We start from the raw sequence: 72,089 nt of genomic DNA, 5'->3' as shown, positions 1-72,089 counted from the left end.
GTTCACAGTTCTGTTTTGACGTGTATTCAGATGCTGTAAATACGTAGACCAAAAAATGAGCTTAGCGCTCTCTGTATTTAACATACATACATGACTTACACTCAGTGATCATGGCAGCTGGTTGAATTTTCAGTTTTCTAGTATAGGTTGGATATTGACTGGGAGGAGAATAAGAATGCTTAATTACTCTCTCTCTTTTTTTTTTTTTTTTTTTTTGGGGGGGGGACAAACAATGGAACATTCCTTTGATCATCACGTGTCTACTCTAAAGTTTCTACTGAGAGATCTTCATTGGTGGAAAAGCAATTTATGGGATCCAAAAAGGTCTGTTCTTCCCAGATCATTCTCATTTGTGATAATCTCCAGGTAAGTATTTATAACTGGCATATGGGGTGTCTGTTTTTGTACCAAATTGAACAAAGAGTGCTCAGCGTAATTATGAATTTCTGTTATGAACAGTATAATTATGTTATAAGTAGCCATGAATCTACGTGGACATGATCCTGACTGGGTTTAAATACAGTTACTATATGCTGTGAAACTATGACAGTAAAGAAAAAGGTGAGAAAAATAAGAGGATGTTAGAAGTTTGCAGCAGTTTCAGGCTGCCAATTTTGTGATTTGGCAGCAAATCATTTTAATCATAACTGCTTGCTTAAAAGTAAGAATGTAATTTCCTTTAAAATGTAGGGGAGGATGAAGGTGACTACAAATATTTCCTCACAACTGTGTGAGATTAAAAAAAATCCTATTTGTGAATTTTGGTACTCAAGTATTTTAAAATTTGCTGTGAAGCTAATACTTTGGTATTTAAAGATAACAGTGAACATTGCTGTCGTTACAGTCTTAAAAAAGGAGGTTTAGAAATGTATTGAGTTATTTCTTGCAAACTGGTTCTAGACTGTATCAGCACAGTTACCATTTTTACTTAAGCAGTTTCAAAGTAAAAACTACCATTGCAATGGCTGCAGAAATATGTGTTCACAAATACATTAATCCAGCATAGCTATGTGCACCACAGTGAGCAAAGATTCCTTGTTGTCTTGAAAATCAGTAGGCCTAGATAGCTCTTTTGGAAGAAACTAGGAATATGAGTGCTAAAGAGCTGAAAAACACACACAGTTAATTGATACCCCTTCACAGATTTTTGCAAAGACTTCAGGTACTCCTCCACCCTCCCCACCTCCCACTCCTCAAAAATAAAGCTTTTGTCCTCATGAAAATTTTCCTGTGAATTAAATGTGGTATTCTACACAGCTGAAACAATGAATTTGGGTAAGCACCAAATTCCACAATCAAATTGTATCACAAACATATTCTCATATAGGAGAAATGGGCATATTTATATCTGCTTAATTCCTGTATGTGCACGTTTGTGTAGTAGGGAAGGAGTAAGAAGATTTCCCAATCATATTAAATATTCGACTGTCTACTTAGAAATATTTGTTTTTGTTGCCTGTTAAATTCTTCTTCCTTGATGTAACGTATCAGTATTGACACCCAGTGGCTAGAGACTTACCTCATGTTAATTCACTAATATGGATTCAACTCACTTTCTGCATCTTAACATATTAAGACTCTGAATTTAAGTTAGTATCTGTATATTCATGCTCACACACATACAGGCATGCAGATCTAGGCAGAGAGAAGGAGATTATCCACTTCAGATAAGAGTATTAATGATTGGAGATATTTTCAGTAACACAAAATGGCATTTGGATGTCCATCTTCTTTTAACATTCAATAGGAATTAGCCCTTGGGCTGACATTAATGCTAGTCAAAATCTCTTATATACTGTCCTTGTCTGGTTGCAATAAGTAAAGAAACATTGTTCCTGCCAGTCAAACAAGACTATTTCTTCCTAGAACTAAAAACTCCATAAGAACTACAAGTTTCATGTTAAAAGAAAAAAAAAAAACACAAACAAACAAACAAACAAAAACCAACTACACACAAATGCACCAAAAAAAAAGAAAAAAAAGAAAAAAAAGTATATTTATCCCGTTATTTTACACAATTCTCAAGTTAGCATATATAGGGTTGGTGTTTAATATGATCAATGATCTCCTAATATTTTTATTCTCTAAACCAATATTATTGAATAAAAACTGTAGATAAATATGTTTGTAAGAACTGGGGCAATGCTTTAGAATACAGGAAGAATTTAAAGACCAAGGGCACATAAATAATAGCACTTTGCATAGATGTGATACAAGTCATCAGGTGGTGGAAGAGAAGAAGGTCTCATCTTCCTTTTGTGAGAACACTGGAACATGATAAAGAGTTGTGACCACTGCAATGGCAAGAAGAGAGGTTCTGGCCATTTTTGGGAAAAAACATTTTTTTTGTTACCCTAAGTTTTGAGCAGTATTGTATAGTTTTCTTGTTCTACTTCAAGGGCATAATATATACCTAGAAGATGACTAGTGTATACTATAGACAATATGCATAGACTATTGCATAGCAAGCCTCTAAGAACAATATTTGGTTCACAAAAGCCTGAAGCATGACTTTAAACACTTGACAGATTTTGCTTACGTTTGCGTTTAATGTGTTTGTTCAATACATGAATCCCACCTAAGAACAGTATGGTGTCTTACAAAGAGAATGTGCCATTAATCACTGTACTTTAAGCTGCATGAATTTTGGAAAACAGGAAACGTATTCTGAATATTTTTTCCTGCTATGCAATATGTTGTACATATGTATGATATGCTGAACAATCATTCCAATTAATTCTTCAGTCACTATTTTGGATTCTTCTCTAAACGAAGCTATTTTAGAATAGACCAATAATAAATCTTTTAGTCTTGCTGATAGCTTTGCTATGAACAGGCTAGGCATTGGCAAGAAAATGCATGTAATTAAAATAGTAACTGATGTGGATACCTCAGGTGACATATTCATGTCACCTGCTTAACATGAATACATTAACCCATGAATTTTTCAGTGTTGTAGAGGAAACATTACACTCAACAATTAATCATTTGTCTTGAAAATCTGATAAACCCTTAGGAAGAAGACATTGCAGTAAGCAGAATAATCTGCATAAATAAAATCCTTAGAGTGAGCATTGGTTATTACCTTTTAAGCCAAATGAAGTAAAACTACTCACTAACATGTTCCTGCAGTAAGAGAGAAATGAGCTTGCCTGTATCAAGAACCTACCGTTATAAAAAAGTTAAATAAAAAAATGAACATATGTTAGGGAAATATGAATGAATGTATAGAGACACAGTGGTTTCAAGACCTGGTTCCATATTCCAAGATCACAATATTGTTTTTTTTTTGTTGTTTTTTTTTTTTTTTTTTTTTTTTTTTTTAAAAAAAATATATATATATATATACATATATATATATATTATTTTTTTTCAGTATTAATCAGTAGAGAAATAAAAGTAAACATTCAAACACAAATAAAATCTCGTGACCAAAACAGGAAGTGAAAATGCACATGACAAACAAAGAATAAGGTTGTTTGTGTCCTTCCCATTCACTGGTTGAACTATATGAAATGGTAATGGTCAACTAATACCCATGCACTGCTTATGTTTTTTAATTCTTACGTGATCATAAGTTATTATATATTACTGACATTAAAAATATATTACAAAGGTGTCTTAATTGTGTTTTGTTGTTTTTTTCTTTTTTAAATACTCTTGAGAACTATGACTCAATATCAGCTGGACAGAAGGACAGAGTTTAATTTCATTTATTTTCCCTAATTGTAAAATTAAGCATTACTTTTAAATGGTTTGACTTTGAAGATGGCCCCTGAATTTCAGCCTGCCTGCTCTCTGAGTTAAAATAACTGGATTTCAGCCAAATGAAACCAGGCAATTTTCCAGAGTTTCCTATGTCTCTAGAGTTTTATAGTGGTTGAATTTTGCTCTTGGAGGGAAATGCAGACAGATTTGAGTGAAGTGTAGTGAAATTTGTGAGGATATTCCTATATCTGTCTTTTAATGTCAGCTTCAATGTCTTTATTTTAGCCTTTACACAGAACTTTAGTTTTGCCCTTGAGCCATCATGGACAGGGAACCAAGAAGTCATCTTTCATTATTTTTCTCCAGTGCTTCAAAACCAGTGTGTTCGAAATATACAGAAATATTCACCAATAGTCTTTCTTTTTTTTTTTTCCTCCTCCATGTAATAGGTGAGTGAGAAGAACTAGTAGAGATCAACAGTTTTATCACTTTCATCACTTGTGTTCAGAACTTTCCCTGTGTCTTTTCCTCTTTTTATTTTTATTTATTTATTTATTAATGTCTCTGAAGACATTACAATGACTATGTTTTGTGTGTGGTACCCCTCACCCCCACACACTGTTCTAAAAGTATGATGCAAAATTCTTAGATCAAAAATGCATTTTTTCCAACGATACAAATGCAACAGTCACCATTTTTAAGGTAATACCAGGCCGGAAATAAGAGCAAATACATTAAAACAGAGCCAAATATTTCACAACATGCCATTGCTGGTCCCTCTCGTGAAAGTCAGAGATTTAAATCTCCTGTTTCAAGGCAAAAATGCACACAACTGTTTTTTCAATATGAAGCCTATTTTCAAGTGTGACCATGCTACCATTCCTTGGAATTAGAAGGTAGTGTTATTTTCATGATTATTATATTTTTTTGGCTTTTCATTCTATCTGCTCCATAATATAATTAGGACCATATCTAATAGCAGCAAGATGAGTCTGCAAACCCTGTTGTGCCAAATATGCAGAACTGAGCACTGCGTGGGATATGTAATTGCTGAGCACTCTAAAGAGCATTCACTGCTTGACTCCAAACTGGGAGGGGCTGCAAGCAAATTGGAAGACTAGAGTTGAATTCATAATGATCTGGACAAGTAGGAAAACAAATCTGAAAAATACTGAAGGTAATTCAATGAAAACAAGCGCAAAACATCATGCTTTTTAAGATTGGAATAATTGACTGCACAAGTAGAAGATGGGGCATACCTGGCTTGGCAATAGTTTTGTAGAATCATAGAATGGCTTGGGTTGGCAGGGACCTTAAAGACCACCTGGTTCCAACCCCCCTGCCATGGGCAAGGATGCCACCCACTAGACCCGGTTGCCCAAAGCCCCATCCAGTCTGACCTCAAACACTTCCAGGGATGGGGCATCCACAGCTTCTCAGGGCAACTTGTTCCAGTGCTTCCCTCTGTGTGAAGAATTTCCTCCTAGTGTCTAATCTAAATATCCCCTCTTTTAGTTTAAAACTGTTTCCCCTTGTGCTATCATAATCTGCCCATGTAAAAAGTCACTCTCCATCTTTTTCATAAGCTCCCCTTAAGTACTGAAAGGCCATAAAAGTGGCCACAGAAGTATTGAAACTCCCTGGAGCTTTCTCTTCTCCAGGCTGAACAACCCTGTCAATCCATAGGAGAGGTGCTCCAGACCTTTGATCATCTGTCATTCTGTTGTAAAAAGGAAGAAAAAAGCAAACTATAATGGGTATCGTCTAGTAGTTAATATAGTTATATACTCTTTCGTACAATCTTTACAGAAGTTTCAGTGTTATCTTCAGGTGTGGGTACTAGACTGCGATAAAGAAAATAAATTTTTAAAGTTGGAGCAAGGAAAGAAGAAATTAGAGGAAAAGGGTAGATTAAAAAACAAGATCTTGGAGAAAAGATTAAAAACCCTAGGTTGTTTTGTTAAAAAAAAAATACAGCTGCTGTACTGCAGCCAATAGAACTATTTCCTGTCAGCTGCCTCTTGAAAATCATGAGATTGCACTTACACCTGCCCAGCTTGTAATACAAAATATCTATCTGAAGTCTTCTTTGTGGGGACCCAATGTATGTGGCTTAAAATGGCTTCATGTACTTTCCTTCACATCTACAGAGGGCAAAGAACAGGGGAGTTATACCAGGTGAGCAGATGGGTGGGATAAACACATTACCTGAGATAAATTTAGTATTTTTTTTGTTCAGTGGATGCACCTTGTGAAGAGACAGTAAGTTTTCAGACAAAGGTTTCTGCAGAGAATATGTTAATCTCCATATTCATTGTTATGTGTGGGAAAACAGGAAAGGGCTTCAACTACAGCATGAAAAAATGGTTAGACATTCTGAAAAGAATCTCCGTTCCAACCATAAGGATTGTTAAGTATTGAAGCAGATGTTTCTGGGAAGGCTGTATCATCTCCATCATATACATAGGATACTTAAGAGTACACTAGGGAAGAAGGGAATCTGTAAGGAATTGTTTAGGTGTAGCTGGTACATGAGTTTCTTTTTCTTATTTTTTCTTTTTCTTTTTCTTTTTCTTTTTCTTTTTCTTTTTCTTTTTCTTTTTCTTTTTCTTTTTCTTTTTCTTTTTCTTTTTCTTTTTCTTTTTCTTTTTCTTCTTCTCTTTTTCTTTCTCTTTCTCTCTCTCTCTCTCTTTCTCTCTCTCTCTCTCTCTCTTTCTCTCTCTTCTTTTTTTTTTTTTTTTTTTCTGAGCCATCTCTGTTACTAGGATTTCATTTAAAAGGAGCTATAGGATTGGATCCGCCAAAGGAAGTCTGCACTTGGAAAGAGCAACATGTTTCTTGTCTGCATATTCTCATGCACACATTAATTGTTTTAGATCAGTGAAAATGAAAAATGACACAGTAACATTTCTAAAACTTCATGGATATGTTCCAAGCCAGAAAATGGCTATGGGTGTCTGATCGCATGTGAATTCTTTTAAATTAAATGTACTCACAATAAAGCAGGACAGTTGCATACATTGTGATGCAAGCGGTCCCTATTTGTATAGCTCAAAGGTGGCTTTATTAAAAGCCTATAGGACTTTCTGAATTAACAATTTTATTCCTTTTTGCTTTTAAAAGCAACTTTACTCTTAATTACATGTAGAGTAATGCAAAACAAATGCCATAAAAAATTAGCCATTGATTACTATTTTCATATTGATATACTTTTCTACTATACCCTCAAAGGAAAAAAAAAATCATGTTTAGTTTCTTATGTATTTTACCAGACTAACTTTAAAAAAGACATTTAGTCAATCAATCACTGGAGTATTCTGGCACACAGACATCTAAGTAACATAATATCAGATAATAAGAAACTGACATTTATCATACTGACTGATTTTTCGAAACATTCAACTATGCCAAAACTAAGTACTATCAATCTTTACCTGATATATAGATCTTCCTGGGAACATATCCTAACACAGTAATTTCAGATGGAATCTACTACTTTCTTTTTCCTACCACTCAAGTGCTTTTATTGCCATGACTACCAACAATTTCTAACTTCCTTCAGGGTTGAATGGGAAAAGACAATATTTTGAAACTGGGCAATGTACTTCCAAACAAACACGAAGGGGAGATTTTTCCATCTTTTTAACAGTGTATACATTCAGTACATAACTTTTAGAAATACTAGTTAATAAAAGAATGACTATCCACTGATTAAAGATATATGAGAATGAGTAATTATTAATGTAAATCTGTAGGTTTATTATGAGAGAGATTTACTCTACCACTGAAACATCTGTGTAGGGAGACTGAAGTAGAAATTAATGGCTCAGTCCTGCTTAAGCTGCTGGTACATGCAACTCAAAAAAGTGGAACATTTGGGCTGGTCTTAAGTCAAGTTGGGCTATAGGCAACTGATTTAGTTCATCAAAACTGTTAGCCCAGTAGCCATTAAGATCTTACAGTTACTCAAGTTCCTATACATGCATCTCTGGGCACGCAGTGAAAGTGGTACTTTGCTGCAACTGGGTGAAAAAAGCACCACTTACCTGTTTCTAAACCCAGGTATGTCTAGGTTTCCTTTTCTTGGGGTTAGCAGGGCTTGCAGGGTCCACAGGAGAAATGCAGAGAGCTTTCGCCTGCAAAAGGCTTGTATATGCCAGACCACCTACAGCAACTTTCCACTGAGTTCCCTCTACAGCTTCACTACAACCTTTACTGGGAGCTGGGGTAAGGAAGGTCTCTGGAAACAAACACAATGTCCAAGACAATGGACAAACGGGGATATCTACTATGTTGGAAATATACTTAATTCAATTACCTACTTGAGTCTCAGCGGATATAAGAAAGAATTAGACTGTTCAATCTGTGTCAGGAAAAGTGGAAAGAAGCTGAAAAGGAAAAGAAAAAAGAGAAGAGTGGAATAAGAATGTTTAAGGATTTTTTTTGTTTGTTTTTGAGAAGATTCAAGTTTATTGTCTCCTGGACAAGTATATTAAATCCCTTGATGTTAACTCGAGTGGCTTGTGAAGGGTCAAAATGTGATTTAGAGGTGAACTTTTCCCTTTATTCAGGGTAAAGGGTGAAATTTCTGTGAGCTTGGTTTGATCAAGTCACAGATTAATATTATCAAAGATGTATCTCTGCTTCCTCTGCTTTAATTAAACTTTTGCCTTTCATGTTACAGGTGTATCAACTGTCATTAGAAGGTCATGGAAGAAGTTGGTGACAAGAAGCAATACCTACAGTTATCTGCTCTTGGGACAGAGATTTTCAGGCTAACAGGGAGTCAGCTGTGGACAAATGATTTCTCCAGAGAAATTACAGTGAGGTGATAGATATTTTTTGATTGGTTTTGTAGAGCAGGGTTTTGTAGAAGTGGGATAGAGTAATTCTCACTGTTTGATTAGGTTCACCTCTTTGTATTTGAAAATATTGCCTTCTGCCTGAGCATCATCCCATTCTGCTAGCAACTTATGTAGACTAAGTAAGAAGAATAGGGTTTCTGATGCCTTTTCTTTTATTGTGAAAGAATCCTGTTTATGTAGGTTTGGATCTTGTTTTGCAGTCAGCATGCTATAGGGCATACTGAGATTTAACTGCACCCCATAAATAGGACAATAAAATGCATACAAACTAGACAATTTAGGGAAAGATATAGCAAACTTATTTATGCATCCTGGCACGTCATTTCATGTGCTTCATCTCTTTGGAGCCTTCCTAGATTTACTTTTCTTTTAATGTATTACTCATTCTGGAAGTGCTATTTTTTGTGCCTTGCTTGCAGTTAATTTTAAAGGCCTATTTTTAACTTGTATGGATTGGAAAGAGAAACGAATGGGGGAACAAGGATATAAGCTCCTTTTACTCCAAGGTGAGATCTTTGAAATCCCACTAGCCATTTCTAATAAACAGCAAAAAGAAGTAATGGCAGATTTTGTCAGGATCAGCATGCAAAACACTCTTATATTTGCTTGCTGCAGATAAAAAACAGGCTAGTGAATTCAAACCAATGAAGTAATGGAAGGACAGTTGCTAAATGAAGAAATACATGAGAAGTATAACAGACTGCCAAAATGAAGATAAATGTATTTGAAGGCTGAAAGAATAGAGACTAATTTCTAATTTTAAATTAGAAATGCAAATATTCATTTATGTCTAAACTATAGATTACCATTTCCAGTTACTTAGATAAATAACACAATTCATACAGCTATTTAACAGCATCCTAGGGTGAATTGGTGATGAGTGAAGAGTGAGAGGTTCAGCTCAGCTTGCCTACCGTTTTAGAGTTTCTTCAATAAGCTTTACACAACCAGTCTGAAACTGAGAATCAGACTCTTACAGGAAAATGAAGACATCAAAAATCATTAGGCTCAACATGTAGTCTACCAGTCACTAATTGTCAGAAAAGATAGCTCTATATTCATAATGACATTAATTATTCTATAACATGAACAGAAATCTTATTCAAATGAAGATGTAGAAAAATACATTCTATGGCAAGAGATGGATTGAGTAGGAAGCCACAGCCCTGGAAGTGGAGGAATACAGTACTTGAATTGAAAGAGCAATGGCTTGAAAGAAATGTTGAGGGCTGATTCAGAGGCGTATTTTTGCCAAATAAGATAATTTCCAATCCTGTACTTTGGATATTGTCAACTCTATTATTGATTTGTAAGGAAAGAAGATAAAACTGAATAAAAAGTTTTGTTTGATAAAATCTCTCTGAGGAGTATTAAAGTACAATCAAAGTGGTTTTGCTCTAGACCTACCTCTGATTTTAGTTGTTATATACAGCAAATAGACAGAAGGAATAAAACAGCAGTTTTTCAGGAGAAATGTCTGTTTTAATAGACTTTGTATACTTAGCTGTATTTTTACTGTTTTGAACTTAGAAAGGACAGACTTTTGAGGATATTTCTAAAGTTTTAATTTCAATGAATTATTATTATTTTGATGATTTTTTTTTTTTTTTTTTTTTTTTTGGTAAGAACCAGTTACATTAACTGGATCATAAACTCATTTCTTGGAAGGGGTGATTTTTCAGACTATGCTTTTGGTAGCAAAAAATTGAGCAGTTAAAAACATCCACAGTAACCAGGTAATATATAATACTAAACCAAATGAACAAAATCTAAAAGCTGGTTTATACACTGAAATAATTAGAATAGTTCAGTAAGAGGTAAAGCAGAATAAAATTCCTAACAGTAGCAGTAGTTGCAAATTGCCTATCTAAACTTTAATAGAATAAATCATGGTAACTGAATATTTTCTCAATTAACTTTACCCCCTTTTCCCAAATTGTAAGAGAAGGGGGAAAATGCTTACTGAAAGCCTAGCAAAGTACCATGTGAAATTAAGCAAAAGGTGAGAAAAGAAACTGAGAAATAGTGAATCTGTCTTATAATATGTTCCACAAACCATGATCCTGGGACAGTAAGAGTCTGGGTTTCAGGCCTAATTTTCAGTTTCTGTGGAGGACATGAGAACTCAACATATGGCTTTTCTTTCTCAAAGCCCCATGAAACTTTTAAAATTAGAAGGGAAAATTAGTCATTTTGAAGGACAACGATAAATTAGAGACTGTTCGTCTTTTTTCTAGCTGTAGCTGACAAGCAGTGGTGAGAGTTACAAAAGATCTCTTTGTACAGTCAGTCTTGCTTCCTGGATGCACAAATTCTTTAGACTCCTTAACACTAGGAATACAAGTATGGACTTTTTTGTAGGAACTGGTAGATACAAGTAGATATAAAGGGCAGGGGGATGGTAGATACAGACCAAAATTTTTTAGGGAATTGGAGTCAGCTACACAAAGTTAAAATTCTGCAAAATGTTGGCGATATTTTGGTGAATTTTGGTTACTGTTGTCCAAAATGCCTTTCAGTCTCTCTCTTCTGTCCTTTGACTATTGTACTTGTATTAAACTGTAATATCTCCATCCTTAATAAAAGGTTATTTGTAGAAGTAATATGTGGTTGAATTTTTTTAATGACTTGGGTGCCACCTGGATTAATTACAACATGAAGGAATATTCTGGATCAGAAGGTCTTATACAGAAATCAGAAATCTAATCTGATAGTAACTTGTTTGTTCCTTGGGTTCATAATTTTATGTTTTCTGATTTTAATAGTAACATGCACTAGTACTAGAAATCACTATCACTTATCCCAATGGCAATGGATCGATGGAAAATGTGACCACAATATCATTCAGTATGAAAGCCAAACTGTGAGTATTCGATTGTTATGCAAGAAAAGAGAAGAAATGAAATGAGGGAGTAAAAAACTAAAACTTGAAAAGGGAAGAAATGAAATGCTAAAACTTGCAGAAGGAGGCTGGTGTAACGTGTCAGGGAAAGAAGATGCCTTTCTCATCTTTTTTTTAGCCTGCTGAGGCTTGTTCATGATCTGGCCTACTAGAATTGAGTGTTATTTGTGCAAGCTAAGTAATAAATCTGTCAGTAGAATTTTTCTTTAATAAAGGTAATTTACCATGTGTTTGAAACATAAACACAGAAGAAAGTATAAGACATAAAAGGATAGAAATCTGAATTAGAGCTTGATCTGAAGTGTATTAGATATACCTGCTGAATTCAGAAAATTAGGGACTAGACCCATATGCTAACCTGAATAGACTCTGAATTCACTTGAACAGAGTTCTGTTGTGAAAGAAGTGACCCCATCAACATGATACATGTATATGCCAGGCTGCAGAGCTTATACATTAGGATGAAATTCAGTGATGTTTTTTCAGAGATGCAGCTCATTACTCACACCCATGGAGTGGCCCTTGGGATAGTTCTGAACACCCCTAGGAGCTTTATAAATTAGTGCACTCTGTCTCTGCCTACAGGCCAGCACCACTGCCCAGATCTCTGTAGAGCTACCTGCTACGGTCTTGTTTTTGAAAAACTGTCCCATTCTGTCTCATCTCAGGCATATTCCTTTACACAGGGCTTGTGAGGGAGTTCTTAGAGAACCACTATCATCTGTCTATCTCATCAGTACTTTATGCCAAACCAATAATTTTAGTTAGTTGAAAATTATGAACAAAAGCCTCATCCCAGGAGAACAGTTTTGATGCCTTCACATATAAGGAGAAAAACTGAATGATACTGGTGTATTCGTACAGCAAAGAATAATTGTTTCTGAATAACTTATCAAATAAGATATAAATACTTAAAATACAGTTGTGTAGCAGATAGTAGAATGGTTCATGTTGCAAGACTAGAAACCTTGACACTTCGAGTTTAAGCTCTTGAAGAACTTGTATGTGAATGATCTGGTGAGATCATACAAACTGCAAACAGATCTAGGTCTCATATAGCCACAGTTGAATAGTAACATTAACACTGCTGTGGAGTGCTGGTCTCAAAATTCTCTGCACCTCTTGGAAGAGAAAGCAATCATTGTAAGAGACTTTGAGCTGTAGACTCGACTGGGGTCTTGTTAAATATTTATTTCCCAGGCTATCATGATAGATACTATCAACACCTTTTGGAAAGATTTTCTGTTTATTGTGTGATATGAACATCATGGACTTGTCAAATCAGGCTGCAAATAACATGATGGTAACAAATATCCAGTGCCTCCACAACAGATTTCATTTCCCCATTTCCTTTCTATTTACTTTTGAGAAAAAATAATAACAATATATATATATATATATATATTATATATATATATATATATATATATTATATATATATATATATATAATATATATATATAATAACAATATATATATACAGAGAGGGAGAGAGAGAGAGAGAGAGAACAGGCAAGTTATTCCTTCACAGGAATTTCAGTTCACAAATTCTGTAATTCCTGCTAACGGCTGTGAGATAGTAGGAGAGAAGAATCAATATTTAAAAGAATATATCATTCAGAACTGCTAAATACTTCCTGTCTGTATATTTTTCCTACCTGACAAAAATTTGCTTTCTACAGTTTAAAAACATTGTTCTGAAATTTTCTTAGAAAACCTATGGACTCTAGGAGATTGAGAAATGTATGGGAAAAGCAACTATTACAGGCTTCTCTTTGGGGCTCAGACATTCAAATTGATCTTATCAGCAACTATGAAATACTACTTGAGAGTATCTTGAGGTAGCATAGTATTGTGTCTTCATAGTGTTGGAAGAAAATACCCAGATCACAGATTATCTCAATTAGTCCTGAGACATAAACGCTAAGTATGATCATTGAGAGAGAAGTACTGAACATCTGGTATCTTGTCATAATGGTATCATTAGCTATGAAAATTACATGAGGATATTATGAAGTATATAGCACCAAAAATATTGAATGTTTAAAAGACAAACTTTGAAGGAATGGATGGAAGAGACTGATTAGAACAACCTGCTGTTTATTGTGGAATGTTAGAGATGCTTATGAAATAGGGAGAAAAGAAATCACATTTATTTCAATAAAAATAAGGATAAAAATTTTATCTGATGTGGCTAGAAAGAAATATAGGAATAGTTAAAAATGATAAAATTAAGTATGTAAAAGGTGCAGAGTATCTCGTACATAGCAAGGTAGGACAGAACATTAAAAAACTGCAAAGATGGAAAAATAGTAATGTATTACTACTCTATTTTATCATCACAAAGTAGCTTTATCATAAATGTTTTTCTCCTAAAAATAATCTAGCAAGATAATAAAAATATTATAATACTTTTTTGTTTTTTCAAAGAGTGAAGAAACAAGAGAAAAAACAATAAAGATTAGTTCACACTCAATGAACAGATAGTTGTCAAAAATAACTTCCAAATTGGCATGAACATCTATTTATCTCTTTATATCTAGAGTGAAATATTTGGAAATGGTAATACAGAAATTATGGAGGTCCTGCAGTGCTATTGCTGGTAATTGAAATCTGGTAATTTTTATAACCCAACCCTAAGAAATTGCAAAATGTTATATGTAAGGGCACCCTTTGTAATATTCTTTGAGGGGACTTGAAACAAAAATGAGAAATCCATTAGTTTCAATGCAGCTGTGGGTTTTGTTAACTGATCTGGAGGTCATGGGATAAATAAAATGTTACATGTGAAGACAGAGAATTCTTTGGAGCTGAGCTGTAGATAGGAGAACTCAGGTTACATTTTAAAACCTATGTAAATCACTTAAAGACATTGGCACCAAAACAACACAATAATTAAGCAGCAGCCAATGGGAAAACATGAGACAACAATGTTGATTCTCAGTCCCAGAAGTGATTTGGGCCCTTTGGACTGTATTTTCCATAAAACAGGTGAAGTAAATTTTTTTTTTTTTTTTTGAAGAGTCTACTGACTTTCAGCAGAAGTTAGACACTTGAAATACATTTCAATACCATAGGTGAACCATTTAGAAGCAAAAATGGAATTTTAGCAATGTTTTCTTTACGAAGATGGCACTTAATTGCTTCTTTTTCCTTGGAAAGATATCATTCTCTTTGTGAAAGAAACTTATGCTTAAGGATGCTTCAGTGTATGTTTCCTTATAATCAATATATATATTCAGTATATATTTCCTGATAATCTGTATCTCAAAGGCAGATAGGGTATCAGAAAAGTTGTTTCATGGGAAAAATAATGCATAAAATGAGGGAAGGTGCAACATCATAATGAAGCAATTATTTTGTAAATACAATGTGTGTAAATGGGGAAAAGTGATATTGCAATGGTGGAGATGCTGAGCTCATTTTATCTATTTACTGGAAAGAACAAAATAAAAGTACAGTGAGCAAAATATTCATGTTTTCAAACTGGGTAACAGAACAAATAATGAGAAAAATCCTATCATATCTAGAGGGATTAAGATAATTTATCTTCTCTCTTTCCTTTATGCCAATAAATTATTCTGCTGTGTGTCCCGAGTACTAAAGGTGAAGTTTGGCGAGATTTCAAAAATTGATTTCTCTGTACTTCATCATGCTTTCAGATCTCTTTAATGACAACTTCTTAGATCAAAGTCAATTGGACTCTTCTGACTGTCTAAAATAAGATGGTAGCTGAAGTGTTTTACAGAGACATAACCAATGCTTTCAGTGAGTATGTCACTAGTTTGTCCTACTTTTTTACAAATTAAGATTTCTGATTAAAAGAATGACCACATTATTATCATTTCTGAAGTATGTTCTATATATACAAGAAATCAGCCAGTGTATGAAAACCTGTTATCATCAGAAAAAAATAAAATCATTTTTGCTAATTTCCTTTTTTAACACTAGGTACCTACCCTATGTATCAGTATAATTTTCTGATTTTTCAAGAAAGAGGATGAAATTTTTTTAATCTCTGAAGGTGGTGAAGGTGGTATTACATTACAAGGTTGGAAAAAAAAAAAAAAAGTCCTTCAAAAATTGCCCTCTGAAAAACAGCTGCATCACAACTAAAAAACTAAAAAAAAAAAAATAATCTTCCGTAAGGATGCTCACACTCTCAAATATTATTTCACATTACATTGGCTGTGCTAGAAACCTTTTCTTTACCAAAGGCATTTCCATGTTTTCGCTTTCTCATACATATCAGATAAAGATTTAATTACATTGTGATTTATGCTTTTTAGGAGAGTCTTGATTTAGAGGGGAAAAATAAAACCTCAGGCTATCATCGTTGCCAAAACCAGCGACAGTTCATATTCAGAGAAGTGCTGTCATCTGTACAGTCACTGAGTGCTTCTAGTCAGACTTATTTGCCAAAATGTACCTAACTGGCCTGAGATGTTGGGATCCAGGAATCTATTTCAACATTTGCAAACCTATTCAAAATTCTGACTGATTGGTTACAAGTAGGTGAAATTCTGTGTTTCACACCTGCATGTTATTAGAGCTTTCTCCACTGACACAGCAAGGGAAGTTAGGCAGGCTCATAGGCTAACATACTTCAAATGCAATGCAGTTCAAAACAGATCTGTGTGAGATGTAGGAGTTTTAAAGTATCGTTGGCAGTCTGGGCTTCGAATCCTTATTATTTGGCAATTTCTGTTCTATTATGTCGCTAGAGCCAGCCATGTCTGGCTTATTACATGAAAGCTGGCAGCTTTTAATGAGCGCTCCAATCAGAATGGCAGCTGCTACTCAGCAGTTGGGGCTCCAGTATTGTCCAGCTGGGTATATTACACATTTTTACGCTTTTCTATGTAGCATGTTTGCTGGAATGAATTTCCCTTGCTGCATTGCCCTGCCAGAACCCATTCTTATGACAAAATTTCTAGTACCTGGCATTACAGTTTCTCAGGAAATGTAAGCCTTAAAGCAAAATCTGAATATTTGATCATGGGAATACAAGACAGATAACCTACATAAGAGGGAATAAAGTGGTTGAAAGGAAAGGCTAATTCCATTCATGTGTGATCTTTATATAACTTCCCAAAACCAGCAACATGGTGAGAAGAAAATTGCTGAGTTGCTTGCTGAGAGGTAATTGCAATTCTAGATTTTTCATCACTTTTGGAAAAAGCCAAAATTATTTGCTAATAACTAGTACAGAAATAGTGTCTGAAAGGCATCAACATCAACAGATAATGCTGTCTCTTCTGGTACATAGTGAAAGTAAGATGTGGCATTCCAGGTACCTGTGCATTCTAGGGTTCACAGTCAAACTTCAGTTATTTAATTATCTTAAAACTATGAAATCTTCAGCTGGGTTCCCTTCTTTTTATACTACATTTCTTGTAGGTATACTGGAGATCATATGAACTGAGTTACAAAAAAACTGATTTTTTTGTAACTCAGGTGTACATGTGGGTTTTACCTGTCTTCTAGTGTAAGACTGAAAGCATGTTCCTAGGAAATGTTGAGATAATAACTCATCATGTTGTACTAGTGCGCTACTAAACAGCTGATATGTTTCTAAACAGAGGTGGCTACAGTGGTGAGGTAAAATCCATTGCTTTGGTGAAATGATCCCCAAAGTTTGATAATGTTATTGTAGCTTTGCATGATCTTTTGCTTTTCTTTGGGACAAAATGCTATACAGAGTTAAAAGGTTAGTACTATCTATTAACAAGGCACTTGTTTTTTAGCACTGAAATTGTCCCAAAGCAAAGCAGAAGTTAAGAGAGACAGTGAGATGCAGATGAATGAAGACTCTTTCCCCCGTCTCTCTTGTCATGGCTTCCTTTTCTGTTTCTCCTTTTCCTTTGGCGATAACACTTTATTTTCTTGGTCTGGGAATTTGTAAAGGAAAAGGGGAAACACAATGCAGGCTGGAAAAGTAATTAACTACATAAAAATGAACCAAACCCATCATCTCTATCATTGCTTCCGTTTTAGACAGTATTTATTTTAGGTAGAGACAGCATGATATGGAGAAAAAAAGAGCAAATATTAGCATAGTAAAATCAGTTCTAGGGGAAGATTAATAAAATCTCTGTATCTATCTCCAGACCTCACCTCTGTGACAGGATTAATTTAAACATTACAGCTTAGCAGTGCTATTTGCTTGATGACAACAATCACAGATGTCTCCAGGGCTAAATATAGTAGTAGAACTAGTTATTTTCATTTATTTACTGAAATCATAATAAAACTATGTTTTTATTAACTTTTTATTTATTTATTTATTTATTTTTCCTACAGGGAAGCTCACATAAGTTTCTCTAACCAGTTCTTGTATACAGGTGCTTTGGAATTCTTTGAAGGAACTTAACATAACAAAGCATATCTACTGTTGACATTGTTTCGTTTGGTTTGCTTACAGACATGAGACAGATAGCAGCATAAAAGCTAGCACATCTTTAATAATTAACTTGACTGCCCAATTAGGAAATCTCTTTCACAAGACTGCTACTAATACTTTGTATTGTACTATTTTAGAGACTAGAAATCACCCATTAGATTATATAGTTATACAAATTCTGTAATCTACCCAAAGTGCAGCTGGGTACCAGAGCCATAATGCATAGCTGCACACACAAAAGCCTTGAATTAATTCAATGTGTAGCATTTCAGCTCAATATATCCTAATGCAGATTTGAATTTTCAGGGAAATAAAACTTGATTTTCAAAGTAATGCCTGGCTGCTTGACATGTCGATACATTTTTTTTAAAAGTATTCATATTTAGAGTTTAGAGTGTATTTTAATTAACATTGCATCTGTATTCACTGCAGCTTTATTTTTCTCCAGGGTTTGCAATTGTTATTAAAAACAGCAACCACAACAACAAAAACACAAAAACGACAAGGTATTCTGACAAACCCATCTGCAAGAAGTCCTAAGGTGCAGGAGAAAGAACAGTTAGAAAAGCTCAGGTGCACAGTCTGCATTGTTTCTTGGCTTAGATGCATGAAGGACTTTACACATTTATGTAAAAAACACAGCATCATTATTGAACAGCTGTGAGACTATCACTAGAGACACAAATTTCAGCAAGGAATATCCTCCAAGATTACAAACATCCTTAGATTTTGTTCTTAGAAGAGAACAGTCATTCTGGGCACTTTTCTAACTGTGCATCTGAAATAAGGAGCCTAGTATTCCAAATAAAGAGTAGAAATGTACCTTTCCTCCTCTTTTTGAAAACAAAAACAAAAACAGAAACATAATTATTTTGTTTATGAATAATAAAGAAAAAAAATGTTTTTGAATATAAGAGAAATTTCCAAATCATATGGCAAATTCAAGGTTAGAATGGGATGATTAGAATGATGATGCCAGACAGATCATTGAGCTTTACTTTAAATTTTGAAAATATAATCTACTACACAGTAAATAAATTTAAGACCAAATGTACTAAGTAGATCTGGATAATTCATTGTTGAGAATATTCTGAGGTGGTGATATTTTGTAATTGCTTCTAAGGCATGTAATTAACTGTGCCAGTTACAAAATGGTACATTAATCAGTCCCCAGATACGAGGTCTGTGCCACCAGCCAGCAGAGCTACCATATGTTGATGAGATGGGCAGCCAAGCAGTAACTGGAAGACATAAATTAAAAATATGTGGATAAGGAGGAGATATGTGTATAAGGAGAAAGGATTTAAAGGCAACATGGAAGAAATAGGCACAGAAATAACATGAGATAATAGTATTGCTTATGGACACGTTTGTGCACATAGGGAATGGATATGGTCATTGAATTCTGAGTCTGGTTAATACAGATCCTGTTTTCTTGTTTTATAGTGAAATTGCCACAATTCAAGTATTCTTTCTGAGATTCCAGTCAACAAACATGGGAAAATCCCAATGCAAGGAAAGGATTATTGCTACATATGTGGTGCCTTTGATATTAACCAGTTAGACAAGCGGAACCATAAATCTCCAGATTTTAGAAATATGAACCATTACAGCCTGAGCCAATTCTTCTCACACCAAAAATGAGTCTTTTGCTGTAGTTGAAACTGCAGTGGACTCATGATTTATTTATTCATTAAAGAGGTAGAGCATTCTTCTAAGCTGGTTGCACATGTGCCTATGAGGGAAGAAAGCTGAATTTCATGCAAGGGTTCTCTCTACCAAGTCTGCATTAAGGTGTGCTCTCAGGTAGACAGAATTAAGTATCAGTTTCTTGGCCGCTGGCAGTACAACATTGACACAACTATTAGAGAAGAATTTAATAACTATTATAATTTTACTTGCAGAACAGACGGGCTGTCCAACCAGTTACAAACCCTGTCAGCTTAAAAATTTTAATACAATGTCTTAATATAAAGGGTGCTGTAATGAGAGAAGTAAAAGAAATGTTCTTGTTATAATTTAAAGGATTGAAGTTGAAATTCTAGGGAGGAAAATCCCCAAAGGATAATATCTTTAAAAGAATTGTATTACATCAAATTACCACACAGATTATAAAATTACATTATTATTTTTGAAAAGGAAATTACAGTTGATGCAGGGAGCCTTTTTGAAATACTCAACCTTTGCGCAGAGTTTTGCTGTGATAAAGTAAATATATCCCACTTCTTTTAAGGTGACTTGTAAGGAAAAAAAGGTATGGGTCTCCTTTTTTTCCATTAAGTATGTATAATTCAATGGAAATGCTGAAATTGTAAAGAAGGTTGAGGATTGCATATGTTTTCTTACTTGAATCCACCCCCCCCCCCCCCCCCCGTTTTTTTTCCGTTTTTGTTTGTTTGTTTTGTTTTATCCTGTATTTTGGGGGCTGTGCATTATTTACACCTTTTTATCAGCACCCTATAATCTATTTGGTTGGATGATTCTTGCTTAATTTCAGCAGTGCAGTAGGGGGTCACTGAATCACAGACTTGTAAGGAACCTCTGGGAATCATCAAGTCCAGGCCCCTCCTTGAGGTAGGATGGTAGAACTATTACTAGGTTGGTCAGGTTAACCCTGCTTTGTGTTGCTGAGAATACCTCCAGGTGAGCAACCTGTCCCTGTGTGGCATTACCTGCCTAGAAAAAAATTTCCAAGTAACTGTTCTCCAGCTTGTTTTTCTGCTTTCAATCTCATGTTAAGCTTGAGCTTTTGAAGGGGAAAAATTCTTGCTGCTTAAATTTCAATTCTGTTGATCTGCTACCAAAAAGCCAACAAAATATTGTTTTGGTTTGGTTTTCTTTCAGTGAATATCACAATATAATCAAGGAAGAAAACATTATTCGTAATAACTCTGTTATTTTATACAGACCTCAAACATTATTTATTTATTTATTTATTTATTTATTTATTTAGGGAATAAATAAAGTGAGGTTTGGGGGTTGGGGAGAGGAAAATGAACAGATTTTCGGGATCCTTTAAACATTGAAAACAAGCTTTTGTTTCCTTATATGCAAGAGACATTCTTGATCAAATCTTTTATTTTATGTTTTCAAGTAATAGATGAGATAATTAAATAGTTGTTAAGAAAAACAAAACAAACAAACAAAAAACTTCCAAATTGGTATGAATATCTGTTTATCACTTTATATTTAGAGTGAAATAGCTGAAAATAGTAATACAGAAGTCCTATAATCTAGTACCAATTAGCTCTTTGGAATCTTTTTACATCTTCAAAGAGCAATGTATAAACTAATCCTAGCTGTATCCCATGGGTACAGTGTTCTTATGGGAACTGATTACTGGTGGCCTAAGGACTCCTGCTTGCAGTATGTGTTCTCTCCCCAAACTTAAGTACTTCAACAAAGGACTGTAGCTACCCGAGTTTTTTCATGACAATGAATGCAAGTGTATTAAGGCATCTGAATGACTTCAGAGACCCTCCCCCCCCCCCCTTACCTGTCTTCACAACAACCTAATCTCAATGATATTTATGGCTTTGTAGTACTCTGGGTTTAAATTAATTTCATATGTTAGAATCCCTACCATCTCAACATGGAGTTTAAGATAATTTCGTTTTACAAATTCTCAATCATTTTATATCCATAAAGACAAATCAAGAGAACCTTCTACTCAAGACTCAAATCTTTTAACACATTAGAACCAAGATGAGCTTCAACAAATGGTGGCAAGTCACTCAGGTGCTTGTTTTGCAGCTGAGTTAAGTCTCTGGCCAGGAGTTTCTGTCACTGGTTTTGTTTTCTTGAAGCTGAGACCCCCATATAATCTGAAATCTCCTGTGAGTTTCCCCCACAGAGAACCTAACGGTCAATCTGTAACTAATGTCAACTCTGAACATTCAACGAAACATGATAAACAGATGATTTCTACATATGAAGCCTGTAAATCCAAATAACTGTTTAAATGATTTAGTGACTGATATTTAAAAAAAAATCAGCTCCCTGTCTAATAACAAATGTGACTTTATTATGAATACTGTAGTGTACCTTTGAGCAATGAAATTATTACTCATGCAAACAGCTTGTAAACTTGCAGTTCTTTCAAAAAGAGAATTTTGAGAACAGGTACATTGGAAACTAGTTGCATGTATTTATTTTTTGTTGTTATCTGAGGGTTCTTATTTATAATAACAAGCAAATTCTATTTGACTGGTGAAACAGAATGAGAAATACAGGTCTGGATAATACATTCATCTAGTTTGTCAGGCTGAAGGCTGATATGAAGGTCAGTCATATGTGTTTTTTCATCTATAAAATTACTATTATTACTATAAAGTCTGTAATCTAATTTGGAAAGAAAAAGGGTTTTCAGATTTCTGGTTATAACTTAAAGGTTTTAAAATAAGTATGTGTTTTTGTTTGTTTGTTTGTTTTAAGTGATAGAAACAATGTTTTATATATTAGTGTCCTTGCACCATTTTTGATCAAAGTCATCAGAGCCAGCTCCATTTTTGCCTTCAGTGTAAATGCTGACAGAATCAGAGCATGCTGTCCTACATGAGCTTGTCCCTGGTTTGGAGAGATTACAAGGGTAGTGGGATAGAAATCTCACTATATCTGGTTGATGCTTTTATTCTCTCCACCGAGAATGGAATAGGCCAAGATAGTCAAGGCATGTAGATTCAATGCCAAAACTGGAATGAGTCATCAATAAAATTAATTGTTCAAGGAATCTAAAATAGCATGTATGTATATAGAAGAAGCAGATTAATTTAGCAGTTAGCAGTGTAGGAGATTAGGTCTGATTTATGTATTTTCATTTTGGGTTCAGAACTGTAAGTATAAATAGTTAACCTGGGAATATATTTCTTCAGAAGGGTGTGTGTAGGGGGGAAGCTCTCCAAAATGGTGTCTAGATTTATTTTATTTTATTTTATTTTATTTTATTTTATTTTGAGAGCTTCTTTTGGAGAAGGTCTCCAAAATGGTGTCTGGATGTTTTTCTGGATAAAACCAGGTTTTCATGGAAAATAGGTACAGGTTTTCAAGGAAATAGATACAGGTATATCATCCACTGGACAATGTTGCTTACTCACAAAAGCTCAGTTTGTGGTTGTTGTGGCTAGAACTAGTTGGGTGCTAGTTGGGTGCTATTTGTAATTTGATCCAGATGGTGGATTGAGGTATTCTGAGTCTGGGTAACATCAACTGTTATTTCCAGTTCTATGTCTGTGGTTGTCTCCCTGTACAGATATGTGACTACTATGCCAATAAGAAATTAATAATTTCTAGGCTACTAGTTCCTTATGCATTTTGTTGCAGAGTTCACTTTGAGCATTGTATTAACTCCTCTGTGGCTAATGCAGAAGAGAGTAAGGTATACAGAAAGGAAGGAGTGCATATAGGCATCCATCTTCAATGAAGATGTTTCTTGTTATGTGGACATTTTTAATCTTAAATGTATTTCAGTGAAAAATGAAAATGACAAATGTTTCTAAAACATGCCCACATCTGGTCTGATCTCAGCAAGTCCTTCGATTCCTCAAGTCCATCTGCTGCTGCATGGTGACGAAGCACTTTTTAGCTATGCACAGACCGCATGAGTTCTTATATACGTGAGCTGAGAAGCAAATCTGAGATACTGATAAAAGTTGGTTCTTTACTGAAGGGAGGAATATTTAGTCAAATTAGCATATTTCCTTAGGTGTGCATTTTTGAATTTATGAAGTTCAGTTCTGTAAAAAGCAAAACTATCTTCTTCCATTCATACCCTTAGGCCTCAGTAGTTACGTTATCTTCCATTATGAAAGGTTGGAAGCCAAGTATTCATAGTAAAAAATGCTGTAATGCCAAAAGAAGCAATGGATATGTTCACTATAATCAGTATTGGGGACAAATTTAATATATGGACTTTATAATGCTGAAGGGGATTAGGTTAGTCTAGGATCCTGACTCCTCAATGACTGACACGAGCTGCTTCAGAGTATAAAAACAGCGGCTGGTACTTCTGTGAGACAGTATCTTCAAGAAAAGTTTTCCTCTTTGATCACAGTGGCTAGACATTTTAAAGTTGCTTCCAGTGGCCTAGTGTTTAGATGTTTTGTTGCATCTTTCCAAGAACAGAATATCTTGAACATCTATGAGATATTCAGATACAATTCAAATGTGGTCTCAAAAAAGAATCTATGTTTTGTAAATACGGTCAACTTCTACAATAATCACTGAATACCAGTGCCAGTATTAATGAGAAAAACAGAAGGTGTCAAAATGATCTAGAAAGCTTTTAGGCCTACTAGTCTCTTTAGCAAATTAACAGTTTTAAAACAGAACCTTTTCTGATGCTCATGCAGTTAACACAGTATGTTATATGATGCTGGTCTTGTCAGAGAAATATAAGGATTTCATTATAACAGAACCACTTTTACTGAGAATATCTGATATTTTCTGATTGCTTAATAACTCAGATTTCTTCTGATTTTCAATCCTGTAACAAGAATTACAAGTGAAATGACATGTTTCTCATGTGTTATTTTTTTTTTTTCCTCTTTCTTTTGATTACTATGCAGCTGCTTCAGAAATTGTTTGTCTGCAATGGCACATTTGTTTTCCATCTGAGTGTTCCCTTAAATTGCATTTCATCCCTCATTTATATTTCTCATCTACATAATGTTAATGATAATGTTGCACACACTGATGCATTTTCTCTTGTTATCATCCACATGACTCTTTCTGATTTCATTTGACACTATATTAAGGTAGACCACAGTCTTGTTAACAGTAATAAGGACCAGAGATGGTTGAGTGCTGCTCTGAATGAAGACAAATGACCAGAGGGAAATGTAATGAATATCTACACTGCAAAGCAAAAGGTCTGTCTTAATGGCCTGAAATCAACTTGTGAGGATAAGATGTTTTCACTAACATATCATTGAGATGGATTTGATTGATTCAGCCAATAGCTTGCTAAAGGTACTTGTTTATTGTAGAGAACATATTTAGGCATAACATTTGTCCCTTCAAAACTTTGAAATAAATAAAAAAAAACTACCAGCGCATCCTACGAGAACAGATAGACATAGAAACATAGAACATAGAAAGTGGGCAGTTCAGAGAATTGTTTACAGTGAAACTGGCTGTGAAATCACAATAAGATTTTCTCTAGTCTAATATTTATGTGTTGCATAACTTAAAATGTCATCTGCTAGATAGCACAATACACTTTCCAGTTGCAACAAGCATTTATACAAACACTATATTACACACAAAGAAAAAAAGAATGATAATGATTTTATCATGGTTAATGGAGCTATAGATTTCAGCATGATTGTTCAGCATTTCTGTACAGAGTTTTTTTTTTTAAGTTACTAAGACAGGTGATGATTTGGAAGGAATACTAGTAGCAAATAAATTTAATGCTTGAGAGATGGTTGGAAAAAATACTTTAAATCCAAGGCAGCATTAAAAAAGGTGGGAATTCTCAAATATTTATTTTATACTTCTGCTAAAATACAAAAGCATCACTGACTTTATATTTTCAAATATATTTTCCTTATTATATTATTACTATGTTGTGTGTTTAGCAAGTGATATCACTGTCTACATGGACAATTTCATCCAACATTTTTACACAGAAGACTCGAGAGAGGTGTAGCATTAATGTATCAAGTGTTTTTATTCTGTGCCTCAAGAACTTTCTTAAGAAAGTTGGGCCACATATTTTCCAAGAATTCAATGGCAACACAGGATATCATTGCTGTGACTCATTTTTGACAACTTGTATGTGTTGGCCAAGGATTGATACAACCAAGAAGCAGACTTAAAAAACAAAACAAAGCAAAACAACAACAAAACAGTTTGTTTAGTTTTGTGTTAAGAGAAAGAAGATATACTGAAAATCTCTTTGTATATCTTTCAGGATGGGCAAATCACTTTAGGCAACAAAGTCTAGTTGGATGACTTCCTATGGCACACACACATTGACTGTACTTGCTATTAGATTAAATGGATTCTTGTATCATGTATAAGTGCAAATACCAGAAATTTTAAGACCCCACTACTGGAACTTCCTGTCAGTTTGAAAGTGAACAGGGAACTGATTCACATTCAGATGCTGAGAATGTCAGTAATTTAAAACAAATGGTGTTAAAGGTGGAACATCTACTCATGTTCAGCTCAGTCACAACATTACTTTCTAGGATTGCTATGGTAGTGTAGCACGATGAAGTGTATACACACTACTAGAGTTCAGGTTATCTGTGACTAGTGGTTATAAGACCCTATTGGTCCAAAGCAGCTTGTGTGTGCTATGTTATATGCAAAGAGACAACACACTAAAAAGAGAAGTGCAGTAAGGGATTGATAGTACTGAACAAGAAACTCTTGATTGATCTGAAAATAAAGACATTGTATAAAAAGTAGAAGCGCGCTTGAGAAGGAGCAGAGAGGAATGGCATAAATATGTGCAACAGACCCAGGAAATATGAAGTCACAAGTTTAATTGCATCTGGAACTTAAGGACAATGAGAATTTCTTAATAATTCCATTAAAAAGGAAAGAGGAAAAAAGAAAATATAAATCTGATGCTGAACAGAGAATGGGAGGAGTAGCAGATAACAGGGAGTAGACTCATGCATTTTTATGTCATTCCATATAAAAGTGAATTATGAAGTTCAGTTTTTCGTTTTATTTAACAGGGGAAAAGCAGACCAGAAGCAGAAAAGAACCTTTTGTTGTTGTTGCTGTTGATACTTTAGACAGTGGGGTGGGTTTGGCGTGAAGGCTGTAAAACAGAATTCAACAATAAGTGAAGTCCTACTCCTGGAAGAAGACATTCCCTGTGCAATACAGATAGTCTCATTGTCTGTGCGTTAGCAAGGCAGAAAAAGATCAGCACTTAAAATGAGTCATAAACTCAATATTGGCTCGGAATGAGAGGCTGTTTCAAGAAAGAGGTTGTCGTATATAAATCCTATGATATAATTATTCTCTGTTGTTACAGCTGAGATTTCAGCTGTCTAATTCTCTAATTCTAGCACCTCCTTTTTTTTTTTTTTTTTTTTTTTTTTTTTTTCTTCAAAAAGAGGTGTGGATTAACTGAAGAGATAACCAGAAAAAAAATAAAGAGAAACATAACAAGATCAGGAACATTTCCTATAAGGAAATCACTTAAACATTGGTAGATATTCAAACCTCAGAAGAACCCAAAGTAATAGACACAAATGTTTTTGAGTATGGTGCAAGCAAATCTTTAAAAATACTTACATAAATTACATAAATTAAACTATTATGTTAATTTCCATTGCAAAAATAAATAAATAAATAAATACAGGTCTCAATCCTAGTAGAAATCACCTAAATCTGACATGTTGACAGAAAAACAACCACAGATACAGACAGTACTGAGTGAACACTGCTCAGACTGTGAATAACAGATGAGCATGACAAGCTCAGGGACAACAAGGACTTCACAACAATTGTCACTCTGCTGCACAACATGGACAACAAACTTCATGGAGGCAGTTGGAAATGAGCTCGTGTTCCCACCCCAGCAAGTTTTTCACTGCTGTAGCACACGCTGTGTCTGCACACAGGCTGGCAGCGTGTCAGCTCCTGCCTTAGGATGAGAAGAAAAATCTCTGATTAAATGTAGAGATGCCAGGAAGCAGGCAATTCTCTGTCCATTCTGTCAGCACAGGTCTGCAATTTAATGACATAAATTCCTACCCTGCAAATTTCTGTTAAAAAGGTATTTAGAGAATCTTTGCTTTCCCACTCAACTATCTCCCCATTAACACTCTTTGCTCATGCCCAAATGTGTCCCTTTTTCAATCAGGCAGGACCCATTAAATGTGTGGAAAGAGGGAGAAAAGAAGGGCCCCTGCATGCCAAAATGGATCTGCTCAGGGAGAGGAAAGTCTCTAAAAACAGCATTTCTATGCCCCAAAATTCAGTCCCACCTGCCTCTTCAGAGAGACTTTGGACTTGGCCTGTCTTTATTTCTGACCCTCTCTGAAGTTAATTTCTTCAGGTTCCCCATTCCCATTCCCCTGTTATCCCCTGATTTTGAGGTATCACCTATGCTTTTTTCCATAAAAATGAGAAACATAAGCTTGTATAGATGATTTTTCCTTAAAAAAAAAAATAACAGAACTCACTATTTTATTTTTATTTTATTTTATTTTATTTTATTTTATTTTATTTTATTTTATTTTATTTTATTTTATTTTATTTTATTTTTCTATAAAATCAATCATAATGCTAGTCAGATCAGAAGCTCTGGAAACCTTCACAAGTTTTCCTGGCAGGTCATAACTCAAAATAATTTATATTAGCAACAATTTATGATGATTATTACAGAATCATAGAATGGTTTGGGTTGGAAGGGACCTTAAAGATCATCTAATTCCAACCCTCTATGTTTAACATTTCTATAGAGTTGTGTTCTAATTTTTACTGACCCTGATCCAGTGGGAAAGTGTCAGCCACTAATGAGGAAATTTTCTTATGAAATATTTGTTGCTTTTAATCAGAAACAATAAATGGTTGTATTTCAGTTCATGGCTAACAGTTTCTATTCTGCAACTCCTTGATAAACTGATGCAAAAGAAAATCAATAGTAGCAAGATAGGAAGTATAAAGAATGGTGTTCATAAATGTCTTAATAAACAGAAGATTGCCAGTTACATTCAAATTATTCCTCTAATTGATGTAGATTTGAGAATGGGAAATCTCTATACAACTCCTGTGGTTTGTGTCATAGTGAAAATAAGGGTGAGCTTTGTAAAAAATTTAAATAAATTTTGATATTTTTGTTGTGTTTATGCATCAGATGCTACTGTGAATTCATTTTAAAAATGGTCCATGTAACATACTACATTCAGAGACCTATTCATAAAGTAACTGCCACGCTATTTCAAATTTTGCTAAATATCCCCCTGTTCCTGCTAATGATTCTGAGCAAGCAGGCTGCTTTACCCAGAGAATAAATATCAGAGACCTTAACTACCCAATGCTGTTCTGCTGTTTATCATTTGAAGTGATTTTTATTCCCCCTTCCCCCCTCCGGGACCACAGTCTTTGAAAATTTATTCTCCTTAGTCTACCTTTAAATCTCTAAATAAAACAGGTGATGTAGAGAGCTGCTTGCTGATTCTCCTTGGTACATAGCATTCCTTTGTTTGCTGAACACATCTGAAACGCTGAACTGCTGTTTGGGAATGTACATTTTTAGCAGATTTTCTTCTCCAAAACCTTAGGCCAGTAATGAGCAAGTAGTGGAGTAAATAAGCAGGTACTTGACTAGCCAGTAAGTGCAGCTACTGGTCTTTATGCTAGGGATGATTACACTGTTTCCAGCAAGTGTCGATTTTGAAAGTTATTGAGGGGGATTTGGACTTCCAGGCCACTGCAAAATGATCACTGAACAGTCATTTGCTGGAGACAGTCACTGTTATTATGACACTAATCCCACATCCCTTGAAAGCACTGAAGGATTGGTATTGATTTTTCAGTAGAATTTGCAAAGGGCCTGTGCACCTGACAGCAACTGGACCGTATCATTAGACTATCCAAGGGACTTTTCATCAAATATATTTCCAAAGGTAATGCTAATAGGAGAACTCTTAACCTCTGAATCAGAAGAAATATGTGCGAGGGGTTAGTATTTTAATGGAAAAAAACTCCAAGAAACAGCTGCTAAAAGGCTGTTTGAAGTTATGGATCATAAATTAATCCTCTGATTTGTTAAGGAAGCACAGTGACAGTTTCCTAATTAATTGATCTGATTGTTCCGAAGGGTGCTGGATTCCTTGTATTCACAAGAGTCTCTGAATAGGAAAAACCTAATTCCTGGCTCTAAAACAGAGTGGACTCCCAACAAAAAGAAAAGCTCCTTTACTTGTGGCACCTGTGGCAGCTGATGACACAGCATGCCAAGTTGATAATCACAGACTGATTAAAGAAAGCATTCCCAGGGTTCTATAATGAGAATCAAGTGAAAACATCAGAAAACAGTTTTGAGTTTTAGAACTTTCCTTTCCTAATACAATCTGGTAGTTATCTTGACCACCTTCTAGCTATTAAGTTTACTCAAATGCTAGTCACCTATTGTAACTGCTACTGAAAAAACGCTGATGAATAACTTCTACAAATTTGTGATATTTCTTGGCAAGTGAAAAATGTTAACATGAAAAAGCTGACAAATTTTTATGAGTCTAGAAATGCATTTCTGAAGAAAAGGATCAAAGTTTTCCCAGAAGTTTGCCTTTAAGAAGTCAAAAAGTTTAAAGATATTTACTTAAACCAGAAAGCTTTGCATGTGTTTTGCTTGTAAATAAAGGATAGTATAGCACAAAAGAAGTTTATTTAAACTATGCATACAAATTTGTATGAATGCCAGTTGGATTCAATTTATTCTGAGTTAATTTGAATTAACTTGATGGGTCTTTTGACACAAGCTGTACTGACTAATTGTTGCTTATTTGGGTAAGCTGTATCACTGAGCATGGCAATCAAAAGCTCAGCCAGATGTTCATATTTTCTTTGATTGCCCACAGACTTACGTTTGAAGAAAAGTCAATCAGCAAAATGATTCTTCTTAGCATCTGTCAAGGTATGGATCGCATTACTGTAATGGCATTTGAAATAAGCAGAATGTCTCTGATTCCCCTTTCACTTACCTTGGCATCAGCCTTCAGCAGTTCTCTGAAGTCTTGGTTTAATATTATCATAAAACATGGAAATAATGTGATATTAGACCAGATTTCTTTATCTTTATAAGTAGCTGATATCAGTACAGTGAAGAGTGAATATACTTTTATTCTTGTATGTACTCCTTGTGAATCACTCCTATAAAAGTATCTTTTATATGTTTTACACCGGTATGTATTTATGATGAGTTACTAACTATGTTTTCCAAACATCAACTAAAATCTTTTAATAAGCTGAAAAAAATGAAATGTATTACATCATTGTGTAGGAAACCTAAGCTTGCTGAAGTAGTTTCTTTAGATTTACATTGAAAGTTTTGGAGAAATATACACCAAGCTTTATATTTATAACACAAGCAATATTTTCAATTCAATAATGTTTTCATGAGAGCATACTAGAGAATTGTGTTTTTGTTTGTTTGTTTTTTCCTCCTTCTTGCATATTTTTTTCAGTAATTCTGAAAGCACCTAACCAATGTAGATTTTGCATTTTTAGGAGGGATACAGCTCAAAGCTATCTTAACTTTTTTCTTCTTTCCTTCCTAGGTGCTTAAAATGTGTGCTTGCATTTTCTGAATAACTAGATTCTAGTTCATTAAGAGTAAGATTTTTTTTTTTCTGCAGTTCATGTAAGAACAGTTGTAATATGTAACACGTAACAGGAATTCATGTTTTACAAATGTGTTAATGTAAATTATGCATGGTCTGGAGTCCTCTCCTGCTCTGTCATGTTTTAATTTACAATCCCTACCTGCCTTTCTGGCAGCCAGATACTTTAAGCAAGAATTATCATTTCGTGTCTCTCTTCAGGATAACCTTCACCTAAGACAATTCATAGCTAAGGGAAATGAGAGTCCAGAGCATACCATATCCATTAATTTATTGCTTGTCTATGGGTAGAACTGGTGCAGATCTCTTACTTTGTTGTATGTGTTACACCGAAATGTCCTAAAAGTGTGAATTTAGAAGAATCCTTGTCATGATCCTTAAAGTTGAGGGACGGTGGACAGATGATTGCTTATTCTCAAACATCTCTCTTAAAAGCTGTGATGAAATGTCATTTGATTTCAGAAGTGCAAAAGCAGACCTGTGAACAATAACTGGACTGTGTGCTTTTTCTTCCGTTTGAGTAATGAATTCTGTACTTCTATTTCACACTGTTTAATGGTGTCATGTCAAAAAGATGAATTTAACACGACAGGTCAAGATAATAGGGGAAGGATTCTGGAAGCATTATAATGGGTTATGAGCTCCAGCAGCAATTAATTTTGGGGTTGAGTTTACTGAAGGAAGCTCCCAGGCTATCACAAAACCCTGAATGTAGCTTAGTTTTCAATCAAAGCTTTCAGAGGAAGAGATTACATGAAACAGGAGCTACCACATTCACCACAAAACTGATTAATCTGATTCATGTCTCCATGGAGGACTTTTCAGTGGAAACGTCTTTAAACTGTTTCAAAACTAATGACACAACTTCCTGTTGAGTTTATGCAGAGTTGTTTAAATACTTGTTAGTATTTGCATACCTGCTGTCAGAGGTCACACAGCTACGGAGGCTTTGCAGAAGTGTGCAGCCTTTTCTACCACAGAAAGACCTAGGTAAAGGATTAATCTTAAAATTACTAATTACTCCTTTTTTTTTTTTTTTTTTTTTTTCCACCTTTACTTTTAAAAAAGGTTTCTTGTGTTCATAGACAAGCCACAGATAGATGCTAACTCATGGGCTGCATGTCATTTGTTTGACGTGATAGGGGAGAAAACACAAGTGTGAGAGGTGCCACTGACCTCTGTGTGCCATGGGCAGCAAAGTAAGACTTGAAGGGAGGAAAAGAACCCTGCGAAATAACATCAGGATCACGGGTAAGAGGGAATTGGGGTGCATCTCTTTTACTCACACACCCCTGCACGCGCGGGGGCTCAGAAATTACCTCACAAGCCTTAAAGCTGTCGCCCCTGAGGCGAGCCCAGCCCCTTGCCGTGAAGCGGTGCAGACGAGGAGCCGGTAGGCGCCCTCTGGCGGCGGCTAACGGCCCTAACGGCCCCGGCTAACGGTCCTAACGGTCCCAACGGTCCCGCGGTTTTTACCTCCACGTAAAGTGAATTTTTTAGGAGTTCTATCCGAGTTACCGAAGCCTTGCTGTGAACAGGCTTTGCAAAAGTACCTCGGTGTCTTTGCTTCCTCAGAGTTGTGTGTCTCGTTAGGGTTAAACGTATCATTTCAGATACCATCGCAGCTGAGTTCTGCTTGGGTACTGTGTATCCAAATTTGCTGTATATCTATATGAAGTATTTATCGTTGTGCATATTAAGAAGGTTTTAACTAACTGCATGTGTATGTTTCAGCCTTCAGCTTGGCTTTCAGATTTGTGATTTTGCTTTCATTTTACTTTTATAGTAGATAATTCTAACTTACTCATTAAATTTAATGAGTAATCACAGTGGCTAGCTGCTGTTTCTCCATGGTACGCTTGTGCATACAGTCATCAGAAAGATTATGCAAAACATGAGAAATGAATGCACACATGCAGAACTCATAATGATTTGAAATAGTAAAGAATCATTTAATCGGGAAATTTTTCAGGTTCATGTGTACTTTTTCTTTTTTTTTTTTTTTTTTTAATTATAATTTACTGCTTTCTCCAGGGAAATTTTCACACAAAGATGCGACACTAGATCAAATGTGGTTCCTCAAGATATTACGGCTTTGTTTTGAAGCTGATGTGGTTCCATGTGGTTAAATGGACCAACTTTTAGGAGGAGGTTTCACAGTCATCAGCATGAACCCTGTTGTTTTCATCTGACTTTGTTGCAGAGACAGTTCTCAGATAGAGTAGCCCTGCCTGACCCACCTGCATCTCTGGTAAAACACAGGCAATGAAAAAGGCTGCTTAATTTCTGTTCCTAATGTAGATATGTGGATTACTCAGATTAGTTTTATGCTTTATGTGTCTGGTAGCACGTTAATGTCGCTCTGCGTAGATTTCCAAGTCTTCTCTTCCTCCCTTATTTTCCTCTCTTCCAAGTACCTGACCTTAAAAGTTAAGCCTCTCGTCCTCCATTTTAGATGCCCTGTGCTTTTCAGTAACACCATAAAATTGGCTGCTCCATGGGAATAAAGAGCTCTGACGAGGGAAAAAGCTGAGGGAATGCTAGAGGTGAACTTAGAAAGGGAAGGAGAGGAAAGCAAGGGACAGACAGGCTCCTGCAGACATTTGTGACACCATGTTTCCCACAGAGGTCTGTGATGGTTGCTACTCCTTTTAGGTGTGGTTGTTATGTATCAGTTTTGCTGCTACCTCCTAACTAGGTGGCAGGTGCACCTTTCTGCTTCATAATGACTGCGAGAAGCAAACCTTGACCGCTGCTGTACACCAGAAATCACATAAGATGCTCCCAGATAGGGCCATGATTTCTCACCCTGTAACCCAGGTTTGAGGAGAGGAGGGAGCCAAGTCCTGCTAACATCATTCATTCTGTTGTACATGGAGAACTATTTTTGCTTGGTTTTGTTGTACCTTTTATATAGACCCTTATTTAACTGTCAATACTGTACTCCTGTCCCCTTGTGACAATATTTGAGAGAAGGAAGCTCTTATGTCAGTAAAAATAATTCTAAACCTTTCTACTTTTCATGCACTTACCTTAGCTGTTTTAATGAATGGTGCCTGCTACAGAAGTCATTCAAGTCAGTGCTAATGATCTGCGTGACTTCACTTGCCTTTCTGTATAAGATTCTGAGTAAAGTAACAAATAGTAAATCAGTATGTTGGTTTCAGAAACAGTAACTATTAGAATGGTGTCTGTGATCCTGAGCTCTGTTGACAATCTCAACGTTTAGTAAATATTTCCCAGTTAAAAACTCAGGTTTGTGGCTCTACTCTATATTTATTTTGCTCTGGGAGGTACAGAGTTTGGAGGCTGGGCCCCTGCAAGCCACGCACACAGCATCAGGGCCTAGTGCTGTTACAGAACTTGCTGTGCTGTGACTTGAGTATCTCTGTGTATGAAGTATTTTAGAGTGAGATGGGAACTGAACAGGAGTCTTTGGTGTTCTTACCTTGTCACTGGGATGGCCTTGGGGCTCTGGACAGCTTTGTTGTTCCAGCCCTGTGGACTTGGAAAGATTCTTTTAATTATCTGTTACCTCCTCGCTACAGTGAAAACACAGCAGAAGATCTAGTTTAGAGAACTGAGACTAGAGCAAAAATGTTTTTCTTCTTGCAAAGAATTTTGCTGACCATCACATAAGGCACATAGCGAACACAGAATCAGTAGATGGCTTTGCATGCTGTAAAATAATTCTGACGAGTACTTACATTTTTCATCTTTGATGTATGCAGAGGGAGACATGATAAATGTTCCAGCAGCTATTCTGTTTACTGTATCATTTGAAGAGTGCTTAATTTCCCATTTTCTTGTTATCTGTTGAGGGCTTGTTGACAGTGTTTATGGCAGATATTTTTTGTTTCAGAATCATGGAGGAGGTTGAGTCTCCATGCTGAGTCTTCAGTTGCTCTGAAAATACGAGCTGAGTATGAGAAAAAGTGGTAACATTAGTCACTTGGGTGTATAAGGACTGAGAATCAGAAAATTGGAAGCTACTACCCTTATTAGATTGTAATATCTCATGAAATATATATTAGACGTTGAAAGGCAAAGAAGTGGTCAGCATTATCCACCATAATGCAAATTAACAAAAAGTGATGAAAGGAAATCTGATAACAGGATTGAGGTTTTTACTGGAGAATGAGCTCTGGTCTGAACAGAACAAATGGCATGAATAAATGATGGCATGGCACAACCAGGAGAGGGAAAACATACATTGACTGCTTATTTGCATACTTTATCATAACCAATTGACTGGTCCTTGATTTCTTGGTCATCTGCAATTTATAGAAATTATGTTTTAGTAGTGCATAATGTAATTGAGGCAAATTGGATCAACCAAATTTTAATTTTCATCTGTGGTTTAATCACTGGACTAGTTCGGTTTTGTTATGCTTCAGCAAGATTTAGCTATGATGTCATTGTGATGTTTTTGTTTAAAATAAATAAATAAATAAATCTTAGACCATACCAGGAATCAGTGAAGACAGTTAGATCCCAGTCCTGATGCTGAATCCTTAATCCTGTCTGTCTTACTGAAGTTAGCTGTGTTTTGATGAGGATAATGTCTCTCCACCTTTGGGAAACTGGAAACAAAGTCAGGGTCTGGCAAAAGTCTTGACAGAACCTAGACAAAATATGTCCATGGTAGTATTGTGGGCTTTGGTGGCAAAAGTCTTGACAGAACCTAGACAAAATATGTCCATGGTAGTATTGTGGGCTTTGGCTTCATCCTGTCATTAGAACAGAGCCTTCATTCTCATAGCTGAGAAGAAAAAAAAAGCCCAATTTTGGCTAAAGCAGCACATCTGCATGTCTATATGTTTGCAGCCTTCTTCACTGTAATAATCTTTGATGTCCTTACTGAAAAAAAAAAAAAAAAAGGAAAAAGAAAGAGTGTATAGCTTTAGAGCAGCCTACTTCTTTGCAGTATTCTTGGCATTGCTTTTTACCAAATCAACAATGAGACTTTTTGATAATTTATATGCCTAGAAATGGAGCACAAATATTAATGGTTTGGGGTAAATATAGTAGATATGACATTCAATATCCTGTCTTTTTCATTTTCAAGTTATTTTTGGTGTCTCATATCATAGTGGATGTTCATTCACAAGAAAATGTGTGTGTATAATAGAAAATCAGTTGCTATCATGGCATCTCCTACTAGTCATTAGCACATGAAGCTCTATTTTGTAATTAACAAGGTTGTCTCTGGGGGGAGGAGTCTTAAGTAAATAATTGTGCTCGCTTTTTAAGAGAGATTATAGCTTTTTATTTCACAAGATGATTATTGGTCTTAGGCATAATGACTGCCTGTTTAGAGTGAAAAGATTAATTGAATTTTAGGAAGTTTTACAGGAGATGTGCTGATCATGATGAGTTGATATTTTCCTATTCTGGATAAGGAAGAAGAAAGAGAGAGAAAGAGAAGCAGCTTTACGTCTAAATACAGGACAGTTTATACTTCTACAGGCATGGCTTGTCTTTTAGATCTCCATCATGTGTCAATGTTATGCTGGACAGAACATTGCCCCCGTCCGTAATTTTGTTTGTTGGCTTGAGGGTGCTGTGTGTCTACTTGCTGCATTTCCATGCAACATTACAGTGACATACTTGTTTGCAGTGAGGAAAATGTATGCCGTCTCCACTATGGCTTTTCTCTGTTTAAAGAGAGGCTCAAAGCAGCCTAAAGCAATACGTTCCAGTCTGGTCTGCGGTAGCATGAAACCTCAAGATCACAGAACATCCAATTTCTGTTTAGTTAGCTTCTAGAGGTAAAGTCCAGCTGTCATGTATTTCTGTGATTAAACAGGTTTTTCACTTGAAGTGTGAAAAAAATTGATCCTTATTTTCTTATAGGCTTGCTTGAAAACGGAATTTAACTTGTGTAGTCCCAGGTGACATAAGTCATGTCTCTACCTTGGACTCCTCACCAGTTCTGCTTGAGCTAGCTAAAAGAAAGTACAGGAGATGTGTTGCAGTATGTTCTAGGTCATGGTCTAGTTCTTGTCTTCTGTTTCCCATCAATAAATAGGGTCATTGGTCTACCGTGTGGGAGCCTATAGGGATAAGAATAAGATGATGAAGCACTCAGACACTGTAGCTTGCAAGACAGTGTCTGGGTAAAGAAGTTCAGGATTCGGTCTTGCATAAGACTTTTGATAGTACTGCATGGATTTGTAGCTGCAGCGGTCAGCATTAAGTAAATGTGAAGTTAGATAGATCAGCCCCTGCTGTGTACTGCCAATAAATAGCAGGATCAGTATCTCCTCTGGTAACATTTCTTGTCCTAGCACTATTGCTCGGTACCTGGCAGGATATGCAGTAAGATTGTTTTTTTTGAGGCTGGATGGTCTGGAAGCAGAGTGAAGTTACAGTAACGAGAGTGGGTGAGGTCTGGACAATGAAAAGAAAAAGAATGGCCAATCCAGGTAGACAAGACTTGATTTTATTAATAAAATTTGTATTTTCCTCTTTGAGGTGACAGTTACAAACTTTGGTTCAAAAATAAAAGAAAATATGAACAGCAAGAAGTTGACCTTTGAAATCTCACTTTTACATGTATAAACATGCATGAGAAAGAACCAGTTGGAAATGAGCCAGCAGAAGCTAGTACTATTTAATTTAACAATTTATAAGAAATAGAAACAAACATTTATTTTCAAGTCTTACATATATTATGAAAAATAATTACAAAAGGATTTGTGTTGCAAAGTTAAAATGTAATTTCTACTTACAGCTACCTGAATAAAATATTCAGAGGGAAGGCCAAACCAACTTTTTGGGTGAGATTTAAGAGCTAATGGTAGCAGTTCGGGTCAAAGACAGCTTTGTAGGAAGCAGTCCCCTATGTGTTGCTTAGCAACTATGTAGAATCACATGACCTAGACATATTGCATCCCTGGTCCTCAGTTGAAATAACAGGAAAAAATAATTCATATTAATGGGACAGGCAAATATTGTATAGGACCATTCTGTGGAACTTCTAGTATCCAGTTCAAGAAGCAAACATCCATTATTGCTTACATAAAAATCTAAGTAAACACTGCAAGAAATCCATAAGTAACTGTTTTGAATCCAGTTTTAATACTTATGCAGACCAAATAAGCACAATGGAAACAAAATCAGATGAGAAACGTTAAGAAAAAAAAAAAAAGAAAGCTATATGAATGATTTAATTGATACAGATTTTAACAGAAATTTTTTGTTTATTTTTTTTTCTTACTTGTTTCCCCTACCCAAAAATATAAACTTGTTTATTTTAGGTATATACAGGATTCTTATGAAATTCTGGAATTAGAAAAGAAAAAAACGTCTGAGGTATAGCACCATGGAACACAGCACCTTTGAGAGTGCTTTCATTATTGAAATTCATCATCACGGAGTAATATCAGCAGAAAAGGGATTTGAGTGTGCTGCTCAAGATCTTCCAGTTTTGCCACCTTAAGTTTTTTTGGCGACTTCAAATAACAAAGCTCTTCAACAAAAATATATACAAAGGGATTTTATTATTAATCAAAAATGGAATTGGCTTCACTGGCAATTACATCTTTATTTTTTCAGAATACATACACGGTATTGACAATGTAGTTTTGTAATTATAAAATAAGAGCCAGATGCAATTCAGAGACACATGCAAGTTTTGGAAATGGACAGAGAAATAACAGTATAGTACTGTACATAGAATAATTACAATTTATTAAACACTTTCATAACACCTCTGTTGTAATCGAAGGAGCACCATGTCTTTTTTTTTTTTTTTTTTTTTTTTTACAGCACCAAAAGAATTCAAAGGGTGGTGTTGATAAAGTGAGCTCTATGTTGTCTGTCTGTGCCACAGCATTCTTGCAAAGTTAGTTTAAGTCATGTGATTCTGGCCCTACGAGGGCAACAATAACTTTCTAGATGAGACACACATACACAGCAAGACATTTTCTATGCCATCCTTATTCAAAACTTGCATGTGGCAGGAAGTGGGTTGGTAGCACCAAAGTGCAACATTTTTGTTGATTTGATCTTTGTCTTAAGTTTAACCAAGGAAGCAGACAGGACCAACCTCAAATCCAAACTTTTGGTTCTGATCACCAAAGTCATTGATCATCACATCAACTATAGGCACTTGGTCTATTTTGGGTGTGTTGATTTCAATCACGGTCTTTCCATAGCCCTTTCTTGACTGTTAAAAAAAAAAGTAAAAAAAAAAAAAAAAGCAAATGGTTATATATCAGAGGAGTAAACATGCTGTAGCTCTCCACACTGTACCTCTGTAGTGTGGAATTAATAAACGATTACCTTTCATGCATCAGATGATACAAACTGTAAAGTTTATATTTTCATAGGATTTTATTTATAACGTAAATATATTTTCCTCATGGACTGCCCCCTCTTGTTATGCTAGTTTGCTTTTAATATTGTGGTCATACTAGCAAATAGTCTAGTTTCAGCACATTGGTGCTGACAGCCTGTATTCATGCCAGGTTTGTTCCATTTCTGTTGCTTGGCTTACAAAAATAATAATGACTTTTGTTCATATATAAAAATTGAATAAGTGAACTGCAATTAAAAACTACTAAAAGGTAGTCTATTAAAAATAAAGCCTTTAGAAAGCTTTTTGTCAGGGGAAAGCTGTAAAATAAATGAATGTTTGATTTCTATTTTAATCAAAAGGTTGGTTTTGTAAAGAATATTCTGAACGTCTACTTACTGCACAGCCATCATGAAGCGCTTTGATGTACGGATTGTTGTCGTAAGACATCTCTTCATCATTTGATCCTAAGAACCTTAGTGCTTTGTCATAGCTGTCAGAAGATGCATCATGCCAAGCTACGGACTGATGACAATTGTAAGTGAAATTTTGTCTGGCAGAGGCACTCAGTAGTTTAAGGAATGTCATTTGGACCATATTAATGGAATTGCCTTCAACATCCAAATAGGAAAGCTGGAAAATAGAAGAATTCACATGAACATTTATTTGTTCCCTTTGTTAAAATGCAAAACAAAATTATTTTTGACAGAAGAACCACATAACTGTCCTTAATAAAAAGTAAACCGACACATATCATTTTATGGGGTTTTTAAGTTCAATGAAGCTATGACTCTGTAGTTCATGTCATAGCAATATATTTAGGACGAAGAACTATATATTTTAGCTTTGTTCTAATGGGCAAGACAGAGAACTACCCCTATATAGCGAAAAACAGCAGAATCTCTTTGGGAATCTGTTTTTAGTTAATTATAAAGTTATGTCAGCCTGCAGGCTCATTTTTGCATATTCAGTATATTTCCAGTTATTTAGACTGAAGCACGGGATTTGTGCTGCAGCTGCTTTACTTAGGTTCAGTGGTAATGTGTGGTCTGCCAGAAGCCAGATCACACTGTCAGCTGGGTGGGTGAGTACCGGGATTGTTGTGTGTTTGCTGCACAGTGGCAGGTGCCTGCTGTCCAGTGGCAAGAGGCCATGTAACTGCTACAATATCTAGGGCAAAAGAGCTGGAGCTGAGAAGTATTAAGTTTCTTATTGTTTATATTTGATCCTGCCATTGATTTTGAAGGATTTTTGATACTTGATTTGTGAAAAACTGGATGCTGTAATGGCCACTTACAAGTTTGCCCCGCTTAAATTCACTAAACCAAGATCCTGGATTCTCCTTTGGTCATGATGAAATTCTAACCTGTGTGGTAAAACAGTGGAAATATAGATATTTAGAACATATGTTAACAGATAAGTTTTTAAATTACCTGGGACAAATTTCACATAAGATAGTAAAGAATGGTTCTTTCTGAGTTCTCAGCCTCTGTAAAAACACTAAAATAGGATGTTTTTCTGGTATAGAATGCCTTCAGATTAGTGACTTTAAATGGAATCCAAGGTGATAGCTTATAAAGAGGGAGAATTCTGTTTAAAGGAGACACTGTTGTCATCTGATAAGATTCAGGTAAATTGTTAGTGTAAATTGTTCCTGTGAAGAGTGTCTACAGTAGAGTTTTCACTGGTGTTGATTCTGATAGATCTATCTCATTTGGATAAGCTTTTAGAAAGCCTTCCTCTATACCATATACCACTCAGGGGTAATTTATACCAATGACAGAGGACACTGTTTATATACAGCGTTCTACATATACTTATAAATGAATAGATATAAATGAACTCACAAAAGAAACATAGTAAGAGTTTAACTTTTATGTGACAAACTCTAGATTATGCATTTCAACCTGTCACCCAGCTAGGCTACATTATGTAATGCAGCGGAAGGTTAGCAAACAGGTGCACAAAAGCTCTATTTAAGCAAAAGAGTAGAAATGCTGTTTGTCAACTCAGTGTACCATTTTACTGCTTCATTCAAATTTATGCAAATTTAAATGTAATCAGAAAGACAGTTATATGAAAATGTGACAATGTAATTATCCTGTTTAGTTCAACATTGCAATAGTATAGTAGGATATGTCAACAGCCAACTGAAAACACAGATTGGTACTTACTCCTTCAGATTTCTTATCTGGGTAGATGCAAGTTTCCCCACCTGCTGTGAAATTGCAGTACACTTTGAAGGAGTCTCCAGAACAGCCCTGGTTAGGATCAATCCAGTATTCCCCTAAAACATAAAGAGAAGATTTGCCTTTGATCATAAAAATGGTATTTGGAAGATTGTAGTCAGATTTTACTACCTAATAGCCCTCCAGAGAATATGGTGAAGTTATCTGAATGATGTGAAAGCAACCTGTTCTTTTCAAAGAATCACAGAATGGTTGAAGTTCGAAGGGACCTTTGGAGGTCATCTGATCCAAACCCCTGTTCAAGCAGGCTGCCCAGGAACGCATCCAGGTGGCTTTATAATATCTCTAAGGAGGGACACTCCACAATCTTCCTGAGCAAGTCACCTTCAGTATTGGTCAGTCATCATCACAGGAAAGAAGTGCTTCGTGATTCTTTGATGGAACCTCCTACATTTGTGGTTTGTTGCTGCTGCTGTTTATGGAATATAACACCAGGATCAAAGTCTACTTTTATCTAACTCCTTTTGTTTCCTTCCTTCCCTTTCATTCCTTCTGTTCCCTTCCTTCTTTTCCCTTTCCTTCTCTCTCTCTGCTTCTCTCTTATTAACTGTTTTTGTCTCAAGCCACAGGTTTTCTGATTTTTGCCCTTTCAATTCTCATCTAGCCAGGTGGAAGGGGGCAGTGAGCAATCTGCTGTGTGGTTCATAGCTGCTTGCAAGGGTTAAACCACAACAGATTGGTATGATTGAGGATTCCGGCCCTAGAATGCTAGGGCAAGTAAAGGCTGGGGATGAAAGAGAGGTGCAGTCAATCTGAGGTCCATTTAAAATCAGCACATTTTAAAATCCACTATTCTAATTATAACGATGATTTCTGTGATGTGGATCCTTATCTCCAGATAGTTTCACAGCAGGAAAGCAAAGATTTTCTGACACTAATGTTCTAATCGACTTTCAGGCAAATAGTAGAGGTTTTGAAGAGGCATGACAAATCCTTTTACTGGTTCTGTATTCTGAATACAGAGCATAGAAAAATCATTTATCATATTTTTAAAATTCTATTTATTCAGGCTGTATTTATTGAAAACAGTCTTTCCTACATGCAAGCCTTGCCCATGCAGAATTTTGTATTTTAATGACTGCATTTACTTTTATTTTAACCAGAATAAAATTCCTTTGATTTGAAGAAAGCTCCAAACAATAAGCAAATACTGTTAAATGAAGAAGACAAACGTGTTTTATAAAAACCATTCATTATTACAGAGGTATTGAATTGTAAAATATGTACTTTTTATATAGCGCACACTGCTTAACTACTCCTCAAGGCAACCATCTGTTTTTATCTATCTAGAGTGAAAACAACAGAGTATTATTAAGCTGTCAAAATCTATTTTTTCTCCCATTTAAAAACAGAAAAATATTGCTCTGAACTGGGAAAAAATATCCATTGCAATAGAAAAAAAGTATGAAAGCTTGAAAATTGTGTGAAGGTTGGCTTTCATTGAAAACTTTTCCAAAGGGGGTAAATTCAGTTATAAAAAAAAGAAAACAGAATATAATGAAAAACAGTCCTTCAGAGCACAGTGAATTCACACTATTCTGCATTTTTTTATGCTAGTGCTTAGTAGCATTAAACAGTACTAGAGAAACTTGAATGTCCATTTGCTGAATGACATGGAACTAACAGAGGCCATTCTGGACTGAATTATTGTTTCTAAGGATAAAAGAGTAGTAACTTCTTGAGAGTATAATATCTGTGCTGCTTCCTATATTATACTAAGCAGTTGCTAAAATAATTGTCATTTCTTTTAAAAACTAGAATCTATGCAGTATGTCAGTATGCTGACATTTGTGATTTTACTTTCATTGATCTAAATGGCATCAATCTTTTATTCCTCTCCCGTTTAGATAATTCTGGAAATGCAAGGCCTACCTTCCTGAACAATCTTTTTTTTTTTTTTTTTCTGGTTTTGTATTTAAAGAATAACGGCTGTTACCAACAGAACATATCTATACTCACATTTTATAAACAGAACCCTTTTATACCTGCAAAAATGGATTTAGTGACACTGTATTTATTGAGCAACTATATTAACCATCTATCAATAATTAATAATTCTGCCAAAGTATCATAGCAGATCATAACTTCAGCCTTGTTTGCCTTCATCATGCAATATTAACATACCGTCTGGGAAGTCTGGGTGGCAGAGTTGCAAGTCTTTGCAAGTTCGGGCTGGGTTGTTCTGAGTGCCCATTGGATACTTCATGTGTTCAATGTCTTGTTTCAGTGAATTCAATGAACCAAATATCTCTTCCATGCCATCGGAATAATCCAGAATGTTATCACCAGCATCAGACACCATATAATCAGGAGATCTTCTAGTCTTTTTAGGTGACTGGATTGGCAGTGGCTGGATTACCTCACCTGGAGGACCCTGAATGGAAAACATATGTTTACCGTTTCTGTTGGTTTTCCAGATGTGTAAATACACAGAGGAAGACGAAAGAACATGACATGAAGATGCTTTGAACAGAGCTTCTACAATTTATTTATTTTACTTATTTCATTCATATTTATGCCAAAACAGATCGTGGCAGACCAAAACATTGTTTTGCTCTAAACTCATCCCACTCCATTGCTGTTTGGGGAAGAGTATGTTGCCCTCATGCAAGTGAAGAACTCATTTGTGATTGCCTTTTCATCCCCAGCAATTACCTGAAGCAGAGGCATAGCCTATAGCGAACAAAACTGTGGGTGTTCCCTATGATAAAATTTTAAAATTCCACTTGGGGTCTATAAAGCAGTACTTCATTTCAGAAAATTGAAACAATTCATTCAGATTTTGACTGTTTTCATTTTAGATTTTTATGCTATGGAGAAGAAGTAGTAGAAACAGGAGAGTATTAACAGCAGGAAACTGAAATCATTCTGTTTTCTGTGCTTCCATATGATACATTAAATCATCATTGCATTTTTTATTATTTCTAATGGATTTTTTTCAGAGCAGACAATGTATTTATATGTGTGGTGGATTTCTGTTTCCTGACAAATTTATTTTCAAACAATCATTAATATGTTCCTTATCTGCAAGTTCACAAGTGTTGTTTTCAAAGCCTGTCAAAACAGGTCATGTCAGTACAATGTGCTTTTATGTCAAGTAAGAGTTCTTACTGGAGGACCAGGTGGACCAGGTAAACCACTGTCACCCTTTTGACCAGCAGGGCCCTATAAAGGAATGAAAGAAATGTAATATTAACCATATTACATAATGTTAAAAAATAACACATGGAAATTAAGTACAAAGACAGAAAATATGGAGGAGAATTACTCACACTGGATCCTTTGGAACCTTTTGGACCTTGAGGACCCTATGGGGAAGAACATAGGCACATAGTTGGAGTATCTTCCACACAACATGTGAGTGTTTTGAACAGGAGGACTGGATGAAGTAACTTACAGGTAAACCAGGAGGACCAGGGGGTCCAAGTGGACCAGCAGGACCAGAAATTCCCTAAGAAAGAATAAGAGAATAAGTCCAGAAATACATTTTACATAGTAGACTGGATTCAGAAATGCATATGTATCAAAAAGGTAGTCCTAGTAAGTGTCCAGCCCTGGTGAGTTTTAATTTAGGCTATTCGCTAGTGTCCAAAATAGTCTTTGAAATATGATCTGACAGTTTGAGTTGCATATATTTGTTCTCATGCTCCAACATTTATAGTCACAACTCTGTTCACGTTCAGATCATCTTTGAAGCCTCAATTTTTACATAGAGGCTTAAAACATGACTTTATAACCAGGAGAAGAGAGGCTATTCTGGGTAGTACATAACAAGATTGGTGCTGTTAGTGTTATCTCATCCCTAACTTAGGTGTATGTTTCCTCCTCCTGAAATGCTCTATGACCTGGTTTTAAGTTGTATAGCTTCACTGTGTTTGTCCATTGTCTAGGAAAGCTTTAACCTCTAGGAGGAAAGTCTGGTGTTAAGTGTTTATAGTAACTTTATATGTCTCTTTCAAAAAAGACATGCATATAACTTGAATGAAAGCACATGTTTTACTTACTGCGTCACCCTTGGCTCCAGGAGACCCCTGTGGGCCAGGAAGACCCCTATCACCCTTTTCACCCTGTTCTCCTGGAGGTCCAATCAGGCCAATCAAACCAGGATGTCCCTAAACAAGATAGAAGAAAGAGTGAGAACTCAATATATATAAAGTAGATGTGCTTTGCAAACACACAAATTAAAACTTTCAAATGACATCACAGTTGCTAGTTATCAATTAACTTGAAAAAATTACTCTGTGAGCATATTAAATGTTAGTTGGCTTTTTAAGATTATTTGCAAGCTGTGAATGCTTATTCAGTGAAAGAGATCAAAGTGCACCATAGTCCTTTCTGAAACGGATGCAGAAATAATAATACCTATAGATACAGATTACATACCACCTTTTATATTTTGATACTTATAAGCATATTACAGAGTTGCACATTGGATTCCACAGGTAATAGAGCTGTATAAACAGCTGACCTAACCATATAAACAAAAATCATAATTCACAAGATATATTCATATCCTTTTCTCTATACGGTTCTTCCCTGATGAACAAGCAATCAATAAATTGTTGGGACTCTATTAGAAAATGGTATTCCAGATCTCTCGATCCATTATTTCAAAAAGAAAATATAGCTGAAAAATATTTGCATTTTGTTGTTATAAAATTAAATTCTCTAATAATTTTAATTTCCATTTATTTATTTATTTATTGTGAAACCAAAGGTTCTCTTTACATCAGTTTTTGGAGTTTTCATTGAAAGGAAAAAAATTTGTATGGTCATTAGATTACCATACAGGCAGTAATGTTTTTCTTTCTACATATCTCCAGGATATCAGATGTTACTGAAAACTTCACAATTACCACGAAAGCTATGGAAAGCTGATCGATAGATAGCTAAGGTTGTCTTGCTTTCTGATACAAAACAACAACAAGTAAAACAACAAACAAACAAACAAAACACCACAGCATTTCTTTCTCCTAATTTTATAGTCCTTTAGACTGGGCCAAAACAACAAAGGTACAAACAATGAATAAAAATATAGACATTCTCATATACCTTCTCTCCTTTAGAACCTGGATCTCCTTTCAGGCCAGGTAAGCCAGGTGGACCCTAAATAAAACAAGGGAAGAAATGTAAAAGTAAGTTTTTACATACTGCACAAATCATGTTTTCTTGAAATATTTTAAAGGCAGAGTAATTCAAACTGTGGAGGCATTCAGTGGTTGATGGCTGTGATTTAGGGCTCAAGATAATATTGATGTGTATGTTTAAAAAGGCATAAAGATGCTGCTGTAGCATTTAAATTTCTCTATAATTAGAAATCTATAAAGAAGGAAAAGGTCAATTAAATTTTTGAACTGCACTGAAAGCATTCAGTAAGCTATATGATATTCAAACATTTCAACTGAATTTTTGTTGATTAGCTTAATTTTGCTTGTGTTTACATGATATGCTTTATTTTTACTTCCACCTTAGTTGATGTACCTATCCAGACAGTAGTATGTATCTTCTCCAGTTTCTTATTTTAGCCCTTTATATCATAAGACAGTATAAAATATCCCTTGTTTTCTACCAGTTTACTACAGCTCAAAAATATTATTGCAGAATAAAAATCAGATTGTTTATAGTAACTGCTCCTCAATATTTTTTTTTGTTGGAGAACTACTTCATAGTTTGATTCCATACTTAAGGTATGGAATCATACCTTAAGAGGCTGAGAGTCTGATTAACAGGAAAAAAAAAAAAAAGATTAAAAGTGAGAGTAATCCAGTTGACATTGGTGGTTTTATTTCTTTCAGATTTACAAGGGTTTTGACTTAACTGGTCCTGAGAAGGTAGACATGCTGTGGAACTATCAACATACTTAAATTAATCAATGATAATGGATCTGTAGACTACAAACTCTTCTAAAACACATGCTTAAGTAGAGTTCATCTATTTCCCCAATCATATGAGAATATTCGGCTACATAGTATGCACTTGTAGGGTATCCTGGAAGGATAGAAATGAATAAAATATTCACAGAGCAGTATTTCAGTAGGCTTTCAGAAGTTCAGAATTTCTACCAGTCATTAGTTTGAATTAATGTTTTGAATATGATGTTCAGAATTGCAATCAGTATTTCTGACGTTTTAGCCTCAGCTAACTTAAGGGGTCTTAATATTTTCCTGTCTCTAATAGCAATCCAACCTATGACCATATTAGATTTTTAATTCCTTGACACTGTTTAGGAATTTTAATTCAATATTCTAAAAACTTTTTATGTGGTGGAATATAAGAGAAACATTATGCCCTATTTTGCTACAACCATTTTCTAATTTTTAAAAAGTTAGACCCCTTGGAAGTTAGAAGATACCTAGAAAAAAATTAAAACTGATGACATAAAATTATAAGAGAATTATAAAATTTTATAAAATTTATAAAATTCACATAAAATTATAAGAGAATTTGATAGTGTGTCATAAGCATGTACTTATATATATATATATTTATAGATCTTATAAATGATACAATAATATTGAATTTTGAATATTCTTGAATTACTGCTATACAGACACCATTCCAAGATATTTTCTGAGGTTCATATGAATAGCAATGATAGCTTTCTACAATTTGAACAGAATGAGGTGAAAAATTCAGGCTATGCAACGTATATGCAAGTACCAAAAAGATATTCATTTCTCAGAGGCTATTAATCTCACACTGAACATGTATGCATTAGGAGCTGAGCTGCTAAACTAAGTCAGTATCTCATCACTATTAGTCTCCTGCTGGCAGTGGACATCTGTGAAGTTATGATATGGATAGCAGTAATAAGTGACCTTTTCAACCTGGCACAAACTCAAAAGTGCCATAACACTTCATGTACAAAATATTATTCAGTGTGTATCCTTTCCATCTCTACTTCAGAATATCATTAGATGCAAAAGCCCAGACAAATACATAATTCATGAATAAAAGGTGAAATTTTAAAGCCTCTGGAATACAGAATCAGGCATTCTCACCTGCAGTGTATTGTGCTCTACTGTAAATCTACTCTCATGCTCTTCTCCTGATAGCAAACTGCTGGGGAGGAAGGAGACCTCATCTCAACAACATTTATGTTATAAATTTTACTTACTTAAAAAAAAAAAAAAGTTTAAGTTGCAGCAGTACATCTAAAAAAGTTCTTGCTGAGCTGACAAGAAGCCAGTGCATTTGGGATAGATAATACGCTCAGCTTCATATTTGAATTGAATGTTAAAAGGGAGATTTTGATTTTGATGATGTATTTGGAGGCTTTTGGTGACTGACGTGAGAAATGGATGTTTCTTACTGCCGAATAATGTTTTATTGGACTCTAACTTCTTACTGGGGAATGCTCTCTGGAAAGATTTTCAGTTTGTGTATATGGCATAAGAGCAAAAACTTTCAGTGTTACTGCTACCCAAAGACCTGTATCCTCTTAAGGCCATACAGGAAAAGAAACATGGGATTTCCTTCACATTTCATACACACAACCTTTCCTTTTGCCTTTAAGAATCATATCATATCTGAAATAGAGGATAGGCCCTTAACACGTAGTATCCTAAGGTAATCTTATTATCCATGTTAGCATAGTTAATCTTCAAAATAACAAAGAGTATATTTTACTAAAATTTAGTAAAATTTAATGTGATAGCACTGCTCGCAGACTGTAAGATGTCTTCAGAGCGTAACTTTATTTTTTTTCCACCTAACTTTAACAGTTTATGTTTTGTTTTGAAGTTACTTATTCCCTGTGTGTCATTCAACTGTGATAATATAGGTAAATTCTACTTCAGTGAATTTGGAGAGAAAGAGAGATAAGAACTTTTCACTAAATTGGATCACCTTTGTTTGACCTGTGAAGAAATAAAATGCTGGCCATATAGTTTGGATCTGAATTTCTACACATAATGATATCAATATTTTGTAATTCAAAATATTTTTTGAATATCATCAATATTTTGTAATTTGTGCTCACAGTGCTTTTTTTTTTTTTTTTAGTTTTGTAGAAAAATGTACTAAAATAGCAAGTGAAAATAGAAATAATGATATAATTTTATAGTATGTTATGTCATCTAAAAGCTTTCCTTGCTTTAATCATATTAATAACACATAGCAAAATATACTTGGCTAGTTTGCCATACAATGTTCAAGGCAACCTAACAAGAAGGTATTTTGTCCAAGTTTTACAGCAATTAGGTCAGTGCGTAGAAGTAATTTACAAAGCTACCAATAACTTGCCTTACAGTATAAACAGTTCTCTAAAAACATCTCAATATGCTTTTTAGGACTAACAGGTTGCTATCAAATTTATTAACCAGAAATCATATAAACTCAATTCTAGCTGAAATAACAGAAAAATTCCTCATGAAAGGTGACTTTGATTTTATCTAACAGCATGGTTAAAATTGGAGTTGCATTATTTTGCTCATAGGAACAGCCAATGCAGATAACTATTTTGTCTGATATCTTCCTATTTGATCTATACTGCTTATGTATCAGCAACGATATTTTATGAGTCTCACAGCTGCACCACTCAGTACCTTCTGCTACATTATAAAACAATGTTAATGTAAAGAGCATTAATATAAATGCTTGAGAGCATAAAGAAAACGAGAATGGCCAACAAAGTGTATGTCATTCTACTGGCATTGCTGTAAGCAAAGGGGGTTGAATCCAAGAGAAATGGGGTATCCAGCTCTAGCCAATGCTCTAGAAACCGGGAGCTTGGTTCATTCAGACTCTTTTAAATGCTTTGCTCATGAATTTTATTTCCTGGGTCTGCCACAATGAAAAACAGACTGGATGCTGCTGTTCATTTTTATAAAACTAGCATGTTTTCTTCTTAGGTAGAAGTATCTTTTTGGCCTTACTTCAGAATTAATCTTTTTCTTTCTCTAAAGAATAGATATGATCTAATCTTTTCCCTAGGAATAATGCTTTCATACACTGGCAGTCGTTAAAATCAATGGATGTATAGAATTTATCACTGTTAAGGAAACAAAATGATTTAATATATTAAGCTTTGCTGATGTGGACACTAAAGTAGATTTTTTTGATAGTAAGCTTCACTGGTTTTATTCTGAATTCTACTGCGGGGATTTCAGGAATTTGGTTTTATACTGCCTTATTTCACTCTTTAGCTGGTATAAATCAATATAGCTACCTACTGAAGTAGAGCACTAGAATGAAGGAAGTCATATGCATCAGTTTCTAACACGACAGAAGAATAGAAACTTTGTGCTAAGAACTGACTTATAAATTATTTTTTCTGTAATATACACAGACATCTTAATGATGTCCTTTAAAAGTTTCCTTTTCTGTTCTGATACTGAATGGAAAGGTACTCACCAGAGGCCCAGGAGGGCCATCCTGACCTGGTGCTCCAGGTAGACCTTGCTCTCCCTAGAGAGAACATAATATTTGTGTTACTGGAGAATATACGAGAAATACAACATTTAAAATATTATTATATGTTCAGTTTACTCACCACAGGGCCAGGAATACCTCGAAGACCTTCCGGGCCAGGTTTTCCTGCAGGTCCCTGAGGACCAACTGGACCCGTTTTTCCAGGAGCCCCTTCTGCACCAGGTTCACCCTAGAAAGAACATAAGCAAGAGGTCAGAAAGGAAAATTGGACTAAGATTGGCACAGTAGCTGCAAAGTGAGAACAAAGTTTCCTCAATCCATTTTTCAAAAGATATTCCAAAACAGTGTTCCAAAACATTTTTCTGAATGAAATTATGATAGCCTCATATAAGCAGGGGGGTTTCAGCAAAGCATGCTTATCCTTCTTTTCCACAGGGGTGAGCTAAGTTGGGCCTGTACTGGTCAGAGTCCACCATGGGCTCTGTTATGTACTGCTACTAATTCTGGATCCTAATTTGGATTTTACAGTTTACATATTATTACTTCAATAAGTTTCACACTCAGTGAATGATAAGCAACTTACTTTTCATTTATATATAATTTATATTTTCATGCTCCTACTAAAAAAATAAAATGTATGTGTTACCTTTGCACCTTTTTCACCTTGTCTGCCTTCAGCGCCAGTTGCTCCAGGAGGTCCCTGTGAAAGATAAAGACTGAGCTCATAATCTGTTTTCTAAGATATTTCTACAGTGAAAAAGGGCCATTTCCACTGTATTAATGAGTAATAAATGCTAAAAAATACCCACAAAATTATATTTCTTTCTAAAAGAATATGTATCACCTAATATCTCTGACAGGTAAGGTTAAAAACAAAGAAATATCTCGGAAAAAAATCAAAACAGGTTATAAAAGTAAAAGTATAAGAACAATGCTTCTTATACATATACAATTACAGTTTCAAATTTGCTTTGCATTGTATTATATCTATTCACTGTAATCTATCCACTGATTTCAAAAATCTTGCATTATACAATGCCCAGAATGGCACATACTTCTTTATTCTCAAAGTCAGTTATACGCCTTTTAAATGTGTTTGGAGAGCCAAAAGTTGATACATGCCTCAATATTATCCAGTAAATGTGAAAGAGAAAAAAATAAATCACATGACTAGTGGTTGTAAGGAATGAATAAAATACACAGCAAACAAGCAGTTCCTGGTAGTAGGTTTCCTGCTATTGCTCTACAAAAGCTCTATTTTACTAAGAAAGTAGAACTTGGTACTGAAGGAGGATGTAATAATGGGTTACATGTAAGTTTCAGGTGAAGGCCATAAGACAGGAGTTGCTGGACAGTAGTCCAGCAGCACTGTGTCTACCTATTGCTGATGTCACCCATCTTTAATTTTCTTAAGGTTTCAATGAAAAATAAAAAAGCATTTTTTTTTTTCTGCCAGAACATCACAGTTTAATTTTCAGGTTGGGGGATTAATACTCATAGCCTCAATTACGAAAAGAGGCAGTATCTAGAATCTAATGTACTGTTCTTAAAATGGCTCTCTTACATATACTTAGTTTAGAAAGATGCACTCAAGGTTATGGACCAAATATTTTCCTACAAGGTTAATTTTTAGCCTGGGAAATGTTTTTACTACAAATAGTTATTTCTTGCCATCCAATGAACAGCTTAAAGCAAAGGGATAGAAAAGGGACCATAATCAAACACAAAGTGATTTTCTGAATTTATAAACTAACCCTCTAAGAATAATCTATTCATTAATTCAACAGTTTGTAATGTAGAAATATTAAAAAAATGTTCTAAGCTAAGCAACAGAAAAAAAGGAAAGCCAGCTATTTCCATTTACTTAGTCCTTTTAATTTCATAATAGACAAAAAAAAAAAAAAAAAAAGTGAACTCAAGGCTTTGGATCTCAGTTTGATCTAATAGCTTTATTTATTTATTTATTTATTTATTTTTGGCTCAATTTAGACCAAAGCTTTTATAACCTGTTATAAATCACTGCCCACTATTATTTCCACATACCTTGAACAACTCCACCAGTTTTTCTTTCTACACATATTTCTTCTTTTTACATACGTTATTCCAGAAGAAAAATTTGCATCAACATTGTTACAATAATAAGTCTCTGATGTGTAGGTTGTGATAGGTTGGGTGGATCACAATTTGCCGTGATAATTTGAAAAACGATTATCAGGTTATAAAAAAAAAACACACAGGAATATTTTAGAAGTAGAGTGTATCTTTCTTACATGAATTAATTTACATGACCATTGTCTTTACTTCTAGGAAATTCCTTTAACTCAAGTTCACGTATCAGTTATAACCTATCTTGCCTAAGAAACTAAAAAAAAGTGTGATAGTTTGTACTTAAGAAACGTCTCTACATAATCTAGAAACGCAGCTGCAGCTTGAATTAACAGAGTTCAAAACACTGTGATCACTAAATTGCGAATACAATGAATCATGATTGCTAAACAAAGAGGGTACATTCATTATCAAACAGTGCCAGTGCTGCACCAAGCGCAAAGCAGCTAAATGAACTGCACTTTCTAACAGGCTGTGATTGCTGGCATGGCACAGATGGTGCTTCTACATTGAAACACTGCTAATTGTTATTTAATTTACCTTCCTACACTTGAGTTGTTGGAGTGTCTGGTAAATTTAAGGTGACAAAAGATCTCGATAGCAATAATTTACATCAATGCATGGCTCCCCAACCTCACCACCCAGCTACCATAGTGATTGTTACACTTTAGTTTGGATGTATTGCCTTATACAGAACTGAGAAGACAAAAGAATTTATATAAAAACAAACCTGTTCACAATTTTTGTTACTTGAACCTACTGGACATTTCTGTCTGTTCTTCCATATCTATGATTTTCATTAAAATAATTTCAACTTTTTTTTTTTTTTTTTTTATAGCTATCTGTCCTCTAACCGAAACCATGATTTCCAACACAGAAAAACATGATCACATTTCATCAGTCTGCTAAGATAGCAACCTAGTCTGCCATATTTTTAGGTATTTCATGTATTTTCAATCACAAAATGGCTTAATTTTTAAGTGGTGTGTGCATTCTGCTGAGAGAGTATGATATTATAGAACAAATATATGCAGAACTTCATAGAAATGCTTATTATTTTTTCTAAATTCTTCAACATAGTACATAAAGGGAACTAACCAAATAAGTTTCTAGTTCTCCAATTTTAGAAGTTGGTTATGGTGCAGTATTGACATCTGTTCCTTTATTGAAAGCAGGCAGTGCATGCTCCACATTAGAATAACGATGTATCTAAGACTTGAAATTCTTTAAATTCTAACTTCTTAGAGTAATATATGAACCTTAGGTGTATGTGATCTAGACATATAATTGAGTCTAATAAAATGGCCAAGCAGCTAATTACACAGCTGAATGGCCTAGCACACCGAAAGGCTGAGAGAAACGTAAGCAAAGCCTTCCTGTGTCGACTTTTATCAACTGGGTATGTTATTTGTTGTAAGAATGGATAAGAAAATGAATATTGTTTTATGGTGCCTTTTCCTCATGCTGTTTTTGTCATTTGTCAGATAGAAATCAAAGCATTCAAACTATGCTACCCATACTATGTTACCCAGTACTCTACAGCAAAACAAAAAAAGTGCGAAGAGTAGGTGCAAAGAATTAAGTTCCAGAAAAAAAAATAACAGCATCATGTTAACTGTAGAGTGATTTAGGTTTTGTGTCTACATTTCTAGACAAGCAGACATTGGATCAGGAAATATTGACCTACGGAAGCCTTTTCAGATGTTCCACTTTTCAGAGATGAGAACTCACTTATCTCCCACATTGAAAGCAGAAACTGAAAAACATTCTACCTCTCCAGAAATTCAGTCTTCATACATTGTGCTGTTGGCCAATGCTGATGCTGTTATCAGCAACAAGAATACAGCAGAGAACTCTTACTGCAATTTGTGAATTCCTTGGCTGATTCAGATTGCTCCAGGAACACAGTTAACTTTAATGCAGTTTTTGCCTTCAGAGCACTTAACAACACTTTCAGAATTACCCCATCCTTCTGTGGGGCAAGTTTCAGTCTTCTTTTTTTGGCAGACAGAGAAATTCAGACAGCAATACTACAAATGCTTAACACACATAATCGGAAAACAGTTGGAAAAGGGGTTCCTAGTACCAAACCTATAATAGACTACTTGTCTGTTCAGCTTGGAAGGTAATATGCATATATGCAAATGCCTCGAGTTTTCTAGAGAATCTAGGCTGACTTCCATCAGTGGAGAACTTAAGAGATTTGATGGTGTGTCTGACTTCAATAATAATTATGGCATGCTTTTACTTCAACACTACTTTCATTCACATTCTGCAATCGGTATTCCAGTAGCTGACTATTTTTAACTAATAAAGATCAGTAAATGTTTCTGAGTACATCCCTTTTATTTTAGATCTATATCCTTTGAGGTTATATAATACAAGACAACATTTTTAAACCAAAGAATATACATTTTCTCCAAATACTTCCAACATTTACTCCTGAACTTTCATTGTTAGAACTATCTCTTCTTAGAAGTTATAAACCAAGATAGAACCTACATAGAAGAAAACCTGTCTTGACTATCCAGTTAAAGCGAGGTGTGTATATATGTAGCTATATTTTTTTTCTTGTGCATTCAAAATATTGAGTAAAGCCTTTTGTTTCATTGACAAGATGCTCCTTAAAAGAATTACTATTTCGGAATTCTCCTATCATTACAGTTAATGGGAGTTTTATCGCTGAATTCAAAATCAGAGTTTAGTCAATACTAAAGTAGTTCCTGAAAGTCTGATCAAATTAAAATGTATTTTAAAATCTGTCACTATTTTGTTGCATTGATCCTCTCTTCTGTTGAACTGGAGAATATGGCCTTTTGGTTGTTAATGATAAAATCAATTTGGTTGAGTGTTTCCCTTGATGGATTTATGATCTAATTTTCTAAACAGTATGTGCACAAATCCATGGTAGATTTGCATGCACAATTGCTATAGTTACTTGCACCATAACTAGTTAGATGTATAAAACCTTCTGAACATGTATTTATCTGATTTGGTCATAGCACCTTCATTAAAATGGTGTGTCCTTCAAATCTGGATGAAAGGACACTGCCTGAGGTTTTTTTTGAAACTGATTCTACCATGCTGTTGTGAAATGAGTTCATCTGATTCGTGTCAATATGGAACAATGCTAGGGCCACAAGGTATGCTGGATGTGACCTTCTGTCTTACATACCCTTGTATAACCACAAGTCTAAGCAAAACAGAGTGGTTAATGTATACAGTTCTTGTATCTTGCAAAGGAATAGTCCAGCAATTTGTGTCAATAAGAGAACAAAGGGGTTTCAGAATAACTGCTAACTATTATGACTATTGCATGGAACATGATATCTGGCCAAGAGATTAAGGTGAAAGGGAAAGCTGAAGGATGACTAAAAGACAAAGCTTGCAGGGGACGCTGCACAAGTTTCTGACATCTGGCCAAGATGGACAAAGGAGAAGGACAAGAAAAAAAGCCTGGGAGGAAGACTACGAGCCTTCAGCACAAGAGACCCCCAGAGGGACCACCAGAGACTGATACGCATGCACCAGTAGGAGGGTTTGGATTCTGGGAACTAATTATAATAACCCTGCCTTTTCTAGAAGTAATAATGAATATGTAGTAGCCTAGGAGCATAAAAACCAGCTGCCTGATGTAACTTGTGTGTGTCTTGGTGGAGCAGAGACTCCCGGTGCACCCAGCGCTGTTTGCTTACCTCTATTCATTTAATAAATTGTAAACTTTGATTGCAATCCTATTTGGGACTTAGCCATTTATTACACTACTGATGAAAAATAATGAAGAACATTTTTTACTGTTCATTCTGCTAGCAAAGTATGAAGCCTTCAGTTATTCACTGTTTATCTCTAATATGACATCAATACCATACAGACTCTCTACAAGCTTGAAATGTTCGGGTAGTCAAGTAATGTAGAATGTGATTCTAAAAACTTCAGAATTTTCTTCAGAATACAGGAGTGAGATTACTTGGCAATATTTAGATGGAATCATAGAACAGTTTGGGTTGGAAGAGACCTCAAAGATCATATAATTCCAACCCCCCTGCCATGGGCAGGAACACCTACCACTATAGCAGGTATCTTACCGTACATTTTTCTTTTTTTTCTTCACAGTATTCATAAATTGGAATTGTGTCAAAGCCCAGGTGACAGATGCATTTGCATTTCTGAAGTGTTTTTTACCTAGCTAGAAATAGCAATATATCCTATCTACTAGGAATGAACTACTGCCTTCCATATAATAAAGTAGGAAGTTCTAATCTGATGTAGAACAAACATACTAATTGAATTATGGCTCAACTGAATATTAGCAGTTCTAGTGATAAGGTTGTTAATGCTACCAAAATAATTTATAATATTTTAAATGTTTTGCAAGCTTGTGGAGCAAATAGATTATTGTGTAAAATAGATAAAACTAATTAGGCATGTCAGTTCACTCAAGCCCATTAAATAGAGCAATTTAACACATTTTGTTAAATAGCTCTCAGCTTACATTTAATGATGCTCCCCCTATCTTTTTTTAAAGTGTAAAAACTGCATCTAATTGCTGCCTGAGAGAGATCTAAAGGTTGATACATCTACTACAGTTCTGTAAGTATAACATTATTTAGTGGTTTTGATTAACTGTATTTGTAAAGCCTGTGAAGCTTCAAAGATTTTAGAAATAATGAAATAGCTTCATAAGCTATAGAAATGTCTGCTTGTTAATTCTGCATGTGGAGGGGATGACATAGATTTGTGCAGAAGTTGTGTTCAAATTATTTTATTTCATAAGTGAAAGACACCAAAACAGGCACTTTCTTTCTGTTCTCTGCCAGCAGTCATATGTCTAAAGATGATGTCTAATATTACTCTCATTGTCACACTCCTATTAGCAAACCAGGAAAAATGCTAGTTTCTTACCCTTGCAGACACTGAATTCACTTGGGTGAAAAAAAACATGTTATTATAGACAAGTATAGACACTTCCCCATGTGTTTTTGTTCTGCTTGATGTTGGCAAATAAGGGCATTTGTGCTGATGGATATATACCTCTCGTGATTTGTCATGATCTAAATGCAGCTCTAAATGTAACAAAATTTACTTCTGACAATGCTTCTAGACCACCTTAAATTTACTTAATATTACAAGTAAACAAGTAGCTGAAGTACTCTAGAACATGTCTCAGAAAGGGAAATGTACAGGAGACAATGAGAAATGACTTACCCTCTTTCCAGGTGGACCAGGTGGGCCGGCTTCACCTGAAGGACCTGGTGGACCCTGCAGTGGAAAGTGGTAGGCTTAGTGGTAACGAAAGATAAAAGTTATAGTCCTTCTTAAATTCAACATACGTCTGCAATATGTTGATCCCCTTCAATAGACAGAAAGTCTGTTGAAGTTTATGTAGTCCATAAATATACATACAGAAATGATACTTGCTTAATCAGCAAATACTTTCTTAGGGTAGTTTTTGGAGATTTTAAAAGGTTTTGTTAGTGTACAAAATGCAACCACTCTTTTCTTTTCCTGCTTAAAACAAATCATTTCAGCCCAGAATGTGGCTGCACAGAAGTAGCATATGATCTTAGACTACTGCCTACCTCTATTAAGAAGTGTTTCTTGTGTTTTCAGGTGCTCAAGTTGCTACTTTTGCTACAGTTTTCACTAACATCTGTAAAATAAATGCCCCTATGTGGTCTTCTATTGAAAATCTTTTGTGCACTGATAAGCCATTTGCCTACTTCATTTAGGTTAACCTGTAATAATCTTTTAAATATTTTGGGGTTGCTGAACAGTTTTTTTTTCTTCATGAACACAACACTCTAAAAGTACTTATTCTTGAGTAAGACATACAGATGCTCATCCTGAAGTTTGCAGGTTAAACCCCAGTCTATAACTTAGTTGCAACCATATGTCCAATGTACTAACATTTTTCTTTCAAGCTGTACTGTATTGTACTGTATTTCCCTGATAACTAGAAATTCCAGAGCTGTTAAGAGACTTTCCAAAATGGAAGCCCTAGCTTTTTGCAACAGAAAATGAAATTCATAATGCTTTAACATAGAAATCTCCAGAAAGGTAAGAGCTTTTATGATTAATATGGGTATTACTCAGATAGCTTTAACATGAAATACAGCAGAAATTCCTAGATTTTGCTTCATTTCAACAAGTGGGCTAATGAAGACTATTTTGCTGCAGCATTACTTTCTTATGCTCAGAGTTGCTCTATTTTTAGTGCTTCTCAGCAGCTCCAGCACAAATTCTTAACACATCGTTTGTTTCTACTTCTAAAAGAAATTGACCTCTTGCTTTTGATTGTGTGTATTATATAGATACTTCTATCTCTACAAGGAAAGAATGAGATATTTTTTCAGTACGATACAAAAAAAGGAATCCATTTAGAAAATATTTTTTAAGAGCATGAATTTATAGAAACCACTGATTCAGCAAAAAGTACTTTCTTAGCGTAGGAGAGAACATGCAGCCAAATCAAAATGAATGAAACAACTCACAGGTTGACCAGGATCACCATCTTCACCCTTCTCTCCACCAACACCATCTTGACCCTACAGAAATCATGTGAAAATAAACAAAAGACAAAATTCAGACAAAATAAGTAATTTACTTTCATATATCAAGATAAGAATACAGTTTTTCTATAAGGAATTTTTCTAAGGACAGTCATTTTCAAAACTTTTTAAAGATTTCCAAACCTTTTGTTAGATTTAAGAAATATATGAACAGCCAGAACAACTGCTCTGACAAGAAAGACCTCATTCTCAAACAGAGAAGAGGTGAGAGTAACTAGAATTCAGTGAAAACTAAGACCAGGACCTAAAACTGTTCTTAAAATACACTTACAGCTGGACCAGGTTCCCCAGGGGGACCAGGATCTCCAGGAAAACCAACCGGACCCTAAATAAGTCAGGAAAAAAAAAACACACAGGAATATGTCATCCATTGAGAAGCAGACAGCAGTCAATAGAAATGTTTTGTGAAGAATATAATGAAGTTAATTCAAATGTAGAATTTAATTTGTAGCTCTGTATTTAGCAGAACTTCAGCAGTGCTTCACAATGCTTTCTGTTAAAATTATTAAGCTTACTTACTGGGTTACCCTTAGGGCCATCATCACCTGGAGGTCCTTTAGCACCTGGTGGTCCGGCTGCTCCGGGTGGACCAGCCTCACCTTTTTCTCCCCTTTCACCTTTTGGACCCTGTAGAAATCATGTGAACACAAAAAATATTGTCTAGGAATTGAATGCCTAAAAACACATTAGTGGCAAAACTGTTTTTCAGATCTGGACAATGTTATTCAATAAATGGTTTGCATGTGAATGGGAAATCAGGCCCTCAGCCTCAGATTGGAAAACCTGTGTATCTCAGGTCTGACTGCCAACATCTGCACCCAGATGCGAGTCTGAACCTATTCTGCATCAGTGAACTGTTTCCAGAGAGATAAATACGTATATAAAAGTTAATACTTTGGGAAGAACAAATAGGTACTCTTTTACGAAATCTTCACAGCTTTATTGTCTAATTGTTAGTTGTGGAGGAATCGTTAAGTGAGGCAGGACATGTGGATGTTGAGCAGTTTGGAGACAATGGGCTAGTGAAGCACCGAACTCAACTCACATGAGCCTTGGCACGTATGCAGCTGGCTGAGAGCCAATCAGGCTCAAGGACACGATGCCCTTGGGCCATCGGGAAAGTCCCTAAGGCGGGACAGGTAGCCAAAAGAAGGAGGACCAGACTGAAAAGCCCGGGAAGTGTTAACCAATCCTGAGCTTAGTTTCTGCAATATGTATGAGTTGATTATGTTCAAACTAGATAAAAGACGACTGAGCTATCCATTAGAGTTGAAGTTCACTGTTCACTCATATTGATGTGCTGGGTCTTCCTTCCGTCGGCAACAAATTGGCGCCCGAACAGGGACAATTCTGAACGGGATTTGGACACTGCTGGCAGTGATCCAGGGCCACGGTTGGACGGAATAAAGGAGAAGCCGGTCCTGCAACGCAGCCCAGGAGGTGAAAAGCACAAGAATCCCCGCACCCGCGCCGGGAAGGTGAAAAGGACGTGGAGTCCCCCGCACCCGGGAGTGGATCCCGCCGGTCGCGCGTCACCGAGATCTGCAGGTCGGAAGGTGGAAGGGAGTCCCCGCACCCGGGATGAGCCTATTTAGGGTCCCGCCGGAAAAGCGCCGCCGAGGTCTTTGCAAAGGCTGCAATCGACGTATATAAAGGTATGAAAAGATAAGCGGCGTATTATTTGCTCAAATGCTTTTTAGAAAAGCGGAGCATTTTAGATACAGATTGTAGAAAAAGATTTGCCAGGGTTATTAGTATATGGGATAGCTAAAGGTTGTTTTACAAGTCCTGATACAGTTTTTTGAACAAACAGAGTGGCGTAAATTTGGAAATAAATTGTTTGATGATGTTAGGAACGATGTTAAGTTTACTGGGAGATTTGATGAGGCCATGGAGAATAGTGGCTAATGCATTAGCCACACATAAAGATGAACAAAGAGTTGCCGCTGCTGCAACAGAGTGGTCAGGACCACCAAGAAGGGTTAATAATGTTAATCCACAGCAAATAAATATGGAAGGAACAGATTGCCCGTTGCCACCTTCCGTTAGAACTTCTACTATTGCACAGGGGGCCTCGGGAAAATTGGAGGTGCCTGTGACAATGTCCTCTGATACAGAGGAGGAGCTTTCATTACCAGCAGCTCCAACCGCTCCAATAGAAAGTGAGGAAGGAGCAAGTGAAAGGACCAGTGCTAACTCATTTCTATCAAATATAAATCCCTTCACAACGGGGGAGCAGGGAAGAGAAGGTCTGCAGCCATCGAAGGCCTTTGCTGTTACGCCCCCTGTTGACCTGAACGTGCCTTTTGACCCAGGCCCTATTGGCCTTGAAAAGGAGCGATGGAGGCAAATAGCAAATGAGGCAGTGCGTGGAGGAAATGATGAAACGGCAGCACAGTTAACACAAGCTTTTCCGGTAGTATACTCGCCACCAGATGCACAGGGGAATGTGACCATTAATACGACAAATTTATACTGGAAACTATTAACTCAATTACGATCTACAGTAAATGATTCTGGTTTAAAGGGGGAACCTACTCGGCAAATGTTAGATTATATTTGGGGAACTAATATATTGCTCCCTGGGGACATACGTGGTATAATGAAGCTGATCCTAACACAACATCAACAGCTTCTTTTTAATGCGCATTGGCAAAGTGCTTGTCAAGAGGCAGTAGCTGTGATAAGGGCACCTGGAGATCCGTTGTATGGTGTCACGTTGGAGGAATTGATGGGACTCGGACCATATTATAGATTAGAGACACAAGCGTTGCTGGGTCCAGACAAAGCCAAAGAATCAATGAGATTGGCTCGAAGAGCCTTGGACCAAATTAGAGAGCCAGGGGGGATACCATCCTATATGGGCATCAAGCAAGGAAGGGAGGAACCATTTGGGTTGTTTATTGATCGAGTAGCAAACGCAATACAAGCGGCTGGGGTACCTGATTATCTAAAGGGCACTATTCTAAAGCAGTGTGCAATTCAAAACTGCAACCCTTCAACTCGTAGTATATTAGCTACGTTACCGGGAACTTGGACAATTGAGGAGGGTTTAGAAAGGATGGCTCAGGTACCCGTGGGTCCGCAGGCTATGTTGGTAGATGTAATAAAACAACTAGGGAATAGCATGAAAGAACAGGCACAGGTATTCAGACAGACTGCACAGCAATCGCAGAATCAAGTATTCGCTGCCCTTGCTCCTTTGCAAACGCCCGGAGGCCGTCCTACTGGCCGAGGGTCTTCACTGCAACCGCGTTGTTTTCGCTGTGGGATCACCGGACATAGGAAATGAGAGTGCAAAACGAGATCAGTGTGGTGTCATCTGTCGGTATGGTGCGTCGGGAAACAGCCAGAGCAGCAGGAAGGACCGCCCCGCGATGACACAAAAAGCGGCCTTTACCACAGCGGCCGGAACAACACCGTTTACCTCCGACCAGTCACCAGAGGGAGTCTCGGCTTGGATTTGGCAACAGCAGTAGATGTAACGCTATTGGACTCTAAACCCACCAGGGTAGGAACAGGAGTTATGGGACCAGTTACTGTCAATGGTGATCCTGTAGGAGCTTTATTGATCGGAAGATCGTCTGCTACCTTGAATGGATTACAAATATTGGTTGGACTTATAGATAAAGACTATTGTGGGGAAATACAGATTATAGTTTCTGCAATGTTTCCTCCAATGCATGTGCCACGGAATACAAAGATAGCTCAATTAATTCCGTTGCCACACCTTGCGGCATCTCTACCACCGATGGTCAATAAGGACCGAGGACTTGGAGCATTTGGCTCCACAGGAAAAATAGCGTTATTAACGCTTGGCATGCAGCAGAGACCACGACAAAAAATCACAGTATGTTTAAAGGATGAGAAACTGCAAACTGAGGCATTGTTGGACACTGGCGCAGATGTGACAATAATCAGTGCGCAAAGTTGGCCACCACATTGGCCTACATTCGAATCAAGTCTACAACAGAAAAATGACTTAACACTGACCTTAAAACAAATGGGACTCATACTTGCACCGGAAAAGGTTCAGGAGACAAGTCCCTGGAAGTTTTTGGTTTGGAAAATTACAGATTCCACCATTCAGCCTCAAAAACTTACAATCCAATCAAATATCAAAACTCTTAATGATGCTCAAAAACTGCTGGGAGATTTACAATGGATCAGGCCAGTAGTCGGGATTCCGAATGAACTGTTAAATCCCCTTCGGCCGTTATTAAAAGGAACTGATCCTGCTTCAAAAGTGACACTATCAGAAAAACAACAAGAAATACTACAACAAATCGCATCTTTGATCACAACGAGTGTCACGCATCGACGTGTATCTGACAAGCCACTCGATCTTACCATTCTATGTGGCTCAAAATGCCTGATGGGTGCCATAACACAGCAAAAAATAAAAACGGGGGAGAAGGGAGGAGAAACTGTGGTATTAGAATGGATAGCTCCTCCGTTACAACCTCGATGAACAATTCAAGAAAAAATTGCAACATTAGCAGAATTAGTAAAGAAGGGGAGGAATCGAATATTGCAAGTGGATGGGGTTCCTCCAAATATTATCTGGTTACCCATGAAGCCAGGCGATTTGGAATGGTATATACAAAACTCTGAAGAGTTACAAGCTGCACTACTACAGGATGGCGCTACTATAGTAGCAAAAACGTTACAATCAACTGCTCTGACATGGATGGAAAACCAGAGATGGATAACTAAGCCAAAACGATCGTCTATCCCACTTAAGAATGCAGTGACAGTTTTCACTGACGCAGGAAAACGTTCTGGAACTGCTGCAGTGACTTGGAAGGATGAGCATGGTTGGAAACATCAAATTTTACAAGCCCAAGATAAAGACTCATTACAGGCACTAGAACTTCTTGTAGTAGTATGGGCATTTATAAAATGGAGAGATGTTCCGTTAAATGTGGTATCCGATTCCTTATATGTAGTAGGCATAGCAAATGGTATAGAAGACTCAGCCTTGAGAGACTTAAAAAATGAACGGCTGTCAGAATTAATAATCAGTCTACAGATCGCCATAGCTCAAAGAAGTGAACTGTATGCAGTAATACACATAAGGAGTCATCAGTGGGAAGAAGGCCTGGGAGAAGGCAACGCTCGAGCGGACCGACTAGTCGCCGCAACAGCCACTGAAGCACCACTGTCACCCTTTTGCAGAGCTCGGGAGGCTCATGCTATTTTTCACCAGAACGCTAAAGGACTTGCGCGGGCTTACAAACTGTCTAGAGCTGATGCGCAGGCGACAGTAAAAGCTTGCCCAACGTGTAGTCACTACAATTCGGGTGTGGGAATCGGAATCAGAACAAACCCGAGAGGGATTAAAACCAACGAAGTGTGGCAAATGGACGTCACTCATGTCACAGCATTTGGCAGATTGAGATATCTGCATGTAACGATAGACACTTCTAGTCACATGATTTGGGCTACACCGCAGCCTGGGGAAAAAGTTCGGGATGTACGACGTCATCTTGCCAGTTGTTTTGCAGTAATGGGAGTACCACAAACCATAAAGACAGATAATGGTCCAGCCTATGTTAGTGGGCCACTTAAGCGATTTATGGAACTGTGGGACATTAAGCATATAACTGGTATTCCACATTCACCAACTGGTCAAGCTATAGTAGAAAGAGCTAATGGAACAGTTAAGCAGTATTTGGAAAAGTTTAAAGACATTACAGATATTAGAGAGAGGGTGGATAAAACCTTATTTGTTCTCAATCATTTGTGTGTATTTGGAGATGATGAGGAACCACCCGTGACACGTCACTACATTAAGTCTGAAAATGATAATAAATGTATTATGAGAGTACTGTACCGAGATACGAAAACGGGACAATGGCTGGGGCCTGCTGATGTGATTTATATGGGGCGAGGTTATGTGTGTATCTCTTCCCCTACAGGGCCAACCTGGGTGCCTAGTCGGTGTGTTAAACCAGCCATTGAAGAAAAGTCATCAAGTACGAATAACAGCAACCATGGCTGATCTAACGGCACAAGGGATTCTGGTTGCGTTATCTTTGACAATGACGGTTGGACGTAATAGTGCCATCCTAAGCAAAATCGATCCTCAAACCAATATGTGGGTCACTTGGGCAAATTAAACCAGACAAAGTTCATTTTGCCTATTCCTCGCTTCTGCGTCTGATCCTTTTGTTGATGAGTTGATTATGTTTGAAATGGTTAAGGGATCATACGCAAAAAATTGTAGTACAAGATAGTTGGTTTGAAGGTTGGTTTAAATCTGTTTTTGGGAACATGGGTGGATGGTTTTTTCTTCGTCAAAGAGGAACTTCGTTTTCTACTTACAGTTATATTGATTATAGTTGCTGCAAAATAAAAACGGGGGAATTGTGGAGGAATCGTTAAGTGAGGAAGGACATGTGAATGTTGAGCAGTTGGGAGACAATGGGCTGGTGAAGCACCGAACTCAACTCACATGAGCCTTGGCACGTATGCAGCTGGCTGAGAGCCAATCAGGCTCAAGGACACGATGCCCTTGGGCCATCGGGAAAGTCCCTAAGGCGGGACAGGTAGCCAAAAGAAGGAGGACCAGACTGAAAAGCCCGGGAAGTGTTAACCAATCCTGAGCTTAGTTTCTGCAATATGTATGAGTTGATTATGTTCAAACTAGATAAAAGACGACTGAGCTATCCATTAAAGTTGAAGTTCACTGTTCACTCATATTGATGTGCTGGGTCTTCCTTCCGTCGGCAACAGTTAGTACAAGATGTGGCTATAATTATAAGGATACAAACTGCATTTCAAGTTCTTCACTGAAAATTTAAAGACAACATACACAATTAATCTGATTAAATGCTTTCTAAAGCAAGCACTACCAGATACCTTTGTTAACCATGATACAGGTTAGTAAGACAAAATCAAAGTACTCACGGATGTTCCAGATTCTCCAGGAGGTCCAGGGTTACCAGCTTCTCCAGGTTCACCCTGTACATGTGTAAAGATAAATTAATGAGTCATCAGGTAGAATATTTCTATGAATTTATTCTGTTACTACATACTGTTGCATGCTTATTCATGTTAACAGCTTATAGGAACTGTCTTTTATTGAGACTACCTAAAGGCAGTTGTTACATGTGTTTTTGCAGAACTGGAATCTGAAATTTTTGAAAGAATCTGTCAAACTAAGCTTTTAGTGAGACAGGAAGACAAACTTTCCCTGTGGGCTTTGGAAGTTCTTCCCTTTTATTATCCCATACATTACAAATTTCCTGTTTGTCTTCTTCTTTTCTAGTCACAAAAAAGCCAAAGAAGTATATTGACTATGTATATATGTATATTTTCCCTTTAAGATATATTTTTGCCTGGAAGTAAGTCCCTACAAATAAGAAAATACTATTTGGAGATTAATTTCAATTGAGTAGAGACATTATTGCTGAAGCTACTGTTAAAATAAATAATTACATAAAGAAAATCTATTAGGATAAAGTAATAGCATAATCGTTAGTAAAACTTTTACCACAGGCCATAAAATTTTTTTTTTTTTTTTTTTGAGCCAATACAAAATATTATACATGTAAAAGATTCTTTGTCATGGTTCATTTTCAAATTTAGTTATGACTGATTATTTTCTAGCTCAGTGGACTGATAAATAAACCTTTATATAAACTACTCTGTTAGTAGAATGTTTAGCTAATAGTGTCACAGATACACAAATCTGTGAAAGGATAACAGAACTTGCTTTCCAATTGTCATGGAGTGCTGCGGTAACAAATAGATTTTTATTCCAGAGGATTTTTTTCAATTTGTGGTTGTTAATAGGGGATTTTTCCCCTCATTTTCTCATTAAACTTGTGTATCCTTCATATCCTGTATGACCTGCATGCCCCTGTGACAGTTCAATTAATGCAGTGTGCATCTTTCTCATTTCTATGCAATGGAAAAGTATAAATCATAAAACATGAAATTTAAACAAACCTCATACTGTAGATACCATTTTTTTTTTTCTTATAGAAGCTAACGTCAACGTGATGACCTCACTAGGACCAAAACTTGGCCAAATGTAAATATTAAGTTAGATAAATGAAATAAGATATGACTACCCAGGTGAATTCCAGAATAAGGTAATTAACAGATTATCAGAATTTTAGGGGCAATATTAACATACCCTTTAGAAAGGACACTTCTAAAGGGTAAAGTTGCCTTTAGAAACTGTGGTATGTTTAATTAGACACACTTAATTTTACAGTGATCTTAATGAATGATCCCTCTTAGTACTTAAAATTGTTTATGTGATAAAGCATATTTTAAAATATGTCTGGTGGATGGATACTTCAGGTCAATAAGCACTGAGTATTCTTTGTAAGAAAATTCATAATCTTCATTTCCTTATTATTTTCTGAACAGTAGTTTTGCTTTCAACTGACGTAAACATCCAAGGCCCAGCTTTGCAAAGTTTTGAGCAATTTACTGGATATTTAGAATATCTTTATGTTAGGCTTTTGATATCAAATTAGAGATCAGCGTGTGCTGGTACATTCTGTTTTTCCCCTTTTTCTTAATTATAAGCAGAACAAAGAGAATAATGGCTGGGCGGAAGCTGGTTTTAGGTGGTTCTGGTTGAGTGTAAGTCTCAAAACTTCTAGACTGCTCCATGGAGGATACAGGCATTAATAATGCAAGGCTACATGCATGTTTGTGCTTCAGATTTCTTTGAACATTTAAACCTTCGTGTGTACAGCAGGTGAACAAACAAGCTAGCTAAAAATACATGGCACTAAATGTGTCAAAAAGTGTTTATAATTTGACAGAAGGGGTCTTTGTATTAATGATAAAAGATCTTCTGCTACTCCTCAACAATGACAGGAAGGATGCCAAAATATTTTTCCAATCAGCACTGCATTATATTATCTACAGTATGATATATCTCCTGAGGGGGGGCACAGGCCAAAGTATGCCGACATAATAAATAATAACAACAACAATAATAATAATACATTGGGGGAAAAAAGTATGTGGGAAGAGGAGGAAAAGGGAAAAGGCTTTGGTTTTGTTTAAAAGCGTGAACAGTCCTCCTATTGCAGTAACACAATGTGATAAAAACAAAACTCCTCCTGACAAAAACAACTCTCCATTATTTCTCAGCTTGCAGAACTCATTAAATGGAACTGAAATTAAGAGGAAAGGAGTCTTAACTAGGAAAACAAACAGTCATATGCTACAACTCGAGAAGGAGGAAGGAAGTAATTAGAAGAAATAAAACCTCCAAAATAATATATGTGGAAGCTTCTCTGTATGAATGCAGACAACACAGGAAATAAGCAAGAGGAAATAAAAATGACAACTAGGGATACACAAATCTGAATGTCATGTTGAATTAAATTTAGTGGGATGATTGTTGGGATTCTAAATCTGTTTCCAGATTTTCAACTAGCTTAAATCATCTTCAAACCTTTAACTTTATTGGAACTATATCTATTTCTATGGGGAACAAACACATATTGATGTGACTTTTGCTTCACCTCACAGATATGTTTACCACAGTATCTTATATTCTTGACCTTCCAGGTAGAAGGCTACATGATATTCTAAGCCACAGCAGTATAAAATAATACTGTTGAAGCCAATTATGTTACTTTAAACTGTGTAACCAAGGAAATCACCATAGCCTTATACTTACTAATCATTCCAAAAACTACATCTTCTCCCCCAAAGCTCTTGCCTAATACTTAAATAATTTTGTGATGTAAAATGTGAAAGAAAAAAAAAAACAAACAACAAAACAAACAACAATAGTAAATCAGCCATTAGAAGTATTGGTTGATTACTATTAATAATTATTAATGAAAGATATTTTGGAACTGTAACATATCTGTATAGCACCAAAGAAGAATCAAAATATATATTCCTATTCCAACGTTTTCTCCTTCTAGGTATGACATAATCAACATTCTCACCTTTTCACCAACACCTCCAACAGAGCCAATTGAGCCTGGTGGGCCTTGGGGACCCTGCAATGATACAAGATGTTATTTCAAGTACAGTTACCCCAAATATATTGCTTATTACTGAATTTCAAAAGGAATTTAAAGAGAAAAATAGATTAATTCTTACATCAGCTCCATTAGGACCTTGGGGACCTCTTGGACCTGGAGGACCAGGTGGACCCTGTATCAAAGAGACAATTTGGTATATTTAAAATCATAGAATAAAAGTCCAGTGGGGCTTCTTTGGCCAACTATAAATCATATCTTCAATCTGTAAGAGACTTTTAATCTTCACAGTGCTACAACAACAGCAGGGCTAGATTGCAGCCCACTGCATGAGTTCACAAAAATATCCAAGATACATAGTACATGAGCTGAAAATGATATAATGATTGTGAATCATGAGGACTTGTTTCCCTGTGCATTACCTACATATCCCTTCCACTGCACAAAGACCTCAGAGTAGCTTATCTGTCTGGTAGCACCCATATGGCCGTAGTGTACCATGGTGACTACAGATGGGCAGTAAAAAAGCAGGCAGCCTTGGCATAAGGTGTTGGAGGCACACACAAAATGTAGATAGCTTGCAATTCTGTCAAGACCAGCACAGAAGGCATTGTGACAACAGCATAAACAGTTGAAGAATGTAGTCTCAAGATGACCCAGAGAAACAAAACCAAATAATGTTTACCATCTTTTGTCATACAATTACAGTCCAATGGAAAATGTGCCATTGATCCCTGATGCTATGGTACAATGCCCTGAAGTTCCTATTTCAGAAAAGCAGTTCCAAATTCTTCAGTGCAGTGGTGTCTTTTCTCTTTCTTTCCTGACCCTGCTTGCCACTATCCTGTCAGGCAAACTTGGTTGCTTTGCTACCTACTTTTCAGAGTATTTTCTGAAGTTATATAAATCTTTATCTTAGAGTTAAGATGGATGCAGGAAAGCAAAATAAATCCCAGAGGCAGTTCAAAATGCACAAATGTTTCATGCTCAGGCAACAAATTCAGGAGTAAATTATCAAATTGTGAGCTACAGAGAAAATACAATAATATAAAGATGATACTCATTGCCCCCAGAGTGACCGATGGGGACAAAGTCTTACCATTGGGCCCACATCACCATTTTCACCTTTTTCACCTGGTGGGCCAGGCAGACCCTAAAACACAGGGAAGATATATGAAAACTATTAGTGGGTTATCTGGAATGATGAGATATAAATCAATATAAAACAATATATATATACATGTGAAACTTGGGCAGGGAAGGGGGGAACAAAAGAAAACCAAACCAAAACAAACCTATTTGTAATAAATAAATAAAATTAATTTTTCATATTACAGCAAATGTATATGTAGTCCTGGGATGTATAAACAAGGTGAATCAGAAAATTAAAAAAAAAAAAATAATGGACACACATAAATGCTAGGGTGGCTGACTTGAAAAAGTGTCATCATTATCCAAAACCCAAGTGGGCGTTTGGATAATTTGATTTATGCTATGATACATATATATGTCAACAAAACATGATCAATGCAGCACAGTGAAGTGGCATGCAAAGATGTCTAAGCTACCTCAGTATTGGAAGCCGTAAAACTGCTTTAGCAAGGTGTCCACTGGAGGTAATGAATCCTGCTGAGAGGCATTGCATTGCGTTATGCAAACATTCTTACAAGCAAAGTGTCCAAGTTTGTCTAGTAACAAACATCAAGAGAAGGAAACTGTAGATGATGCTAATACTGATACCTAGCATAATGTTCCCCCAGCTAGAAACACTATCACCACTAAGCTGGGCAATCCTAAATGTAGGTTACTTGGCTTCTGCATCAAGCCAAGGAGTCCAATAGCATTGTAGTGATTTACGTTATATTAAGGTCTGGTTTTAAGTTTCATCTCCAGTGTTCTGCTACTTCCAAAGTATGTATCAAAATATTACCCACCAGATTGGAAAGGGCAACTTGTCATCTTAGCTACAAAGCTGTATAAAAATTAGGAAGTACGAACATAGCCAACACCATATCTATTTCTCAGCTGCCCTCCTACTTTGACACAATCTGAACAACAGAAAGACTTGTTAAAATTCAGAGGTATACCTTTTCTAAAAATGATGTATGTCTCTGTTGTCTATTACAGTGAAAACTTGGCTGACCTGTCAGTGCCTTGTGGTTGTTGTGAAAACTTATTTATTATTAAACATTCAACATGAAAAAGCCAATGTTAACTCATCAGATACTGCTGTTTTTTTGTTTGTTTGTTGTTTGTTTATCTATCTATCTATATGTATGTAGGTATATCCATTGCTTGTTTTAAAAGTTGCAATCTCAGGTACTGATTC

General features: G+C 35.9%; 1 protein-coding gene across 2 annotated transcripts; it reads right to left on the bottom strand.

The window, feature by feature from the left end:
* Positions 1-38,677: 38,677 nt before the first annotated feature.
* On the bottom strand, positions 38,678-70,928 carry LOC140003045 (uncharacterized). Of its 2 annotated transcripts, XM_072041770.1 has the most exons (21): positions 70,860-70,928; positions 69,882-69,935; positions 69,725-69,778; positions 66,702-66,755; positions 60,309-60,416; positions 60,061-60,114; positions 59,712-59,765; positions 58,426-58,479; positions 51,761-51,814; positions 51,236-51,343; positions 51,097-51,150; positions 46,795-46,848; positions 45,747-45,854; positions 45,140-45,193; positions 45,015-45,050; positions 44,854-44,907; positions 43,867-44,116; positions 41,668-41,780; positions 40,791-40,859; positions 39,893-40,126; positions 38,678-39,364 (listed from the first exon to the last, which is right to left on the bottom strand). In XM_072041770.1, exons 1-19 carry the CDS (start codon positions 70,860-70,862, stop codon positions 40,842-40,844), a joined length of 1,338 nt encoding a protein of 445 aa, XP_071897871.1. In that variant the 5' UTR covers positions 70,863-70,928; the 3' UTR covers positions 38,678-39,364; positions 39,893-40,126; positions 40,791-40,841. The 2 variants fall into 2 exon arrangements, with proteins under 2 accessions (XP_071897871.1, XP_071897870.1); XM_072041769.1 differs by lacking the exons at positions 38,678-39,364; positions 39,893-40,126; positions 40,791-40,859 and having other exon boundaries at positions 40,866-41,780.
* Between the last annotated feature and the right edge of the window lie 1,161 nt (positions 70,929-72,089).

The sequence above is a fragment of the Anas platyrhynchos genome, chromosome 8, assembly GCF_047663525.1.
Source record: "Anas platyrhynchos isolate ZD024472 breed Pekin duck chromosome 8, IASCAAS_PekinDuck_T2T, whole genome shotgun sequence".
Classification (NCBI taxonomy): domain Eukaryota; kingdom Metazoa; phylum Chordata; class Aves; order Anseriformes; family Anatidae; genus Anas; species Anas platyrhynchos.
This window is presented reverse-complemented; position numbering and strand designations above follow the sequence as displayed.

Bases quoted from the DNA above. Each gene is read 5' to 3' on its own strand.
- LOC140003045 (XM_072041769.1), bottom strand. The intron at 66,756-69,724 runs GTGAGAATGTTG...ACACATGTACAG, and splicing joins TTGGAGGTGTTGGTGAAAAG to GGTGAACCTGGAGAAGCTGG. The intron at 58,480-59,711 runs GTGAGTTGTTTC...TTTCCACTGCAG, and splicing joins ATGGTGATCCTGGTCAACCT to GGTCCACCAGGTCCTTCAGG.